The 56,531-nt window shown below is 35.1% G+C and overlaps 2 protein-coding genes and 6 pseudogenes across 3 annotated transcripts; 2 read left to right on the top strand and 6 right to left on the bottom strand.

The window, feature by feature from the left end:
- Window positions 1-447: 447 nt before the first annotated feature.
- Window positions 448-6,266, bottom strand: LOC149387561 (protein RADIALIS-like 4 pseudogene; annotated as a pseudogene).
- A 923-nt stretch (window positions 6,267-7,189) lies between these two features.
- On the bottom strand, window positions 7,190-7,423 carry LOC149387560 (transcription factor RADIALIS pseudogene; annotated as a pseudogene).
- A 2,339-nt stretch (window positions 7,424-9,762) lies between these two features.
- Window positions 9,763-12,036, top strand: LOC149387559 (pentatricopeptide repeat-containing protein At5g50390, chloroplastic pseudogene; annotated as a pseudogene).
- A 34-nt stretch (window positions 12,037-12,070) lies between these two features.
- On the bottom strand, window positions 12,071-12,975 carry LOC149387558 (uncharacterized). The gene is made up of 3 exons (XM_089623469.1): window positions 12,824-12,975; window positions 12,524-12,725; window positions 12,071-12,445 (listed from the first exon to the last, which is right to left on the bottom strand). The coding sequence occupies exons 1-3, from the start codon at window positions 12,871-12,873 to the stop codon at window positions 12,347-12,349; spliced, it is 351 nt and encodes a 116-aa protein (XP_089479595.1). The 5' UTR covers window positions 12,874-12,975; the 3' UTR covers window positions 12,071-12,346.
- Window positions 12,976-22,302: 9,327 nt separating this feature from the next.
- On the bottom strand, window positions 22,303-22,536 carry LOC149387557 (transcription factor RADIALIS pseudogene; annotated as a pseudogene).
- Window positions 22,537-31,159: 8,623 nt separating this feature from the next.
- Window positions 31,160-32,362, bottom strand: LOC149387556 (pentatricopeptide repeat-containing protein At5g50390, chloroplastic pseudogene; annotated as a pseudogene).
- Window positions 32,363-42,653: 10,291 nt separating this feature from the next.
- On the top strand, window positions 42,654-43,203 carry LOC149387555 (cellulose synthase A catalytic subunit 4 [UDP-forming]-like). Of its 2 annotated transcripts, XM_089624585.1 has the most exons (3): window positions 42,654-42,786; window positions 42,880-43,081; window positions 43,160-43,203. In XM_089624585.1, the coding sequence occupies exons 1-3, from the start codon at window positions 42,739-42,741 to the stop codon at window positions 43,177-43,179; spliced, it is 270 nt and encodes an 89-aa protein (XP_089480711.1). In that variant the 5' UTR covers window positions 42,654-42,738; the 3' UTR covers window positions 43,180-43,203. The 2 variants fall into 2 exon arrangements, with proteins under 2 accessions (XP_089480711.1, XP_089480710.1); XM_089624584.1 differs by lacking the exon at window positions 43,160-43,203 and having other exon boundaries at window positions 42,880-43,152.
- A 466-nt stretch (window positions 43,204-43,669) lies between these two features.
- LOC149387554 (pentatricopeptide repeat-containing protein At5g50390, chloroplastic pseudogene) lies at window positions 43,670-45,997 on the bottom strand (annotated as a pseudogene).
- Between the last annotated feature and the right edge of the window lie 10,534 nt (window positions 45,998-56,531).

Raw genomic sequence — 56,531 nt, 5'->3', positions numbered from 1 at the left:
AGTTTTCGACTTTTAGTGACATTTTTTTAATGTCGTAGAAAGTGTTGTAAATTTAGTTTTAGTGACATTTTTTAAATGTCATCTTATATATCTTATTTATTTATATTGAATCTGTTACCACATTTTTTAAAATGTCATCTTTGATGTATATTGTCAAATTAATAAAATTGTTGTTTTTATATGAATAATTTATTTGTTGATATTAATTCACCTTTATGAAAGGATATATTAATCTATATAATATTGTTGTGTATTATTCAAAATGTACAAACGACAACATTACAATATATATTCTCTAATGAAAGGTACATTACATTATTTTGTAACAACAAAATAAATTTTACAACATTAATCAATAATTAAAGTTCTTTTCTTCATTGACCACCCAAGTCATTGCCAAAGTCTCCGACTATATAAGGTAGCAGCACATTGCTCATAGGAATTTGGTTAACGTGATATGATTGTATCCTTGTAAGTTGTATTGTTGATCCCAATTGTTCCTGCAAACAAAAAAAAAACGTCAAGAAAAAAGTTATCTGAAAACAATTAAGGACAAACCAACCTTTCAGTCTTATAGAACATCAGTGAAGAAGATATACAGACGTTGTGAATTGTGATGAGTAAGAATGTGAGAGGCATTATAAACGTTCCAGAATAGTTAGGCTCTTAAGTCATAAAATGCTAGTATTTTAGAGTAATAGTGAACAAGTTAAATCGTTGGCCGTGTTCTCACTCAAGACATTATAATTGTACTACGCTCAACGGAGGCCAGTCGGGTCGAAGAAAAAGTCTAAGCTTCTGATAATCATCACTGTCATGAAGCTCGACAATGCGTATGACATCATGTAGTTTAAGGCCACCTTCTTCACTAGCAGGCATCTACGCCATTGACACCATCTCCAATGTTACCCGCAGCCAGCCTGACTCTCCAAAACCGCTTCGTACCTTTAGTTAAATCAACAACTCAAAACAAACCTTAAGCGAATCTGTAATGAATATTCCAGAATCCCTAATAGCTTGAAATGACTCTCTCCTATGTGATTCTCTTCCTTTTAATTTTCCCGCTCTTCCTACTTTATAATTTTCCCATATCTTTTAGTGAAATTTTTCCCACCGTTTTTACTAAACCACCAAGCAGTTTCTTCTTAATCCCTCTTTTCACGGCATTATATCTTCATATATCTAAAAGTGTGTGTGCGCGCTTTTTTCGTCTAACTACCTTAGGTTTTGAACAGAACGTGGGGAAAGAATGAAAATAAACATGTCATGTGATTTTGAAAATAAATATATGTGATTATTTTTAAGGATTCCAAGGGGAAATATATATCATGTATGTGGGATTTTATTCTTATATGTAAAATATAATAGGCCAATTGGGAAAAAATAAATATATATTTTATTCTTATTAATATATAAAATATAATATATTATGTCAATTTGAAAGAAATAAATATTGATTTTATTCATATATGTATTTTACAAAATAAATATCATAACTTTGAAATAGAAAATGTTGCAAAAAAAAATACCACGACATAATTTAATAGTCATTGTAATGATCATTTTACGACATTTATTTGTTGTTATTGAAAAAATAATTCACAACATATTATGAAAAAATGTCGTCAAATAATTTTTTTTACCATGACACTGATATAAAAATGTCACAAACAAGATATCACTACATATTTTAAAAGTCATTGTACCAAGATTCAACAACATTAGATTATTGTCATTGAAATTGTTTTCAACTACACTTTATTTTTAAATGTCCCTAAATCATACATTGTACCACGATTTCTTGACATTTTAAACAAAAATGTCATTGTACACGTGAAATGCCGACATTACATCGTAAATGTCGTTAATTTTGTGTGGGAAAAAGTCATTTTTGGTGTAGTGTATGCTTTAGGTATTTTTTTAATTTAATATACTCTTTAGATTACATATTATATCGGTGATGTTTTATTATTATCATAGTACTGCTTAAAACAATGTCGATAATAATTAGTGGTCAGAATCTAAGGATCGATTTCATCCTCTTATAGATGAAAGTTTTCGATGCTATCTTGAGAATAATAATAAGACAAGAGAACGCAATATCCCAAGCTCTTTCTAGAGGGACTTGCTATGTCCGAGTAATAGTTCTTACAGTTCTTCTCGCCGTTCTTTGTTAATTTTCGGGACGAAAATTCTAATAAGTAGGGGAGATTGTGAAATCCCAAATTTTAAGCTTTAATAAAGTGCTAAAATTTTTGTGTTCGAGTGACGTTAGTATTTTTTTTAATAAAGTAGTAGTGAATGATTTTATTTATTTGGTAGTTTTTTTTAAGTTTTTCTTTTATGTATGCTTTAAGTATTTTTTTTAATTTAATATACTCTTTAGATTACATATTATAGATATATATATATATATATTGTATATAAGTTATATATTATATATATATATATATATATATAAGATTAATGTGTTAAGTTATTATACGTACATATATAATTATGTTATATATTATATTATATAATATAATATAAATAATATAATATAATATTATAATATGTATATATTAGTCAGGTTAGTAGTGCATGTATAAATATAGTGCACGCATATATATATATATATTTATATATATAATAATAATTATTAATATATTAAGAATAAAAGTAGGATTAGGTTTGAGCTTTTAGGGTTTGAGCTTTTAGGGTTTAATTAAATCATATTTAAGCATCCCATCATTTTCTTTTAACGCTTCTTCTCTGCTCTCCCTCCCCCATCCCTCTTTTGGTTTGAAAATTCGTAGCTCTAATTAGGTATGCTTTCTTTTCTATCTGGTTCGGATTTCTTGAAAACGGTTTTTTAAAACGCTTGTCCTGGTTTTAAAAAAAATGGTTTTGCGTTGATTCTTTTTGGAAAAGTTAGGTTTATGTTTCTTATATCTAAATCTTTAATCGAAAAATATTTTTATCAAATACAGAATATTTTCATACCTGAGACCTATTTCCGATTTTCAGCCTTTAAACGCTTACTGTGGATTCAACAAGTTTGGTTTTGCGTTGATTCTTTTTGGAAAAGTTAGGTTTAAATGTCTTCTATCTAAATCTTTAATCAAAATATATTTTCATGAAATACATAATATTTTCTGATTATTTTAAAAAAGGTGCGCAGACAGTTTTTGACAAAAATGTTAAAGTTAGATTTTAGCACTTTTTTATTTTTAATAAATAGTTAAAAGATTATTTTGGCCGTGATGCCTTTACAAAAGGTTATCCAAATTATGTTTTATACGTACTGGAATTTTTATAAAACTTTTCTCAGAGTTTTAATTTTTCACCGAAACCCTAAAAGCCAATGGTATTTTGGTAATTTCACGTTGAATGTCGTTTCTGAAAATTTGCAGAACCTACAGTATGTCTTGAATCCTTTCCTTAGCTGATCCCCTGTAGCTTTTTATCCCAATTAGGTTCCGAGTCGTTTTGAGCGCCCTTTTCCTTCGACGATCTACGATCGTAACCTTCGATATCCAGGTGAGAATAATCTCACTACAACACAGATTAGTTCAAAATTAAATATGATATTTTGTGATTCATGTTATGGTTTGTTTAAAGCTTTATATGTTGGAGTAGGTTTTTCTTTATTTGATTGTGTGATTTATTGTAGTAGTTGGATTTATGTTTGGTCAACCATGAAGCGTTAAATTAAAGTAGATTTTTGAGAATGTACATGGTTAATATTTTTTTTAGTCATGTATTGTATGAGCATATGTTTGAAAGTTTTTATGTACGTGTCATATCAGTATGTAATGTTATCTTAAAAGTGAAAAGATAGAGATAAGTAAGGGTGTCGTATCGCCTCGAGAGGTATTAATGAGAAGTTTCCCGGGCCGAGGCTCTAATGGGGAAATTTCTCGGGCCGAGGCCCTAATAATTTTAAAAGATAGAGCGAAGTGTGGGACTTTATAACCCTCATCACTTCGTATCTAAAGTGTACACTGAAATTGATACGACTACCCTAGGGGCACCCCGAACTAAATGTTGATAAAATCAAGAAAAGAAAGATCAAGTCATCAATTAGTTTTAAAATACTAATAACCGGTTCATGCATTGCATTACTCTTTTTTTGTGAGCTTTATATTATTCTCGTTGAGCGTAAGCTCATCTCTTCGAAAAAAAATATACGTCTGTGTTGTAGGTAAACAACTTGCAAGGAACTGAGCAGGGTGGACTAGCGGCATCGATAACGAGAGGGTTGGGTCATGGATTCCATTCACGAATTAAGTCTTCCCTACAAGTTATTAAGAAATAAAGTTTAAAGTTTTGTTTTTCGTTCTTAAGAAATAAGTCTTCCGCTACGAGTTTTAAGAAATAATTTTTAAAGGTTTTTATTTTCGTTTACGTCGAAGTTTCAAAGCGTTTTATATTTTGGTTGAGATTTAGATTATGGATTATGTTTGAAGAGTGACCTGATTAATATTAATGTCGATATTTGGGGAGTGCGTATAAAATCTAATCTAAAATTGGATATAATAAAAAAAACAAAAAATTGGCTATGTAAGCCACCTAAACTATAGGAATTGTAAATTAGCCATAATTTGGTAAATACTTTGTAAATAGCCAACTTGCATACGTGGCAGCCTATTAACTACCTTTTTTTTTACATGTTTGGCTGGATTAAATAAGTATTTTATTAATCTGTTAATAAGTTAACTTGGCTATTTACAAGAAATTAACGAAAGGTGTGCTATATCTCAATTCACTATAACCGTGTGGCTATATAACTTAATAACCCTAAAAAAAATTACACATTCTGTAATAAATATTTTTGACTTATTGAAGATTTTTATATAAATGGTGGAATTTTGAGGGGGAACGAATCCTAATAATTTGAGTAATATTTATGTGGATAACTTTTTAAAATTGGCTTATACATAGTAAATTGTTTTTCTAAGGTGAATGCATATCGCAAAATATGAGGTTGAGGGACATCGAATGTAAAATTTATCGGACCTTTCTATTAAAAGAACATTATTACTTTATGTTTAGGGGAATAAAATCCTATTTATCCTCTAAGTTGTGCATCTATTTGTGTGTCTTTTGAGCATACTGTTTATTACTTTAAGTCTCCCTAAAAATAGTTATTTAGTAACTCAAATACATCCTTTCGGTTAGGTCAAAGATCTCTCGGTTTCGCTTCATATATCTTTTTTCTTCTTCTGCTTTTTGAGCTGCGGTTTCTGTTTGGTTGTTTCGTATGATATATTTTTCGAAGATTTTACATTGCTGATTCAGTATTTGGATCAGAAATGTGACACGCTGGTATGAGAGAGAGAGAGAGAGAAGGCGAGAGACTACTGATTATAACAGAATGATCTCATAATGAAATTTTACATTGGAAAATACGAGATTGCATTAAAAAGGTAGAGAGACAGAGATAATTAAGAAAGAAATAGAAACAGCAATTACGAAACGAAATAGAAATTACGAAATAAAATGAAAAATTAGATTATTCTTCGATCATATTTAATCCGATACGTGGTTGAGCTTGAGATTTCTAATCCTGCAATGGAAAACAATAAAATAATAAGTACGTGAAGCCACGAAATTAGTGGTTTGTAAATAGATTCCAGTAATTAATTAAATATATGAAAAGAAAAAAAATATAAAATATAAAATAAAAACGCTCGCTTCCTTTAGTTATTGTATATATCAAATAAGGATGTGTTTTCCAGGAACTAATAAGAGTAAACACGAATGTGTTTTTGAATAGATTTTTAAATTTATTTTTAGGAAGGCTCTTTCTTTTTGTTAACGGATTCTTATCGGTATAAAAGTGAGAAGCCAGTGCTGATTGAGCCATTAGTAAGCTTTAGATTTGGGAAGCACTATCGTGGGACAAAAATCTGGGCTTGTTATGTAGATGGGAAAAAGTAGTTGTAAATGGTAGGACTAGAAAAAAAAAAAGAAAAAAAAAAGAGAACTCTTATATTTGACTACCATGCATGGTATACCTCTTTTTACCACCCACCAGTGGTCTTGTACTTTGGGAGCGGAATTTGGTTGGACTCGATAAGCTTAATATCTTCGACGACGAGCTCATAGTGCATCTTAACCTCATCGGCAGTTTTCCCGCCAACGGCTCTTGCAACCTTGACCCAACGGTCAGGGGTTTCCTTGTCGAACAAGGCAAGAGCACGCTCGAAGGCCTTGTTTTGCTTGTCGGTCCATGACGGCATTGTGGAGGAAGCCATATGTGTTTTGAGCGTGTGAGAGATGGGAAGAAGACAATAAGAACGGGAATAGTGAAAATGAAAAAAGAGTTTCAAAGAGGATATTAGAACTTTGTCTAAGTGTGAGTGATGGTTTGAATCAATAATAAAAGAATGCAAGGCTTGCTTTTTATAAGGGGAAAAGAGTGAGGGGTGAGGTGGGATGTGGCTAGTTGTCACGGATGTGCCTTGTTAAATTTTTATGACATTTGAAAAAAAAAATGACGGCAAAAATGCTCAAAGTTTGCTATAATCGATATTTATACTCAATTTTTTTTCTTGGGTAAAAATACCCGAGGTTAATTTAGTTACGTATAAATACTTTTGCCATTAAAATTTATGTTTGAACTTAACGGTGCAAGTAGTTACGGCGCTACTACATAGTAACATGTGGTATTTTTGTAAAAAAAAAAAATTAGTATATAAGTAGTGTTTGGTCTAAACATTTAATATTGTTGCCGCTATTATTAGTTATTTGTCTCCTTATTAGGAACCACAAATTTTGACGAAGCTATTTCCTATAAAAATAAATATAAATAAAGATTAATAAGCGAAATTTCTTTAATAATTGAACAAGTAAATAAATGCATCGGTAATTATTATTTTTAAATAGAATATTCAAAGGATGAGCATTTTTGGATAAATTCTATACGATGCTTGTAACATAATTAAATAACATCGGAAAATCCGAACGGTTAATAAATATCATTAAATGAATGGGCATATTATGATAAATAAGTTATGGCATCAACCAACTATAGGAGTTAGTGCTGATTGAGCCATTAGTAAGCTTTGGATTTGGGAAGCACTATCGTGGGACAAAAATCTGGGCTTGTTATTTAGATGGGAAAAAGTAGTTGTAAATAGTTTGAATAGAAAAAAAAAAAGAGAACTCTTATATTTGATAACCATGCATGGTATACCTCCTTTTACCACCCACCGGTGGTCTTGTACTTTGGGAGCGGAATTTGGTTGGACTCGATAAACTTAATATCTTCGACGAGGAGCTCACAGTGCACCTTAACCTCATCGGCAGTTTTCCCGCCAACGGCTCTTGCAACCTTGACCCAACGGTCAGGGGTTTCCTTGTCGAACAAGGCAAGAGCACGCTCGAAGGCCTTGTTTTGCTTGTCGGTCCATGACAGCATTGTGGAGGAAGCCATTTGTGTTTTGAGCTTGATAGAGAGATGGGAAGATATATATATAAGAATGGGAATAGTGTAATTGAAAAAAGAGCTTCAAAAGAGGATATTAGAACTTTGTCTAAGTGTGAGTGATGGTTTGAATGAAAAATAAAAGAATGCAATGCTTGCTTTTTATAAGGGGAAAAGAGTGAGAGGTGAGGTGGGATGTGGCTAGTTGTCACAGATGTGCCTTGTTAAATTTTTATGACATTTGAAAAATAAAATGGCGGCAAAATTGCTCAAATTTACTCTAATCGATATTTATACACATTTTTTTCTTGGGCAAAAATATCTCATGTTACAAATTTAGTTACGTATTAATACTTTCGCCATTAAAATTTATGTTTCAACTTAACAGTGCAAGTAGTTACGGCGTTACTAAACAGTAACATGTGGTATTTTTGCAAAAAAAAAAAAATGAGTATATAAGTAGTGTTTCGTCTAAACATTTAATATTTTTGCCACTATTATTAGTTATTTGTCTCCTTAGAAACCACATTTCACTTGGGTGTTTATGAGTTGAAAGGGAGAAGTGGGATATTTTATCTCTTTATTTTATTCTTTATTATTAGCATGGAAGCACGTACGTATAGTTGAGGACTAAGAAACGTTGTCTTGATCATTTTTCCATACTTGCAAAATAAAATCGGAAATAGTAAGCATGTTCACGTTTTAGCATGCTTCCATTTTTTTTTTCTTTCTATTTTTTTACTGTTATTTGGACTCTTCTTTCATTGTGAACTATACCAGTTTATTTCTATCTAAAGAAGCAAAACTACGTTTTGGCATATTAATTGTATATGATTATGTGTTGATGCAAACAAAAAAAATTAAAATTTAAAATGATAAATAATCAGGTAGTAAAAACATGAATGTAAAAATGGAATAAAAATAATACTTCATTGATATTGATCAAGAAAGGAATGATATATGAGAGGTTGAGCACATCCCAACTAGGTTGGCACCCACTCAACTCTCAACATTTAACATTCAGTTTGTATTTACAATTACAACCATATATCCAATGGAATGGAAACAAACAACACCAAAAAGTCTTTTGAACCATATATCAAAATATTACTTCCTTCTTCAAAGTAACAATACATGATATGATATATAATAATATTTTGAACCGAATACATAATAAGACAATACGATAAAATTAACCGTCCTATTAATGGAATATAAATTATACCTTTAATGGAGTTGATATATGAGAAGTTTTTTTTTAATATATATTTATTTTTAATTAAAAAAAATCGGTTAAATAACCGATATCCAGATTTTCCCAAAATCAAATCCGATATCCGGTCCAGTTTTGTAAACCGGATCGGTTATCTGAATCTGAATTTCGGTTAGCTGACGTGTCTCCAAATTTCGGTTTCGGTTCGGTAACGAAAATGACATTTTTTTTCCTTGCCTAGAACTACTAATTTTTCAATGAACTATTATTAATTTTAACAAAGGTCGGATCTCGCTATCTACAAATGTGGTTTCTTGGGTCACTCAGCCAACTACTTTTTTTTTTGTATTTTATGTCAGTGATTTAAAAAGTATTTTATGTTCAGTCTTCAGACAAACAGTCAAAATAACATAGGCGGAGTTAACAATGCAAGAAACCGTTTCTTTCAGGCTTCAGACCAACTCCACCCGAACGTCATTCCCACTGAATGGCGTCAGGGTGGAGTCCAACCATACCCTATATCCCACGCCAAAATGGCGTGGGTGTTTAATTGATTTTAGTGTTGCGCCAAATATGGCGCAACACTATTCACTACACTAATTTTTTTTAGCCCTTGTAAAGTTTATAATTTATACATTTGCACTTATTTATAAAATTATATCATATTTATCCTTAAATTATTTTATATTTTATATTTTATAATTATTTTCAAATACAACATTGACATTTAGAGTTTGAGAAAAACTAAAATGACATTAATAAATATTAAGTTTAGTTTTTGTTAATTTGTATTTTGAATTATTTTATAGAGTAATATTTTATTATTAAATAATGAATAAGTGGTATAATTGGAAGATATGAAATAAATATAAAGGTATGGAAATAAAAAGAGAAAGTTGAATATAAAATTAATATTTCAATTTGGTGTAAAAAATAGAGTTCGGTGGTTGGTTGGAGATGTGGAGATGAGGTAGAGATGTGGAGATGAGGTAGTGTTTTATGTGACATGTAGAGTAAGAGTTGAAATTGGTGATAAGAGTTGAAAATGGTGTAATCGGGTGGATGGAGTTGGTCTCAGACTTCGTACTCTCCGAAGCAAATCTCTTTCTTCTCTCTGCGTGTGTTTCTAAAGCTACGATCTCATCTCTATAGCCATGGAAATCTCGCTCGGATCTCGAACCGCCACAATTTCTTGCGTCTTCGGTTTTTCTTCCTCCGATACTCGGTCCTTCGAGCGCCGGAGATCTCTGATATCGCCGCCGAAGGCTGTGGCTCCCCGCGCAAAGTGCTCTCTCCAGCCACGCCCGGAGGCGAAACGTTTCGCGGTGGACGTTGGCGAGAGGGAAAAAACGGCATCGATCGAGGAGCCGAAGGTGGCTACGAGGTCGATGAGTGGGATTTGTAATGAGATAGAGATGCTTGTTTCGGGGAAGAGATACGAAGAAGCACTCGAGCTTTTCGGGGTTTTGGAGATCGCTGGCTGTAATGGAATCCGGACCAGTACTCTCGATTCACTGGTAAGGGCTTGCATCGGATTGAACTCCGTTAGAGGAGTGAAAAATCTCTCTGAATTCGTTTCCAGGACTGGCCTTGAATTGGATTTGCACATGAGGAAGAGGTTTCTTTATATGCACGTGAGGTGCGGGATGATGATCGACGCACGCAAACTGTTCGATGAATTGCCCGAGAGGGACTTGGTCTCATCCAACATGATGATCCTGGGCCTCGTGGATTCGAGGAACTTCGCCGAGGCGATCAGTCTGTTCGTCGAGATCCACGAGAAATTCTCCGAGATCGGAGCCCACACATTTGCCACCGTGATCCGAGCCTGCTCGGGCCTCGGAATCGTGACGATCGGACGGCAGATTCACTCCTGCGCGGTCAAGTCCAACGTGGTGGCCAACGCCTTCGTGGCCTGCGCTCTGATCAACATGTACAGCAAGTGCAAGTCCATTAAAGAAGCTTGGCTCGTGTTCTCCAGGATGGCGGAGAAGACAACGGTGGCTTGGAACTTGATCATCGCAGCGAACGCGCACCACGGACACACCGAGGAAGCCCTGAGTTTGTACTACGAGATGAGAGACTCGGGCGTTAAAATCAACCATTTCACGTTCCCCATAGTCATTATGATCTGCTCGAGGCTCGCCTCGCTGGCGCACGGCAAGCAAGCCCACGCCGACCTCGTGAGCCATGGCTACGGATTCAACCTCGTCGCCAACACCGCGCTCATCGACTTCTACGGAAAGTGGGGCAGCGCCGAGGACGCCCGCAACGTGTTCGACAAAATGCCGCTCAAGAACGTGATCACGTGGAACGCGATGATCGCCGCGTATGGCAACCACGGGCTCGGGAGTGAGGCCATCGAGCTCTTCGAGAGGATGACGAGGGAGAACAACCGGAAGATCATCCCCAACCACGTCACGTTCCTCGCGGTCCTCTCGGCTTGTTCCTACTCGGGCCTCTCCGATCAAGGCTGGGCGATCTTCGAGTCGATGAGCAGAGACCACAAGGTCAAGCCTCGGGCGATGCACTACGCGTGCATGATCGAGCTGCTCGGGAGAGAAGGCTGCTTGGAAGAAGCCCACGAGATGATACTGAAAGCCCCGTTCGAGCCCAAGATCAACATGTGGGCTGCGCTTCTCACCGCTTGCCGGGTCCACGGGGATTTGGAGCTCGGGAGAATCGCCGCCGAGAAGATCTACGGAATGGAGCCGGAAAAGCTCAACGGCTATCTAGTCCTCTTGAGAATATACAAGGCCACAGGAAAGGCAAAGGAAGCTTCTTCCGTGCTTCGGACCCTGAAAAGGAAGGGTCTGAGGATTTTCCCGGCGTGCACTTGGATAGAGGTGAAGAAACAGGCCCACGTGTTTCGGTCTGGAGACAAGACCCATGCGGAAACCGAAAAAATCTACCGGAAACTCGAGAAACTGACGGCCGAGATCACAGAGCTCGGGTACGTCCCCGAGCGAGGCTCTGTGCTCGACGAACGCGAAGAACGGTCGTCGCATCAGAGCGAGAAACTCGCGATCTCGTTCGGGATCATCAGTACTTCCGACGGGACGCCGCTGCAGATCGTGCAGGGCCATCGGGTCAGCGGCGATTGCCACTCCGCGATCAAGTTGATCGCTTTGGTCGCCAGGAGAGAAATCGTTCTCAGGGACGCTAGTAGGTTTCACCATTTCAAAGATGGAGGTTGTTCTTGTGGAGATTATTGGTAATTTCTTTCAACAATTATACTGCACCTTGTTTCATTTTACTTCTATTCTTCAGTTAGTATCATAAAGATGGGAATTGCTCTTGTGGAGATTATTGGTGACTTTCTTGTCTTTCTTTTTCAAGCACACAACTTTAATGTTAAGATTGTCCATTTAATCATAGCTCAATAATAAATAAAAATTGGCCTACTCTTGTTATTCAGTTGTGAGTAATTTTTATTTATTCTTTTATTGAGAGGTGATTTGAGAATTGCATGTAATCATCCTCATCGGCTTCGACGTTGTTTACATCGTCTTTGCTGAGCACATTTCCTCTCTTTTCTTGCCTAGCTTCCCACTTTTACACTGTCTTTCCATTCCTCATTGGACTCATTGCCATAACCTTCTCTCTCTCCATCAAATTCCTTACCAGCAACTACACATTCCAATCACAGCAACTTAATTAATTGAATGTCTATATATATATATATATATATATATATATATATATATTTCTGATATCGATTAGGAAATCCAATTGCCACTTCCTCCAACAGAGAAAGCGTGAACATTGGGCTGCCATTGCTGATTATTGTTATTATTGTTATGGTTGTCTCCACCGTCCTGTAAAATAAATAATTATTTATAATTGCCCTGAAAATGTCTTCAAATAGATACGGAAATGTACGTAGTATCGCACACCTCTGTGGCGCTTATAACGAGTGTTGCACTGAGGACAGCACTGGTTTCCGTCGCTGCGCTCGTAGTCGTAGCACGGCCGGCACACCGGAAACTTGCACACGTGGCACGCCGAGAACACCTCTCCGTTCTCGTTGCACCCGATCTCGTCCCCACACACACGGCAAGTGCTCTTCGACAAGGCTTGTCGTGTCGGAGGCCGATTCTGCAAAAAAAAAAAAAAAAAAAAAAAAAAAAAATTATGTCGTGTTGTCGAATCGAGTATTGTGTGTCTGTGTGTGTGTGGGGTTAGGAAAGTTATACCTCGGTTTCAGGGAACGAGGTAGAGCCGGCCACATGGGATTCGAGGCCATGGCGTGGTGATATGATCAGAGGAGATCGGGGATGAAGAGAGAGTTGGTTTTTGTTGTGGAGGAATGATGAGAGTGTGGTTATATTGTGGGGATTGAGAGTGAAAAAGGAGAAGAGAGAATGGACGAGAGTTAGAATCTACCTACTGTGAGTTTGGAAGTCGTGAGTTTGATTCTAAGAGACGTTAATGATTTGGTACGAGATCAAAAATGGGTTTGTTTTCTATTTTAATATATATTTTTTGGTGTTGCTTAGGTTCAAAGGAAGCATGCTAGATTATATTTTCTGATTAACCTAAGCTTGAAGTTTGGTTGTCACTTCATTTTATTGCCTCTGGCCGTGTATGATTTAAGCTTCGCGTTTGGTCATCAATCGCGTTGTGTTTTTTTTTTGTAAGATGGGAAATTTTAGATTTTTAAAGATTACCCAGTCTCAATCACACACAATCCTGCCAAATTTTCTTCGACAATCACAACACAACACGCAATACAATCCGTAAAGGAATTAGCCGGTAAGATATTACAAGTAAACATCCAAGGGATAATAGAGAGAACACAACAGTATCAATCTCAAGGTTATGTAGTCGACGGCACTGTATTATTATAATTTAGACCCGAGAACAGTCGATTCCTTGCAGATAACACGGCAATGGAGCCAGATAATTCCCAGAGCCCTAAATACGAGTATTAAGAATAGAGTGTGGCAAAACTTGTTTAATGATAGTTCCAACTGCAATAATTGACAAGTTTAAAAAGCTCTTCTTCCAAGCTACGGCTACTCGATATTACTATTGATGTATTGTCAGTTTCAATTCTAATGCTAAGTTGACTTGCGAGTCGGCTTATTCGGTTGTTCTCGGACGCTTTGTTGGTTGAGAACCGGCTTCGCACGAGTCTAGCTCGTGTTTCTCAGCTTCCTCTTGATGCCCGTTGATCTTATCAGAACCTTCTCGCGGTGTAGTTTTGGCATCGTTTTCACTTTTCCCGTGGTCGGTTTTGGAGGTCTCTGGGTCACCCTTTTCAGGGGAATCTCGAATTAGGTCGGAAGGCGCGGCAGAAGGGTTCTCAAAAGCTGAGGATGAAGCCTTTATCTTGTCCATACCTGATTTGCATTGCTTCTCGAACATCATTTGCAGGTATCTCCCTTGTTCTTGTATTCTCAATTGCAGGTTTCTTTGTATCTGCACAAGACATATATGTATATCAACATTTACAGCGTTACAACGTGCCCACAAAGGAGAGTGGTAGAATCAAGTTCAATTTTTTTGTATTGTGATCAATTGTGAGGAACATATAGGTGTTAGACTCATCAGGTTATCATTGGTTGGCATCTAATAATCCTATTTGACAAAGAAGTCTGAAGTATTATGAGCTTTCATCTCAAAAACCCTTGACCTTTATAAAATCTGTAAGTTATCATTCAGTTTCAATAAATGATGCTAACAAGAAGTAACACATGACACTACTGCGAACTATGGTTTGGACGACACACTTTGGATGATAGTTCTTAAAAAATGTCGTCCAAGCCTCCTCGCCACGGCGCAAATTACGCTCATTGCGGCTAGGAGCATGTTGTACAACAATTTATTTAAAATGTCAAAGCTTTTGTAATTTCACCGCGGCGGGAATCACTCTCACCGCGGAGACGAATATATTGCATGGCCGTTTTTTTTTACCTGTCTCACATAGTTGTCTCTGTACGATAGTTTAATGTAGCTGCCGTACATTCCCGTTGGGGCTAGAACTAGATAGACCGCGGCGACGAGAACTTTGATTGACAGTAGTGTTCAAAAACTGTTGTACGAATTCGTACTTTGTACAACAGTATAACCTCGAGGTAATTGAAACTCGTGCGATTCTCCACGACATTCACACATGTCACAAGGTTAGTTAGACACCATTTTCGGAGTCTGATTCTCAAGGTATATGATCTACAAACTTCAACGATGGGTATAATATGACTCCGATAGAGTTGATTTTTAATGATATTTTGTTGCTTGTAATAACTTATGCAGAGTCTAAATTTCTCATGGCTCTATTACTATTCAAGAAGCTATCCACAATCTTATTAAAGTTGGTTAGCTCGTTGATTCCAACAAGGTTTGGTGACACGAGATTTCTAATTCTATCTGGTTGAGGCGAAAACTATTAATTAGTGAGAAGCATTGACACTGGTTCTTCTGCGGAGATAACTCGTATCAAGAATCGAATTCATGTCAAAGCATGGGAAGATTCAAGCAGCTATAATTGTCATACGAGGAAGATTCATGCAGCAAGAACTCCAATACTCGTTTTTCAATGATATCTGTAATGTTTGATAGGGATACCGGAGTGAGATACCGGACATAAAATAAATGACGCAGTGAGATAACGAAGTGAGAAAAGCGAAGATACTCGTAGGAAAGTACGAGGTATCGAAATGACGCAGTGAGATAACGAAGTGAGATAAGCGAAGATACTCGTAGGAAAGTACGAGGTATCGAAATGACGCAGTGAGATAACGAAATGAGATATGCGAAGATAATGTACGATATATGATGGGTTTACCTTTTCTTTCAATACTTCATTCTCTGTCAAAGAATCTGTATCCGCTACGATCTCATTATCCGTCAAAGAATCTATGATGAAGCTATTTCCTATAAAAATAAATATAAATAAAGATTAATAAGCGAAATTTCTTTCATAATTGAACAAGTAAATAAATGCATCGGTAATTTTTATTTCTAAATTAGAATATTCAAAGGATGAGCATTTTTGGATTAATTCTATACGATGCTTATAATATAATTAAATAACATTGGAAAATCCAAACGGTTAATAGATATCATTGAATGAATGGGCATATTATGATAAATAAGTTATGGCATCAACCAACTAAAGGAGTTTAATAAAGCATTATTCTACTACGTTGCCATATTGACATGTCACAAAATTTATCAACTAGCATGTATGGAAAAATATAATTTTTTTCTCAAATACTAATTGACTTGAAGAATTAGTACTTAGTTCTCGTAACAAAACAAAAAAAGGGAATTGCATTTACAGATATGCCTTGTATCGTTTCATTGTACATGCTTTGAACAAGTTGGTAGTTCAATTTTATTTTTTATTTTTTTCGTTTTGTGCTATTTATGAGAACTTTTTGACCATGTTAAACAAAATAGATTGATCATTGACCTTATAAAAAAAACAGTGTGCTATGTAAAACAAAAAATAAAACTAATAAATTATCACTAATGGTACACCTCTTTTTGGATATTTGAAGAGTGACCTAATTAATGTCGATATTTGGGGAGTGCGTATAAAATCTAATCTAAAATTGGATATATATAAAAAAAATTGCACATTCTGTAATAAATATTTTTGACTTATTGAAGATTTATATAAATGGTGGAATTTTGAGGGGGAACGTATCCTAATAATTTGAGTAATATTTATATGGATAACTTTTTAAAATTGGCTTATACATAGTAAATTGTTTTTCTAAGGTGAATGCAGATTGCAAAATATGAGGTTGAGGGACATCGAATGTAAAATTTATCGGACCTTTCTATTAAAAGAACATTATTACTTTATGTTTAGGGGAAAAAAATCCTATATATCCTCTAAGTTGTGCATCTATTTGTGTGTCTTTTGAGCATACTGTTTGTTAATGCGATTTCTCGGATAACATTTACTGGACACATGTCGGGGTGCGAGCTTGCGACGTGTCTCGATCTTTTGTTGTCAGGGTCACGTTTCCTCGACTCTCAAGAGGATTTGTGTTTTTTGAGGAGCGAGTAGGGTGAATGGGGGGTGTGACCGTGCTCTTCGTGAGCTGCCTACGTACCCGCTTTGCGGGATCAGGTCATGACGTAGTTCAGGGCGAGTGTGTTTGCTATGTGAGTGGATTCTTGGATTTTTGTTTTTCTTCCTCCCGTCGAGAGGTGGCTCTCGGTCTTTGTTTATGATCCGGGATAATTTTGAAGTTGGGAGAGTATTTGGCTGAGAGAATTCTGAGGTTGGGAGAATATTTTGAGTCGAGAGAATGACTTGAGAGTCGAGAGAGGATTTTGAGTCGAGAGAATGACTTGAGAGTGAATTGAGTTTTGAGTTGAGAATGAATGAACTATTTATAGGAAAAAAATCGGTGCTTGGCGCTTGTCGCTTGTCGCTTGGCGCTTGGCGCTTGTCGCTTGGCGCTTGGCGCTTGGCGCTTGGCGCTTGCTCTTGGTGCTTGTCGCTTGCGCTTGGTGCTTGTCGCTTGGCACTTGGCGCTTGCTCTTGGCGCTTGGCGCTTGCTCTTGGTGCTTGGCGCTTGTCACTTGGCGCTTGGCGCTTGCGCTTGTCGTTTGCGCTTGGCGCTTGTCACTTGCGCTTGGCGCTTGGTTTTAGTCATGCGTATTTTTAGCATTTGACTAAATTGTCCTTTTATATTGTAACGTCGTTTTTGCAATTGAGGCGTCGTTTTTACCATAAGGAAAAGACGGCCTAACATTAACCCCCCAGTTTCGCGTGCGACTTGTCGTGCGGGAAACTTTGTAGTCTTGTAGTCTTTTTTTATTTTATTTTTTTTGGTCTCGACTCCGCGAGCTCTCCATATTTTTTGTGAGAGGTCTCGACTCCGCGAGCTCCCTTTTTTTTGAGAGGTTTCGACTCCGTGAGCTCTCTTCTTTTGTTTTTGTTTTTTTTTTTTTTTTTTTTTTTTGTGAGAGGTCTCGACTCCGCGAGCTCTCCATATTTTTGTGAGAGGTCTCGATTCCGAGAGCTTTCTTTTTTCTTTTTTTTTTTGTGAGAGGTCTCGACTCCGCGAGCTCTCTTTTTTGTGTTTTTTTTTTGTGAGAGGTCTCGACTCCGCGAGCTCTCCATATTTTTGTGAGAGGTCTCGACTCCGCGAGCTCTCTTTTTTGTGTTTTTTTTTTGTGAGAGGTCTCGACTCCGCGAGCTCTCCATATTTTTGTGAGAGGTCTCGACTCCGCGAGCTCTCTTTTTTTGTTTTTTTTTTGTGAGAGGTCTCGACTCCGCGAGCTCTCTTTTTTTGTTTTTTTTTTTGTGAGAGGTCTCGACTCCGCGAGCTCTCCATATTTTTTGTGAGAGGTCTCGGCTCCGCGAGCTCCCTTTTTTTTTGTGAGAGGTCTCGATTCCGCGAGCTCTTTTTTTTTGTTTTTTTTTGTGAGAGGTCTCGACTCCGCGAGCTCTCTTTTTTTTTTGTGAGAGGTCTCGACTCCGCGAGCTCCCTTTTTTTGTGAGAGGTCTCGACTCCGCGAGCTCTTTTTTTTGTTTTTTTTTGTGAGAGGTCTCGACTCCGCGAGCTCTCCATATTTTTTTTGTGAGAGGTCTCGACTCCGCGAGCTCTCTATTTTTTTTAGAGGTCTCGACTCCGCGAGCTCTCTATATTTTTTGTGAGAGGTCTCGACTCCGAGAGCTCTCTTACTTTTTTTATGTGAGAGGTCTCGACGCCGCGAGCTCTCTATTTTTTTTTGTGAGAGGTCTCGACGCCGCGAGCTCTCTATTTTTTTGTGAGAGGTCTCGACGCCGCGAGCTCTCTATTTTTTTTTGTGAGAGGTCTCGACTCCGCGAGCTCTCTATTTTTTTTTTGTGAGAGTTCTCGACGCTCTCTCTATTTTTTTCTTCTTTTTAGAGAGGTCTCGACTCCGCGAGCTCCCCATATTTTTTGTGAGAGGTCTCGACTTTGCGAGCTCTCCTATTTTTTTTGTGAGAGGTCTCGACGCCGCGAGCTCTCTTCGTTTTGCGGAAGGGTCCGTTGGGACGTTAATTATTTTGTTGTGCCGGCCTCGTCTTCTAGCCGAGGGGTCGTCAAGGACTTCATCTCGTCGGCCGGACTCTCCGTTTTGCTGAGGGGCTCCGTCGGGGGTAGTTTCACGTCGTGGGAGATTTATCATCTCGTCGTGGGACTTCGTCATGTCACGCGTGTCCCATCGAGTGGTCTGTTAAGCGGGTCTGTCTAGGACGCCGTCTTGTCAAGCATGACTCATTGCTTTGCCGAGCGGTGCATCGCATCACTTTGATAGAAGGTGAGTGGTCCTGGTCGTCGGCGGGATGTCGTGCGGAACGACTTGATGCGGTGCTCAACGGATCTTATTTCTTTTAATATATTTATTCCATGTTTATATTTATATATATGTATTATGTTTATATATATATATATATATATATATATCTTTCTCTCTCTATATATATATATACCTTTTTTATATATGTTTCTATACATTTTCACACATAATCTGTGTAGGTATATATGTGTTTATTTTCTTTTGTTGGGCTCTCGTTGCGTGTGAGTCGGCGCACGAGTAGTCGGCCATGGACCAGAATCTCGGTGCGAGAATCCTAGGCGACGAGGTCGGCGGTAGATGAATCTCCGGCACAAGGTCGCGTCTTCGGCATGAATTTGGGCTCGCGGCCTCAATCAGGTTTTCGTAAGGGATAGCGGCGCGGAGACCTTCGGCGGTGTCTTCTGCGCGGGAATCTTTGGCAGCTCCGTGGTCTACGGCGTCTCTGCTCCAAGTGGGTTCGTCGGAGAGGAAGAAGGTGAAGACCTTTTTCTACACCGTCACGAACTGAGTCTCTGTAGATGGCGTTACAGACCAGCACCGAAGGAGCTTTACGGTTGAGCTCCGGCGAGGAATGTTTCGCGAAGGTGTGACAAGAACAAACCAGTGGGCAGCGTTATTCTCCGCGGAGTGGAGAATAAAGATGAAATCTTCTTCTCTTTTCTTCTTAATTTTTCTTGAGCGGTCTGTTGTTGGCGACACAGATCAGCCGGTGAGTCCTCGGCGGGTTCCAGCTTGTCGAAGGTTGGGTTGTAGCGTCTCGGTGTCCTTCTCTGTGTCCAGAGGTGGGAGACTCGCCAGTCACCGCGCGATCTGAGGTCAGGAGATGGCTTCGGCAACATCTTCGGCCTCTGTTATCGTCTGGGATCTCGGAAAGCCGTGCTCTCCTTCTCCGGCGATGGAAGATTGAGATGACGATCTCGAGCACCGTCGGAAAAAAAACCACCTCCTCTGCTGTGCCAGCGGAAGTGAACGGAGAGGGACAGTTGAGCGACATTTCCTTCCCTTTTTTGTGATGCTCACGGCAAGTCTCATTACAGTAAGGACTTGAGAGATTTTTTTTTTTAGCCCTCTCCTCATCCTCCTGAGTGGAAGAATAGGAGAGATATCTCTTTTCTCTATTCCTTTTTGCTCTTTTTTTTTTGTGGATGTGGGAGACAGACCCAAGTCCCTCGTTTCCTCTTTTTCTTATACATTTGCCGTGACATTGTTGGTGTGTCAGAATCAATGAAGAATTTTCTCCCTTTTCTCCATTTTTTGCCGTGTAAATGGAAGAGAGAAAAAATGGGCTTCTGGAGAAAGTCCCTTTTCCTTTTATTTTCTTTCAATGTATATATATATATATTTTTTAGAGTGTGAGAGAATCCATTGATTGCGATATTATCGAGATCGCCTCGCGGGATTGTTGGGATCTTCTAACAAAATTGTCGATATCACTCCGTCTTGTGTGATTGCCAAGAATGTCGAGGGATCTGTTTTGTTACGTCGTTCCACCTCACAGGCGTTATGGCGAGGGCGGGCTCTTCTTCCAAAGTTTGTTGGTCGTGTCGCAACGAACGAACGCCTTGTGATGGTCATTGTTGGTCTTGAGCTTTTCTCGCGGAGAGAAAATATTTGCTGGCGGGAATGTCGTGGTTGTTCTCGAGATCCCCTCCTTCTAGCGCCAAAATGTTAATGCGATTTCTCGGATAACATTTACGGGACACGTGTCGGGGTGCGAGCTTGCGACGTGTCTCGATCTTTTGTTGTCAGGGTCACGTTTCCTCGACTCTCAAGAGGATTTGTGTTTTTTGAGGAGCGAGTAGGGTGAATGGGGGGTGTGACCGTGCTCTTCGTGAGCTGCCTACGTACCCGCTTTGCGGGATCAGGTCATGACGTAGTTCAGTCGAGTGTGTTTGCTATGTGAGTGGATTCTTGGATTTTTGTTTTTCTTCCTCCCGTCGAGAGGTGGCTCTCGGTCTTTGTTTATGATCCGGGATAATTTTGAAGTTGGGAGAGTATTTGGCTGAGAGAATTCTGAGGTTGGGAGAATATTTTGAGTCGAGAGAATGACTTGAGAGTCGAGAGAGGATTTTGAGTCGAGAGAATGACTTGAGAGTGAATTGAGTTTTGAGTTGAGAATGAATGAACTATTTATAGGAAAAAAATCGGTGCTTGGCGCTTGTCGCTTGTCGCTTGGCGCTTGGCGCTTGGCGCTTGCTCTTGGTGCTTGTCGCTTGGCACTTGGCGCTTGCTCTTGGCGCTTGGCGCTTGCTCTTGGTGCTTGGCGCTTGTCACTTGGCGCTTGCGCTTGTCGCTTGCGCTTGGCGCTTGTCACTTGCGCTTGGCGCTTGGTTTTAGTCATGCGTATTTTTAGCATTTGACTAAATTGTCCTTTTATATTGTAACGTCGTTTTTGCAATTGAGGCGTCGTTTTTACCATAAGGAAAAGACGGCCTAACACTGTTTATTACTTAAGTCTCCCTAAAAATAGTTATTTAGTAACTCAAATACATCCTTTCGATTAGGTCAGAGATCTCTCGGTTTCGCTTCATATATCTTTTTTCTTCTTCTGCTTTTTGAGCTGCGGTTTCTGTTTGGCAGTTTCGTATGATATATTTTTCGAAGATTTTACATTGCTGATCAGTATTTGGATCTGAAATGTGACGCGATGATATGCGAGAGAGAGAGAGAGAGAGAGAGAGAGAGAGAGAGAGAGAAGGCGAGAGACTATTGATTATAACAGAATGATCTCATAATGAAATCTTACGTTGGAAAATACGAGATTGCAGAACAAAAAGCTATGGAGACAGAGATAATCAAGAAAGAAATAGAAACAGCAATTACGAAACGAACTAAACATGCATAGCTAGAAATTACGAAATAAAACGAAAAATTAGATTATTCTTCGATCATATTTAATCTGATACGTGATTGAGCTTGAGGTTTCTAATCCTGCAATGGAAAACAATAAAATAATAAGTATGTGAAGCCACAAAATTAGTGGTTTGTATATAGATTCCAGTAATTAATTAAATACATGAAACAAAAAAAAATATAAAATAAAAAAATAAAAACGCTCGCTTCAGTTAGTTATTGTATATATCAAATAAGGATGTGTTTTCCATGAACTAATAAGAGTAAACATGAATGTGTTTTTGAATAGATTTTTAAAATTATTTTTAGGAAGGCTCTTTCTTTTTGTTAACAGATTCTTATCGGTATATAAGTGAGAAGCCAGTGATGATTGAGCCATTAGTAAGCTTTAGATTTGGGAAGCACTATCGTGGGACAAAAATCTGGGCTTGTTATGTAGATGGGAAAAAGTAGTTGTAAATGGTTTGACTAGAAAAAAAAAACAGAGAACTCTTATATTTGACTACCATGCATGGTATACCTCTTTTTACCACCCACCGGTGGTCTTGTACTTTGAGAGCGGAATTTGGTTGGACTCGATAAGCTTAATATCTTCGACGACGAGCTCATAGTGCACCTTAATCTCATCGGCAGTTTTCCCGCCAACGGCTCTTGCAACCTTGACCCAACGGTCAGGGCTTTCCTTGTCGAACAAGGCAAGAGCACGCTCGAAGGCCTTGTTTTGCTTGTCGGTCCATGACGGCATTGTGGAGGAAGCCATTTGTGTTTTGAGCTTGAGAGAGATGGGAATATATATATATATATATATATATATATATATATATATATATAAGAACGGGAATAGTATAATTGAAAAAAGAGCTTCAAAGAGGATATTAGAACTTTGTCTAAGTGTGAGTGATGGTTTGAATGAAAAATAAAAGAATGCAAGGCTTGCTTTTTACAAGGGGAAAAGAGTGAGGGGTGAGGTGGGATGTGGCTAGTTGTCACGGATGTGTCTTGTTAAATTTTTATGACATTTGAAAAATAAAATGGCGGAATAACTGCTCAAATTTACTCTAATTGATATTTATACTCATTTTTTCCTTGGGCAAAAATATCTCATGTTACAAATTTTGTTACGTATTAATACTTTCGCCGTTAAAATTTATGTTTGAACTTAACGGTGCAAGTAGTTACGGCATTACTAAACAGTAACATGTGGTATTTTTGCAAAAAAAATTGAGCATATAAGTAGTGTTTTGTCTAAACATTTAATATTTTTGCCACTATTATTAGTTATTTGTCTCCTTAGGAACCACATTTCACTTGGGTGTTTATGAGTTGAAAGGGGGAAGAGGGATATTTTATCTCTTTATTTTATTTTTTATTATTAGCATGGAAGCACGTACGTATAGTTGAGGACTAAGAAACGCTGTCTTGATCATTTTTCCATACTTGCAAAATAAAATCGGAAATAGTGTATGCATGTTCACGTTTTAGCATGCTTCCATTTTTTTTTTCTTTCTTTTTTTTTTTACTGTTATTTGGACTCTTCTTTCATTGTGAACTATACCAGTTTATTTCTATCTAAAGAAACAAAACTACGTTTTGGCATATTAATTGTATATGATTATCTGTTGATGCAAATAAAAATATTAAAATTTAAAATGATAAATAATCAGGTAGTAAAAACATAAATGTAAAAATGGAATAAAAATAATACTTCATTGATATTGATCAAGAAAGGAATGATATATGAGAGGTTGAGCACATCCCAACTAGGTTGGCACCCACTCAACTCTCTCTCAACATTAAACATGATATGATATATAATAATATTTTGAACCGAATACATAATAAGACAATACGATAAAATTAACTGTCCTATTAATGGAATATAAATTATACCTTTATAAATCACATAATCAAATCAAGTTGTAGTAGCAGTAGAAGTTGATATATGAGAAGTTTTTTTTAATATATATTTATTTTTAATTAAAAAAAATCGGTTCAATAACCGATATCCAGATTTTCCCAAAATCAAATCCGATATCCGATCCAGTTTTGTAAACCGGATCGGTTATCCGAATCTGAATTTCGGTTAACTGACGTGGTTCCAAATTTCGGTTTCGGTTCGGTTTGGATATCGGTTTTATCCGATTTTCGGTTCGGTTTTGTACAGCCCTACAAAAAATCATTCATTTTGATTTTTTGTTATTGGTATATTATTAGCTAGTTAGGTTTATCTAAAAATTAGAGATAGTCCAAATAAAAAAAAATAAAAAAAAAGGCAAATATTAGATGTGAATAGATTTACATATTGATGTATGCAATTTATATGTAGTATAACTGTATAAAAAAATTGCTAAATCGATAAGAATTTTGATTATTTTGATGTAAACTTAAAAGAATTGTTATTTTGTTAAATAATTAGTTTTATATGATTATTTTTTTAAAATAAATTGTTTTGTTTTGAAAAATAAAATTCATTTTTAATCATGTAACTCAAAGTTAATCATAGACTTCATCGAGATATATTCAAAACAAATGAGTTTACTTTTATAAAAAAAAAGTAAATTATAAAATTATGAGCCGCTATATTGACTTTATTCTAGATTTCAACTCCTAAAAATATACACAACGAACTCGATACATCCAACAAAATAAAACTAAACTCATTTTTTATGGTGTAAATGAATAGATATTTCTTTCCTTAAATCGTATTTCTTTTTAAAAAAATATTAGACAAAATAATCGTTATAAATTTATTGCATATTTATATTTAAATTATTCATGAAAAATTTAATTTGTATCGACACTTTTGAATTTTTATTAAATTTATGTACCTAGAACCAAGGATTTAAAAGCAGACGAATTTCCAAGAATTTCGTCCTAAAATTCGTTTCCGGCGAGTCAACGGCCGTCGAAAGGGTAATATGTCGTTTCGTCGTCGTTTTTCGGTTTTGTCGTTTTTCGCTGATTTTAGTCGTTTGTCGTTTTTACTGTCGTTTTTGCTGCTGTCGTTTTTTTTTTAATATTATATACAATGTATCAAGTATTACAACAAAATATTATAAAAAAATTTAGTCTTCAAATATTTTGTGAAGATTCTATTTCATTTGAAAATATTACATACAAAACATTATATAAAAAATATTACATACAAAATAGCTCAAATTTATAAAATATTATACATTAATAGCACAAATTTATAAAATATTATATATATATACAATTTTTTATTAAAAAAGATTATATAAATAATGTATTTTATTTATATATGTTTAAAAATTGAAAAATATATGTATGTATTACATGTATATATTTTAAATATATTTTGCCACATTTTTTTCGTTCGGTTTTTCATCGGGTTGTCGTTTTTCCATGGAAAACGGTATTTGAAAACTTCAAATCGAATACTCTTTTCCACATTTTTTTCCGTTCGGTTTTCCATCGACTTGTCGATTTTCCGTAAATCAGGAAGCTCGAAATGGTAACGAAAATGACATTTTTTTCCTTGCCTAGAACTACTAATTTTTCAATGAACTATTATTAATTTTAACAAAGGTCGGATCTCGCTATCTACAAATGTGGTTTCTTGAGTCACTCAGCCAACTACTTTTTTTTTGTATTTTATGTCAGTGATTTAAAAAGTATTTTATGTTCAGTCTTCAGACAAACAGTCAAAACAACATAGGCGGAGTTAACAATGCAAGAAACCGTTTCTTTCAGGCTTCAGACCAACTCCACCCGAACGTCATTCCCACTGAATGGCGTCAGGGTGGAGTCCAACCATACCCTATATCCCACGCCAAAATGGCGTGGATGTTTAATTGATTTTAGTGTTGCGCCAAATATGGCGCAACACTTGTGACGACCCGACTTTTCGGACCGTCTTACTTATCTTACTTTTTAAAACTTTAGAAAATTTGAGGAAATTTTTTTTTTTAAACATAACTTGAAATATAAAGTTTGAAAACTAATGACTTAAAAATAATTTTTCATTTAAAAACTTGATGAACGAAAACAACAAAGGAAAAACAATCAAAGTTGCATATTCGAATTTAAAACCCAAAACATAACGGCAAATATTACTAAAACATAATCCATAATCTAAATCTCAACCAAAATATAAAACTCTTTGAAACTTCGAAGTAAATGAAAATAAAAACCTTTAAAAATTATTTCTTAAAAACTCGTAGCGGAAGACTTATTTCTTAATAACGAAAACAAAACTTTAAACTTTATTTCTTAATAATTTGTAGCGGAAGACTTAATTCGTGAATGGAAACCATGACCCAACCCTCTCGCTTTCGACGCCGCTAGTCCGCCCTGCTCAGTTCCTAGCAAGTTGTTTACCTACAACACAGACGTATATTTTTTTCGAAGAGATGAGCTTACGCTCAGCGAGAATAATATAAAGCTCACAAAAAAAAAAGTAATGCAATGCATGAACCGATTATTAGTATTTTAAACTAATTGATGAATTGATCTTTCTTTTCTTGCTTCTATCAACTTTTAGTTCGGGGTGCCCCTAGGGTAGTCATACCTATTTCAGTGATCACTTTAGAGACGGAGATGTGGGGTTGCAAAGCCCACACTTCGCTTAATCTAGCTAATAAACTTATTAGGGCCTCGGCCCGAGAAATTTCCCCATTTGAGCCTCGGCCCGAGAAATTCTCCATAATACCTCCGTAGCTCGAGGCGGTATGACTCCCTTGCTTAACTTTATCTTTTCACTTTGAATCTTACGTTACATACTGATATGACATGAGCATAATATTTTATATATATAACCTCATACAAAAACGTGACTAGAATAAAACATGTATCTCAAATCTACTTTAACATAACACCACATGGCATACAACACATAAATCGCATACTACTTCAACTAGTCACGCAATCAAATAACAAATCGCATACTCAAACGTATAAATCTATAAACAATTCATATCATGAATAAACAGTCATCAAATTTATTTTGAACTAATCTGTGTTATAGTGAGATTATTCTCACCTGGATATCGAGAGTTACGATCGTAGATCGTCGAAGGAATTGTACGCTCTAAGAGAATCGGAACCTAATCGGAAAAAGACGTACTGTAGGTTCTGGAAATTTTCAGAAACGACATTCAACGTGAAATTACGAAAATACCCTTGGCTATTAGGGTTTCGGTGAAAAATTAAAACTCTGAGAAAACTTTTGTAAAAATCCAGTACATATAAAACATAATTTGGATCACTTTTTGTAAAGTCATCACGGACAAAAATAATATTTTAACTAGTTATTAAAAATAAAAGAAGTGCTAAGATCTAACTTTAAAGTTTTTGTCAAAAACTGTCTGCGTACCGTTTTGAAAATAATCAGAAAATATTCAGTATTTGATAAAAATATTTTTCAATTAAAGGTTTAGATAGAAGACATTTAAACCTAAAGTTTTCAAAAAGAATCAACGCAAAACCAAATTTGTTGAATCCAAAGTAAGCGTTTAAAGTCTGAAAGTCGGGAATAGGTCTCAGGTCTGTGCGCTGATTTGAAAATAATCGGAAAATATTATGTATTTCATAAAAATATTTTGCGATTAAAGATTTAGATAGAAGACACTTAAAACTAACTTTTCCAAAAATAATCAACGCAAAAACAATTTTTTTGAAACCAGCACAAGCGTTTTAAGAAACCGTTTTCAGGGAATCCGAACCAGAGAGTAAAGAAAGCATACCTAAAAAGAGCTGCGAATTTCTAAACCAAGAGAGGGATAAGGGAGATAGAGCAGAGAAGAAGCGTTAAAAGAAAAGGTTGGGATGATTATATATGGTTTAATTAAGGAAAAATGGCATGAACTAGCCAATTCAAACTATGGCTTTTGCAAAATAGCCATAGTTTCATTAGGTTAATCAAAATAGCCATTACTCTCATCCCTGGACTAAATTAATCCTGCCTGGATTAAATTTAATCCCGATATTTTGTGTGGATTAAATTTAATCCTGCCTGGATTAATAATCGCAGCTTGGCTATTTTGCTTATACTTGATAAACTTTGGCTATTTTGCAAATCCTTAAGTTCTATTTGGCCATTTAGCCGCTTGACCTTAGTTACATTAATGTAATTTTACTTCAAATAATTATTTTGTTTAATATTATATCTATAATACGATAATGATATTACTTAAAATACAAGTATAACCCTTTTTTATTATCGTTTTTACTAATTTTTGTGATTTATGAAAAACATTAACTACATCATGATTTATCAACAAAAATTATGAACATTATTATTGAAATGCATCAATTCTCTGCGGCAACGCGCAAGTATTATGCTTGTATATATATATATATATATAGGACGTGTTTGTCACAGTTTTTTTAAGCCTGTTTTTGCTGTTAGCAAAAACCAAAATGCAATCTTACTGTTTGGTAAAACAGTTTTTAGAAAAAATTTCAAAAACGATTTTAAAAATTGTACATGAGTCACAAAAGCTACGAATCTTAGCTTTTAGAAAAAGCGTTTTTGTATTTGATATAAAATTACTTTAATATCCTCACGTGATTATCCATAACACTGTTAAATATTTATTTTATGTCTATTTTAGTCTTTTTACTATAATATATTTATTTTACCAAACGCAAAATCAGTTTTTGTTACCAACAACAACTGTTTTATAAACAGCTTACCAAACACCTGTCAGTTAAAAAAAAAAACAGTTTTTTCCAAAAACTGAATCTAAAAGCGTTTTTTTTTAAACAAAGCTATGCCAAACGATGCCAGAGAGAGAGAGAGAGAGAGAGAAACTTGGGATTGGAAAGAAAGAAAGAAAAAAAAAGAGAGAGAAGAGAAGATGACGCAAGAAAGAGAACAAAAAAAAAAAACCAAAATCTGCCACGTGTGTCCATATGGCGAAACCACGTGGCGACCTATGGTTAAAGTTGGAATTGGCATTCCCTCTTATTATCTATGTTATGGATAAGAGAGAGTGAGCATACTAATCAATCAACCCACCAATATTAGGAGAATAGTCCAAGTTTAAATAAATTAAGTGAATAGCCCAACTAATATTTCACTATTTAAATAACCCTCACATATAAGAGCAAAACTCAATTTTCCCAAAACCTAAACCTAAACTCGTTCTCATCTTCGTCCATTTCACACTACCGATCCACTTCACGCCGCCGATCCATTTCACGCAGCCACATCGTCGACAATCGTCGTCCATCCTCGTTGCTGATCCTTAACGTCGCCGATGAGATCCGCCATAGACGCTGTCAAGATCCGCCATAAACGCTGTCAAGATCTGCCATAGACGCCGTCAAGATCCGCCATAGACGGCGTCGATTGCGTCGAGCTCCGGCGGCGGCGATGCTCGGAGAATCGACGGCTCAGATTGACTCGAAAATCGGTAGGGGGAGAGGAACCGGCGGCGGAGAGGAAATCGGCGGCGATGGAGGAGATTGAGGAGAGACACTTTGTAAATTCGCGAATCGATTAATTTAATTAACCTACTGGAGTGAGTTAGGTTAATTAATTAACTGATTCGTGAATGATTTGAAATTCACAAAAAATTTTAAAAAATCATAACTTAAGACAATTGATATTCAAAGCATTCAATTAATTAACCTAAGTCCGAATTCAATAATTTAGTAAATTAACTTTACTCACAAAAAAATCAGAACCTAAACTAATATTCAACCAAGAAGTTAATTAATTAACCTAACTCACTCCAGTAGGTTAATTAAATTAACTTATTCGCAAATTTACCAAGGGCGTTATGGTCTGAGCCGAAAATATAGGCTATTTGCTTAACAAAATGAAACTTGGGCTATTCCCCTAATAAGAATGACAAATTTGACTAGTTACAACAAATTTCACTTAAGAAATTAAGTCTATGTATGTAAAACTAGACCCGTTAATAAATCAATTATAGAATAATCTAAATAAGTTAATAAATATAAAGGCGTCCTAAAATGAAAGGTCCTAAAAAAATTATAGCCGGTCCTGCTTGAGAGAATAGCTAGCTAGCTCTCCAATAATGTCAAGGCAGGGCAAGATTATCATGAAAATCCCAGATATCAAATCCACAAATTTGTCATAATGGAGTCCTCTAAAATTTGACATAAATATCTTTATTATGAGGATTGTGTCCTCTTGCATCGCTACTATCATGAGATTACAGCAGATTGTATAAAAAAGGAAACTAACATGTAACAATGAGGCAACATACGCCCGCTCTTTTTTTTTTTTTTTTTTTTTTTTAATTGTTTCTATGTCACCACTCAAACTTGAACCAAAATAAAATTCTAAGACTGTCTAAAATTTGTGAAGTTTGCTGAAATCAAAATTCGATATTCATGTCTATATCGATTAAATTTGGGCATCAAAGATAATCAACATGAATATAGCCGTTGAGACCAAACTGTACGGACGTACATTCAATTTCAATTCTCTTACTCAAGCTTACTAACGCTTCCAAAAATACCATATATAAATAATAATTAGAATTGAACTTTTTGTGTCCTAGGAAACATGATTATGTAAAGGAAAAATGATATGAAATAGCCAATTCAAACTATGACTTTTGCAAAATAGCCATAGTTTCATTAGGTATAGCAAAATAGTCAATTGAGAGTACTATGACTTTTAATCCTGCCTCGATTAATTTTAATCCAGCCTTCATAAAACTTACATTTTGTCTTTATAGTTCGTTGAGATTAAATTTAATACAGCCTAGATTAATCTTACTTTGGCTAGTTTGCTTATAGTTGGCAAACTATGGCTATTTTGTAAAAGTTTAAATTCTATTTGGTTATATAGTCGCTTGACCCTAATTTATTTGACAGGACGGTGGAGACAACCATAACAATAATAACAGTAATCAGCAATTGCAGCCCAATGTTCACGCTTTCTCTGTTGGAGGAAGTGGTAATTGGATTTCCTAATCGATATCAGAAATATATATAACATTAATTAAGTTGCTGTGATTGGAATGTGTAGTTGCTGGTAAGGAATTTGATGGAGAGAGAGAAGGTTATGGCAATGAGTCCAATGAGGAATGGAAAGACAGTGTAAAAGTGGGAAGCTAGGCAAGAAAAGAGAGGAAATGTGCTCAGCAAAGACGATGTAAACAACGTCGAAGCCGATGAGGATGATTACATGCAATTCTCAAATCACCTCTCAATAAAAGAATAAATAAAAATTACTCACAACTGAATAACAAGAGTAGGCCAATTTTTATTTATTATTGAGCTATGATTAAATGGACAATCTTAACATTAAAGTTGTGTGCTTGAAAAAGAAAGACAAGAATGTCACCAATAATCTCCACAAGAGCAATTCCCATCTTTATGATACTAACTGAAGAATAGAAGTAAAATGAAACAAGGTGTAGTATAATTGTTGAAAGAAATTACCAATAATCTCCACAAGAACAACCTCCATCTTTGAAATGGTGAAACCTACTAGCGTCCCTGAGAACGATTTCTCTCCTGGCGACCAAAGCGATCAACTTGATCGCGGAGTGGCAATCGCCGCTGACCCGATGGCCCTGCACGATCTGCAGCAGCGTCCCGTCGGAAGTACTGATGATCCCGAACGAGATCGCGAGTTTCTCGCTCTGATGCGACGACCGTTCTTCGCGTTCGTCGAGCACAGAGCCTCGCTCGGGGACGTACCCGAGCTCTGTGATCTCGGCCGTCAGTTCCTCAAGTTTCCGGTAGATTTTTTCGGTTTCCGCATGGGTCTTGTCTCCAGACCGAAACACGTGGGCCTGTTTCTTCACCTCTATCCAAGTGCACGCCGGCAAAATCCTCAGACCCTTCCTTTTCAGGGTCCGAAGCACGGAAGAAGCTTCCTTTGCCTTTCCTGTGACCTTGTATATTCTCAAGAGGACTAGATAGCCGTTGAGCTTTTCCGCCTCCATTCCGTAGATCTTCTCGGTGGCGATTCTCCCGAGCTCCAAATCCCCGTGGACCCGGCAAGCGGTGAGAAGCGCAGCCCACATGTTGATATTGGGCTCGAACGGGGCTTTCAGTATCATCTCGTGGGCTTCTTCCAACCAACCTTCTCTCCCGAGCAGCTCGATCATGCACGCGTAGTGCATCGCCCGAGGCTTGACCTTGTGGTCTCTGCTCATCGACTCGAAGATCGCCCAGCCTTGATCGGAGAGGCCCGAGTAGGAACAAGCCGAGACGACCGCGAGGAACGTGACGTGGTTGGGGATAGTCATCCGGTTGTTCTCCCTCGTCATCCTCTCGAAGAGCTCGATGGCCTCGCTCCCGAGCCCGTGGTTGCCGTACGCGGCGATCATCGCGCTCCACGTGATCACGTTCTTGAGCGGCATTTTGTCGAACACGTTGCGGGCGTCCTCGGCGCTGCCCCACTTTCCGTAGAAGTCGATGAGCGCGGTGTTGGCGACGAGGTCGAATCCGTAGCCGTGGCTCACGAGGTCGGCGTGGGCTTGCTTGCCGTGCGCCAGCGAGGCGAGCCTTGAGCAGATCCTGAAGACTATGGAGAACGTGAACGTGAAATGGTCTGAAGCCTGAAAGAAACGGTTTCTTGCATTGTTAACTCCGCCTATGTTGTTTTGACTGTTTGTCTGAAGACTGAACATAAAATACTTTTTAAATCACTGACATAAAATACAAAAAAAAAAAAAGTAGTTGGCTTAGTGACCCAAGAAACCACATTTGTAGATAGCGAGATCCGACCTTTGTTAAAATTAATAATAGTTCATTGAAAAATTAGTAGTTCTAGGCAAGGAAAAAAATGTCATTTTCGTTACCGTTTCGAGCTTTCTGATTTACGGAAAATCGACAAGTCGATGGAAAACCGAACGGAAAAAATGTGGAAAAGGGTATTCGATTTGAAGTTTTCAAATACCGTTTTCCATGGAAAAACGACAACCCGATGAAAAACCGAACGAAAAAAATGTGGCAAAATATATTTAAAATATATACATGTAATACATAAATATATTTTTCAATTTTTAAACATATATAAATAAAATACATTATGTATATAATCTTTTTTTAATAGAAAGTTGTATATATATAATATTTTATAAATTTGTGCTATTAATGTATAATATTTTATAAATTTGAGCTATTTTGTATGTAATATTTTTTATATAATATTTTGTATGTAATATTTTCAAATGAAATAGAATCTTCACAAAATATTTGAAGACTAAATTTTTTATAATATTTTGTTGTAATACTTGATACATTGTATATAATATTTAAAAAAAAACGACAGCAGCAAAAACGATAGTAAAAACGACAAACGACGAAAATCAGCGAAAAACGACAAAATCAAAAAACGACGACGAAACGACATATTACCCTTTTGACGGCCGTTGACTCGCCGGAAACGAATTTTCGGACGAAATTCTTGGAAATTCGTCTGCTTTTAAATCCTTGGTTCTAGATACATAAATTTAATAAAAATTCAAAAGTGTCGATACAAATTAAATTTTTCATGAATAATTTAAATATAAATATGCAATCAATTTATAACGATTATTTTGTCTAATATTTTTTTTAAAAGAAATACGATTTAAGGAAAGAAATATCTATTCCTTTACACCATAAAAAAATGAGTTTAGTTTTATTTTGTTGGATGTATCGAGTTCGTTGTGTATATTTTTAAGAGTTGAAATCTAGAATAAAGCGAATATAGAGGCTCATAATTTTATAATTTACTTTTTTTTTTTAATAAAAATAAACTCATTTGTTTTGAATATATCTTGATGAAGTCTATGATTAACTTTGAGTTACATGATTAAAAATGAATTTTATTTTTCAAAATAAAACAATTTATTTTAAAAAAATAATCATATAAAACTAATTATTTAACAAAATAACAATTGTTTTAAGTTTACATCAAAATAATCAAAATTCTTATCGATTTAGCAATTTTTTTATACAGTTATACTACATATAAATTGCATACATCAATATGTAAATCTATTCACATCTGCCTTTTTTATTTTATTTTTTTTATTTGGACTATCTCTAATTTTTAGATAAACCTAACTAGCTAATAATATACCAATAATTTAAAAATCAAAATGAATGATTTTTTGTAGGGCTGTACAAAACCGAACCGAAAATCGGATAAAACCGATATCCTAACCGAACCGAAACCGAAATTTGGAGCCACGTCAGCTAACCGAAATTCAGATTCGGATAACCGATCCGGTTTACAAAACTGGACCGGATATCGGATTTGATTTTGGGAAAATCTGGATATCGGTTATTTAACCGATTTTTTTTAATTAAAAATAAATATATATTAAAAAAAACTTCTCATATATCAACTCCTACTGCTACTACAACTTGATTTGATTATGTGATTTATAAAGGTATAATTTATATTCCATTAATAGGACGGTTAATTTTATCGTATTGTCTTATTATGTATTCGGTTCAAAATATTATTATATATCATATCATGAATTGTTACTTTGAAGAAGGAAGTAATATTTTGATATATGGTTCAAAAGACTTTTTGGTGTTGTTTGTTTCCTTTCCATTGGATATATGGTTGTAATTGTAAATACAAACTGAATGTTAAATGTTGAGAGTTGAGTGGGTGTCAACCTAGTTGGGATGTGCTCAACCTCTCATATATCATTCCTTTCTTGATCAATATCAATGAAGTATTATTTTTATTCCATTTTTACATTCATGTTTTTACTACCTGATTATTTATCATTTTAAATTTTAATTTTTTTGTTTGCATCAACAGATAATCATATACAATTAATATGCCAAAACGTAGTTTTGTTTCTTTAGATAGAAATAAACTGGTATAGTTCACAATGAAAGAAGAGTCCAAATAACAGTAAAAAAAAATAGAAAGAAAAAAAAATGGAAGCATGCTAAAACGTGAACATGCATACACTATTTCCGATTTTATTTTGCAAGTATGGAAAAATGATCAAGACAGCGTTTCTTAGTCCTCAACTATACGTACGTGCTTCCATGCTAATAATAAAAAATAAAATAAAGAGATAAAATATCCCTCTTCCCCCTTTCAACTCATAAACACCCAAGTGAAATGTGGTTCCTAAGGAGACAAATAACTAATAATAGTGGCAAAAATATTAAATGTTTAGACAAAACACTACTTATATGCTCATTTTTTTTTTTTTTTGCAAAAATACCACATGTTACTGTTTAGTAATGCCGTAACTACTTGCACCGTTAAGTTCAAACATAAATTTTAACGGCGAAAGTATTAATACGTAACATGAGATATTTTTGCCCAAGGAAAAAATGAGTATAAATATCGATTAGAGTAAATTTGAGCAGTTTTGCTGCCATTTTATTTTTCAAATGTCATAAAAACTTAACAAGGCACATCCGTGACAACTAGCCACATCCCACCTCACCCCTCACTCTTTTCCCCTTGTAAAAAGCAAGCCTTGCATTCTTTTATTTTTCATTCAAACCATCACTCACACTTAGACAAAGTTCTAATATCCTCTTTGAAGCTCTTTTTTCAATTATACTATTCCCGTTCTTATATATATATATATATATATATATATATATATATATATATATATATATACATATATCTTCCCATCTCTCTCAAGCTCAAAACACAAATGGCTTCCTCCACAATGCCGTCATGGACCGACAAGCAAAACAAGGCCTTCGACCGTGCTCTTGCCTTGTTCGACAAGGAAAGCCCTGACCGTTGGGTCAAGGTTGCAAGAGCCGTTGGCAGGAAAACTGCCGATGAGGTTAAGGTGCACTATGAGCTCGTCGTCGAAGATATTAAGCTTATCGAGTCCAACCAAATTCCGCTCTCAAAGTACAAGACCACCGGTGGGTAATAAAAAGAGGTATACCATGCATGGTAGTCAAATATAAGAGTTCTCTTTTTTTTTTTTCTAGTCAAACCATTTACAACTACTTTTTCCCATCTACATAACAAGCCCAGATTTTTGTCCCACGATAGTGCTTCCCAAATCTAAAGCTTACTAATGGCTCAATCAGCACTGGCTTCTCACTTATATACCGATAAGAATCTATTAACAAAAAGAAAGAGCCTTCCTAAAAATAAATTTAAAAATCTATTCAAAAACACATTCATGTTTACTCTTATTAGTTCCTGGAAAACACATCCTTATTTGATATATACAATAACTAACTGAAGCGAGCGTTTTTATTTTATTTTTTATATTTTTTTTTTCGTTTCATGTATTTAATTAATTACTGGAATCTATTTACAAACCACTAATTTCGTGGCTTCACATACTTATTATTTTATTGTTTTCCATTGCAAGATTAGAAACCTCAAGCTCAACCATGTATCAGATTAAATATGATCGAAGAATAATCTAATTTTTCGTTTTATTTCGTAATTTCTAGCTATGCATGTTTAGTTCGTTTCGTAATTGCTGTTTCTATTTCTTTCTTGATTATCTCTGTCTCCATAGCTTTTTGTTCTGCAATCTCGTATTTTCCAACGTAAGATTTCATTATGAGATCATTCTGTTATAATCAGTAGTCTCTCGCCTTCTCTCTCTCTCTCTCTCGCATATCATCGTGTCACATTTCAGATCCAAATACTGAATCAGCAATGTAAAATCTTCGAAAAATATATCATACGAAACAGCCAAACAGAAACCGCAGCTCAAAAAGAAGAAGAAGAAAAAAGATATATGAAGCGAAACCGAGAGATCTCTGACCTAATCGAAAGGATGTATTTGAGTTACTAAATAACTATTTTTAGGGAGACTTAAGTAATAAACAGTATGCTCAAAAGACACACAAATAGATGCACAACTTAGAGGATAAATAGGATTTTTTTCCCCTAAACATAAAGTAATAATGTTCTTTTAATAGAAAGGTCCGATAAATTTTACATTCGATGTCCCTCAACCTCATATTTTGCAATCTGCATTCACCTTAGAAAAACAATTTACTATGTATAAGCCAATTTTAAAAAGTTATCCATATAAATATTACTCAAATTATTAGGATACGTTCCCCCTCAAAATTCCACCATTTATATAAATCTTCAATAAGTCAAAAATATTTATTACAGAATGTGCAATTTTTTTTATATATATCCAATTTTAGATTAGATTTTATATGCACTCCCCAAATATCGACATTAATATTAATTAGGTCACTCTTCAAATATCCAAAAAGAGGTGTACCATTAGTGATAATTTATTAGTTTTATTTTTTGTTTTACATAGCACACTGTTTTTTTTATAAGGTCAATGATCAATCTATTTTGTTTAACATGGTCAAAAAGTTCTCATAAATAGCACAAAACGAAAAAATTAAAAATAAAAAAAATTAAAAATAAAATTGAACTACCAACTTGTTCAAAGCATCTCTTGGCACAATGAAATGATACAAGGCATATCTGTAAATGCAATTCCCTTTTTTTGTTTTGTTATGAGAACTAAGTACTAATTCTTCAAGTCAATTAGTATTTGAGAAAAAAATTATATTTTTCCATACATGCTAGTTGATAAATTTTGTGACATGTCAATATGGCAACGTAGTAGAATAATGCTTTATTAAACTCCTTTAGTTGGTTGATGCCATAACTTATTTATCATAATATGCCCATTCATTTAATGATATTTATTAACTGTTTGGATTTTCCAATGTTATTTAATTATATTATAAGCATCGTATAGAATTAATCCAAAAATGCTCATCCTTTGAATATTCTAATTTAGAAATAAAAATTACCGATGCATTTATTTACTTGTTCAATTTGTTCAATTATGAAAGAAATTTCGCTTATTAATCTTTATTTATATTTATTTTTATAGGAAATAGCTTCATCATAGATTCTTTGACGGATAATGAGATCGTAGCGGATACATATTCTTTGACAGAGAATGAAGTATTGAAAGAAAAGGTAAACCCATCATATATCGTACATTATCTTCGCATATCTCATTTCGTTATCTCACTGCGTCATTTCGATACCTCGTACTTTCCTACGAGTATCTTCGCTTATCTCACTTCGTTATCTCTGTGACGACCCGACTTTTCGGGCCATCTTACTTATCTTACTTTTTTAAAAACTTTAGAAAATTTGAGGTAAATTTTTATTTTCAAACGTAACTTAAAATATAAAGTTTGAAAACTCATAACCTAAAAATAAATTTTCATTTAAAACTTGATGAACGAAAACAACCAAAAAGTCGAAGTTGCATAATGGAAATTTAAAACCAACAAAATACCATCGTAAAATAAATACCATAAATAAAGTCGTAACCTTTCCCGAAATTGAAAAACATAACTTAAACCATGAACAATAAAACCTTGGGTTTGGATTATTAAAAACTGAAAGCAAAGCGGAAGTCTTTTATTTTCGAAAACGGCAACCATAACCCAACGCTCTCGCTATCGCCGCCGCTGATCCACCCTCCTCACTTGTTCATATGTTGTTTACCTACAACACGGACGTATATACATAGTGTGAGCTAACGCTCAGCGAGAATAACTATAACTCACAAAACATAAGCAATAAAAATAAAAATGCATGAACCGGTTATTCGTATTTTAAATCTAACTGTGACATGAGATACCCTATTAAAAGTCTATCGTATTTTTAGTTCGGGGGTCCCCTAGAGTAGCCGTACCGATTTCAGTGTACACTTTGGAAACGAACCATGGGGCTGCGACCTCCCATAGGACGTCCTGTCACATACATAAACATATGAGGAACTCTCTATGTGAGCCCGTAGTTCGGCTCGAGAAATTCCTCTAATTACCTCCGTAGTTCGAGGCGGTACGACTCTCTTGCTTACTTAACTTATTGATCGTGTTTATTACGTTAAAAGCATGAGCGACATAAGATAAAAACATACATGATAACATAGCTAGAAACATAAGACGTGTTATAGATATTCTAACACACAGCATAAGATAATAACATAAACTCACATATCGTCATATCATATCATAACAAGCACATTCCGAACAAACACACACACAAAAATTCACACAATACATAAATACTTCATATCACATAATACTTAGTATATCTTTTAACTAATCCGTGTTGCAGTGAGATTATTCTCACCTGGATATCGGAAATTTCGACCGTTGGTCGAGGACGGCTCGGGAAAACTAGACGGGTCAAAAAAGCTACGCGACTCGGAACCTAATCGATGGAAAAAAAATAATTATTAAGCTACTGTTGAAGAAGTTCTAAAGACAACTCAGGTTCTGGAAATTTTCAAAAACGACTTTCAAAGTGAAATTACCAAAATACCCTTGGCTATTAGGGTTTCGGTGAAAAATTAAAACACTGAGAAAACTTCTTTAAAAATTCCAGTAGGTACAAAACATAATTTGGATCACTTTTTGTTAAGGCATCACGGCCAAAATAATATTTTAACTATTTATTAAAAATAAAAGAAGTGCTAAGATCTAACTTTAAAGTTTTTGTCAAAAACTGTCTGCGCACGGTTTTGAAAATAATCAGAAAATATTCTGTATTTGATAAAAATATTTTTCGATTAAAGGTTTAGATAGAAGACATTTAAACCTAAAGTTTCCAAAAAGAATCAAGGCAAAACCAAATTTGTGGAATCCAAAGTAAGCGTTTAAAGTCTGAAAATCGGGAATAGGTCTCAGGTCTGTGCGCTGATTTGAAAATAATCGGAAAATATTCTGTATTTCATAAAAATATTTTTCGATTGCAGATTTAGATAGAGGACACTTAAACCTAACTTTTCCAAAAAGAATCAACGCAAAACCAATTTTTTTGAAACCAGCACAAGCGTTTTAAGAAACCGTTTTCAGGGAATCCGAACCAGAGATAAAAGAAAGCATGCCTAATTGGAGCTACGAATTTTTCAAACCAAGAGAGGATGGGGAGAGAGAGCAGAGAAGAAGCGTTAAAAGAAGAGGAGTGGATGTTTAAATATGGTTTAAATAAACCCTAAAAGCCCAAACCATAAAAGCCCAAACCCTAATCCTACTCCTAATATTAATATTATTATTATACTTATTAGAAAACACACGCTGATATATAAATAGTTTAACTTTAATACATAGTACATACACGCTATATATATATATATATATATAAACGTACGCACAGAACCTACGTGACTTCCGAATATAATATAACATTATCACCTTATATAATATAATACATTATATTATATAATCATATATATATATAAAATGATATATATATATATATATATATATATATATATACATACGTACAAGAAAAAAAAATTAATTAATATATGTAATCATATACTATATATATAACATATATATACATAACTCAGTTATAATATATAATTTATATACAATATATATATATATATATATATATATATATATCCATAATTTGTATTTTAAAGAGTATATTAAGAATTCAAAAATACTCTAAAACACACATAAAACAAAATAAAAAATAAAAAAAATTCAAAAACTACCTCATAAATAAATCATTCACTACTACTTTATTAAAAAGGAACTAACGTAACTCGAACATAATAAAATTTAGCTTTTTAATTAAGCTAAAAACAATTTGGGATTTCACAATCTCACTGCGTCATTTCGATACCTCGTATTTTCCTACGAGTATCTTCGCTTTTCTCACTTCGTTATCTCACTGCGTCATTTATTTTATGTCCGGTATCTCACTCCGGTATCCCTATCAAACATTACAGATATCATTGAAAAACGAGTATTGGAGTTCTTGCTGCATGAATCTTCCTCGTATGACAATTATAGCTGCTTGAATCTTCCCATGCTTTGACATGAATTCGATTCTTGATACGAGTTATCTCCGCAGAAGAACCAGTGTCAATGCTTCTCACTAATTAATAGTTTCCGCCTCAACCAGATAAAATTAGAAATCTCGTGTCACCAAACCTTGTTGGAATCAACGAGCTAACCAACTTTAATAAGATTGTGGATAGCTTCTTGAATAGTACTAGAGCCATGAGAAATTTAGACTCTGCATAAGTTATTACAAGCAACAAAATATCATTAAAAATCAACTCTATCGGAGCCGTATTATACCCATCGTTGAAGGTTGTAGATCATATACCTTGAGAATCAGACTCCGAAAATGGTGTCTAACTAACCTTGTGACATGTGTGAATGTCGTGGAGAATCGCACGAGTTTCAATTACCTCGAGGTTATACTGTTGTACAAAGTACGAATTCGTACAACAATTTTTGAACACTACTGTCAATCAAAGTTCTCGTCGCCGCGACCTATCTAGTTCTAGCCGCAACGGGAATGTACGGCAGCTACATTAAACTATCGTACAGAGACAACTATGTGAGACAGATAAAAAAAAACGGCCATGCAATATATTCGTCTCCGCGGTGAGAGTGATTCCCGCCGCGGTCAAATTACAAAAGCTTTGACATTTTAAATAAATTGTTGTACAACATGCTCCTAGCCGCAATGAGCGTAATTTGCGCCGTGGCGAGGAGGCTTGGACGACATTTTTTAAGAACTGTCATCCAAAGTGTGTCGTCCAAACCATAGTTCGCAGTAGTGTCATGTGTTACTTCTTGTTAGCATCATTTATTGAAACTGAATGATAACTTACAGATTTTATAAAGGTTAAGGGTTTTTGAGATGAAAGCTCATAATACTTCAGACTTCTTTGTCAAATAGGATTATTAGATGCCAACCAATGATAACCTGATGAGTCTAACACCTATATGTTGCTCACAATTGATCACAATACAAAAAAATTGAACTTGATTCTGCCACTCTCCTTTGTGGGCACGTTGTAACGCTGTAAATGTTGATATACATATATGTCTTGTGCAGATACAAAGAAACCTGCAATTGAGAATACAAGAATAAGGGAGATACCTGCAAATGATGTTCGAGAAGCAATGCAAATCAGGTATGGACAAGATAAAGGCTTCATCCTCAGCTTTTGAGAACCCTTCTGCCGCGCCTTCCGACCTAATTCGAGATTGCCCTGAAAAGGGTGACCCAGAGACCTCCAAAACCGACCACGGGAAAAGTGAAAACGATGCCAAAACTACACCGCGAGAAGGTTCTGATAAGATCAACGGGCATCAAGAGGAAGCTGAGAAACACGAGCTAGACTCGTGCGAAGCCGGTTCTCAACCAACAAAGCGTCCGAGAACAACCGAATAAGCCGACTCGCAAGTCAACTTAGCATTAGAATTGAAACTGACAATACATCAATAGTAATATCGAGTAGCCGTAGCTTGGAAGAAGAGCTTTTTAAACTTGTCAATTATTGCAGTTGGAACTATCATTAAACAAGTTTTGCCACACTCTATTCTTAATACTCGTATTTAGGGCTCTGGGAATTATCTGGCTCCATTGCCGTGTTATCTGCAAGGAATCGACTGTTCTCGGGTCTAAATTATAATAATACAGTGCCGTCGACTACATAACCTTGAGATTGATACTGTTGTGTTCTCTCTATTATCCCTTGGATGTTTACTTGTAATATCTTACCGGCTAATTCCTTTACGGATTGTATTGCGTGTTGTGTTGTGATTGTCGAAGAAAATTCAGCAGGATTGTGTGTGATTGAGACTGAGTAATCTTTAAAAATCTAAAATTTCCCATCTTACAAAAAAAAACACAACGCGATTGATGACCAAACGCGAAACTTAAATCATACACGGCCAGAGGCAATAAAATGAAGTGACAACCAAACTTCAAGCTTAGGTTAATCAGAAAATATAATCTAGCATGCTTCCTTTGAACCTAAGCAACACCAAAAAATATATATTAAAATAGAAAACAAACCCATTTTTGATCTCGTACCAAATCATTAACGTCTCTTAGAATCAAACTCACGACTTCCAAACTCACAGTAGGTAGATTCTAACTCTCTTGTCCATTCTCTCTTCTCCTTTTTCACTCTCAATCCCCACAATATAACCACACTCTCATCATTCCTACACAACAAAAACCAACTCTCTCTTCATCCCCGATCTCCTCTGATCATATCACCACGCCATGGCCTCGAATCCCATGGCCGGCTCTACCTCGTTCCCTGAAACCGAGGTATAACTTTCCTAACCCCACACACACACAGACACACAATACTCGATTCGACAACACGACATAATTTTTTTTTTTTTAATTTTTTTTTTGCAGAATCGGCCTCCGACACGACAAGCCTTGTCGAAGAGCACTTGCCGTGTGTGTGGGGACGAGATCGGGTGCAACGAGAACGGAGAGGTGTTCTCGGCGTGCCACGTGTGCAAGTTTCCGGTGTGCCGGCTGTGCTACGACTACGAGCGCAGCGACGGAAACCAGTGCTGTCCTCAGTGCAACACTCGTTATAAGCGCCACAGAGGTGTGCGATACTACGTACATTTCCGTATCTATTTGAAGACATTTTCAGGGCAATTATAAATAATTATTTATTTTACAGGACGGTGGAGACAACCATAACAATAATAACAGTAATCAGCAATGTTCACGCTTTCTCTGTTGGAGGAAGTGGCAATTGGATTTCCTAATCGATATCAGAAATATATATATATTTTTTTATTAATTGTTCGCAAAAATCGAAGATGACTTTTGACCGTTTATCTGGGGAATGTCTGGGCCCCACACTCCCCCCAAGTGCGGACTTTTTTCCAGAAATATATATATATATATATATATATATATATATATAGACATTCAATTAATTAAGTTGCTGTGATTGGAATGTGTAGTTGCTGGTAAGGAATTTGATGGAGAGAGAGAAGGTTATGGCAATGAGTCCAATGAGGAATGGAAAGACAGTGTAAAAGTGGGAAGCTAGGCAAGAAAAGAGAGGAAATGTGCTCAGCAAAGACGATGTAAACAACGTCGAAGCCGATGAGGATGATTACATGCAATTCTCAAATCACCTCTCAATAAAAGAATAAATAAAAATTACTCACAACTGAATAACAAGAGTAGGCCAATTTTTATTTATTATTGAGCTATGATTAAATGGACAATCTTAACATTAAAGTTGTGTGCTTGAAAAAGAAAGACAAGAAAGTCACCAATAATCTCCACAAGAGCAATTCCCATCTTTATGATACTAACTGAAGAATAGAAGTAAAATGAAACAAGGTGCAGTATAATTGTTGAAAGAAATTACCAATAATCTCCACAAGAACAACCTCCATCTTTGAAATGGTGAAACCTACTAGCGTCCCTGAGAACGATTTCTCTCCTGGCGACCAAAGCGATCAACTTGATCGCGGAGTGGCAATCGCCGCTGACCCGATGGCCCTGCACGATCTGCAGCGGCGTCCCGTCGGAAGTACTGATGATCCCGAACGAGATCGCGAGTTTCTCGCTCTGATGCGACGACCGTTCTTCGCGTTCGTCGAGCACAGAGCCTCGCTCGGGGACGTACCCGAGCTCTGTGATCTCGGCCGTCAGTTTCTCGAGTTTCCGGTAGATTTTTTCGGTTTCCGCATGGGTCTTGTCTCCAGACCGAAACACGTGGGCCTGTTTCTTCACCTCTATCCAAGTGCACGCCGGGAAAATCCTCAGACCCTTCCTTTTCAGGGTCCGAAGCACGGAAGAAGCTTCCTTTGCCTTTCCTGTGGCCTTGTATATGTTCAAGAGGAGTAGATAGACGTTGAGCTTTTCCGGCTCCATTCCGTAGATCTTCTCGGCGGCGATTCTCCCGAGCTCCAAATCCCCGTGGACCCGGCAAGCGGTGAGAAGCGCGGCCCACATCTTGACCGTGGGCTCGAACGGGGCATTCAGTATCATCTCGTGGGCTTCTTCCAACCAGCCTTCTCTCCCGAGCAGCTCGATCATGCACGCGTAGTGCATCGCCCGAGGCTTGACCTTGTGGTCTCTGCTCATCGACTCGAAGATCGCCCAGCCTTGATTGGAGAGGCCCGAGTAGGAACAAGCCGAGAGGACCGCAAGGAACGTGATGAGGTCGGGGGTGATCTTCCGTTTGTTCTCCCTCGTCATCCTCTCGAAGAGCTTGATGGCCTCGCTCCCGAGCCCGTGGTTGCCGTACGCGGCGATCATCGCGTTCCACGTGATCACGTTCTTGAGCGGCATTTTGTCGAACACGTTGCGGGCGTCCTCGGCTCTGCCCCACTTTCCGTAGAGGTCGACGAGCGCGGTGTTGGCGACGAGGTCGAATCCGTAGCCGTGGCTCACGAGGTCGGCGTGGGCTTGCTTGCCGTGCGCCAGCGAGGCGAGCCTCGAGCAGATCTTGATGAGTATGGAGAACGTGAAATGGTCGATTTTAACGTCCGAGTCTCTCATCTCGTAATACAAACTCAGGGCTTCCTCGGTGTGTTCGTGGAGCGCGTTCGCTGCGATGATCGAGTTCCAAGCCACCGTTGTCTTCTTCGCCAGCCTGGAGAACACGAGCCGAGCTTCTTTAATGGAGTTGCACTTGCTGTACATGTCGATCAGAGCGCAGGCCACGAAGGCGTTGGCCACCACGTTGGACTTGACTGCGCAGGAGTGAATCTGCCGTCCGATCGTCACGATTCCGAGGCCCGAGCAGGCTCGGATCACGGTGGCGAATGTGTGGGCTCCGATCTCGGAGAATTTCTCGTGGATCTCGAGGAGCAGACTGATCGCCTCGGCGAAGTGCCTCGACTCCACGAGGCCCGCGATCATCATGGTGGATGAGTCCAAGTCCCTCTCGGGCAATTCCTCGAACAGTTTGCGTGCTTTGATCATCATCCCGCACCTCACGTGCATATAAAGAAACCTCTTCCTCATGTGCAAATCCAATTCAAGGCCAGTCCTGGAAACGAATTTAGAGAGATTTTTCACTTCTCTAACGGAGTTCAATCCGATGCAAGCCCATACCAGTGAATCGAGAGTACTGGTCCGGATTCCATTACAGCCAGCGATCTTCAAAACCCCGAAAAGCTCGAGTGCATCTTCGTATCTCTTCCCCGAAACAAGCTTCTCTATCTCATCGCAAATCCCACTCATCGACCTCGTAGCCACCTTCGGCTCCTCGATCGATGCCGTTTTTTTCCTCTCGCCAACGTCCACCGCGAAACGTTTCGCCTCCGGGCGTGGCTGGAGAGAGCACTTTGCGCGGCGAGCCACAGCCTTCGGCGGCGATATCAGAGATCTCCGGCGCTCGAAGGACCGAGTATCGGAGGAAGAAAAACCGAAGACGCAAGAAATTGTGGCGGTTCGAGATCCGAGCGAGATTTCCATGGATATAGAGATGAGATCGTAGCTTTGGAAACACACGCAGAGAAGAAAGATCAGAGCGAGTTTCGTTCGGAGATTTGCTTCGCAGAGTACGAAGTCTGAGACCAACTCTTATCTTCACCAAATTGAAATATTAATTTTATATTCAACTTTCTCTTTTTATTTCCATACCATTATATTTATTTCATATCTTCCAATTATACCACTTATTCATTATTTAATAATAAAATATTACTCCATAAAATAATTTAAAATACAAATTAACATAAACTAAACTTAATATTTATTAATGTCATTTTAGTTTTTCTCAAACTCTAAATGTCAATGTTGTATTTGAAAATAAATTTAAAATATAAAATATAAAATATGAATAATTTTAAGGATAAATATGATATAATTTTATAAATAAGTGCAAATGTATAAATTATAAACTTTACAAGGGCTAAAAAAATTAGTGTACTGAATAGTGTTGTGAAATCCCAAATTTTTTTTAGCTTAATTAAAAAGCTAAAAATTTTCGTGTTCGAATGACGTTTTTTTTTTAATAAAGTAGTATTGAATGATTTGTTTATGTGGTATGTATGTTTAAGGTATTTTTTATTATTATTTGATATACTCTTTAGATTATAAAATATGGATATAATATATATATATATATATATATATATAAGTTATATATTATAAATAAATTATGTGGGTATAAATATACATACTTTACATATATTATTATTATTATATATATATATATATATATATATTATAGCTATATTTATAAAGTTAACGTATATGAAGGTATATGAAGTTATTATACGTTATATATATTAACGTTAATATATAGATTAAAGTTAATATTATAAGTTATTAATGTTTACATAATATATGTAAGTTAACGTGTATATAATAATATATATATATATATATATATATATATATATATATTATAAAGTTATATAATAAGTTAACGTATATTTATAAAGTTAACATATATATATATATATATATATATATATATATTATAACTATATTATTAGTATATAAAGTTAACGCATATTAGGTTATTTTAAATATGATAATATATATATAAAAGTTGTGTGTATCTTTTTTTTTATAATAATAATAATAATAAATAAATATATTATGAATATAAGTAGGATTAGGGTTTGGGTTTTTAGGGTTTGGGCTTTTAGGGTTTAATTAAACCATATATAAAAGCATCCCAACCTTTTCTTTTAACGCTTCTTCTCTGCTCTATCTCCCTTATCCCTCTTTTGGTTTAGAAATTCGCAGCTTTTTTTAGGTATGTTATCTTTTCTCTCTGGTTCGGATTCCCTGAAAACGCTTGTGCTGGTTTCAAAAAAATTGTTTTTGCGTTGATTCTTTTTGGAAAAGTTAGTTTTAAGTGTCTTCTATCTAAATCTTTAATCGCAAAATATTTTTATGAAATACAGAATATTTTCCGATTATTTTCAAATCAGCGCACAGACCTGAGACCTATTCCCGACTTTCAGACTTTAAACGCTTATTTTGGATTCAACAAATTTGGTTTTGCGTTGATTCTTTTTGGAAACTTTAGGTTTAAATGTCTTCTATCTAAACCTTTAATTGAAAAATATTTTTATCAAATACTGAATATTTTCTGATTATTTTCAAAACGGTGCGCAGACAGTTTTTGACAAAAACTTTAAAGTTAGATCTTAGCACTTCTTTTATTTTTAATAAATAGTTAAAATATTATTTTTGTCCGTGATGACTTTACAAAAAGTGATCCAAATTATGTTTTATACGTACTGGATTTTTACAAAAGTTTTCTCAGAGTTTTAATTTTTCACCGAAACCCTAATAGCCAAGGGTATTTTCGTAATTTCACGTTGAATGTCGTTTCTGAAAATTTCCAGAACCTACAGTATGTCTTGAATACTTTTCTCAGCTGATCCCAATAGTCTTTTTCCGATTAGGTTCCGATTCTCTTAGAGCGTACAATTCCTTCGACGATCTACGATCGTAACTCTCGATATCCAGGTGAGAATAATCTCACTACAACACAGATTAGTTCAAAATAAATTTGATGAGTGTTTATTCATGATATGAATTTTTTATAGATTTATACGTTTGAGTATGCGATTTGTTATTTGATTGCGTGACTAGTTGAAGTAGTATGCGATTTATGTGTTGTATGCCATGTGGTGTTATGTTAAAGTAGATTTGAGATACATGTTTTATTCTAGTCACGTTTTTGTATGAGGTTATATATATAAAAAATTATGCTCATGTCATATCAGTATGTAACGTAAGATTCAAAGTGAAAAGATAAAGTTAAGCAAGGGAGTCATACCGCCTCGAGCTACGGAGGTATTATGGAGAATTTCTCGGGCCGAGGCTCAAATGGGGAAATTTCTCGGGCCGAGGCCCTAATAAGTTTATTAGCTAGATTAAGCGAAGTGTGGGCTTTGCAACCCCACATCTTCGTCTCTAAAGTGATCATTGAAATAGGTATGACTACCCTAGGGGCACCCCGAACTAAAAGTTGATAGAAGCAAGAAAAGAAAGATCAAGTCATCAATTAGTTTAAAATACTAATAATCGATTCATGTATTGCATTACTTTTTTTTTGTGAGCTTTATATTATTCTCGCTGAGCGTAAGCTCATCTCTTCGAAAAAAATATACGTCTGTGTTGTAGGTAAACAACTTGCTAGGAACTGAGCAGGGCGGACTAGCGGCGTCGAAAGCGAGAGGGTTGGATCATGGTTTCCATTCACGAATTAAGTCTTCCGCTACAAATTATTAAGAAATAAAGTTTAAAGTTGTTTTCGTTATTAAGAAATAAGTCTTCCGCTACGAGTTTTTAAGAAATAATTTTTAAAGGTTTTTATTTTCATTTACTTCGAAGTTTCAAAGAGTTTTATATTTTGGTTGAGATTTAGATTATGGATTATGTTTTAGTAATATTTGCCGTTATGTTTTGGGTTTTAAATTCGAATATGCAACTTTGATTGTTTTTCCTTTGTTGTTTTCGTTCATCAAGTTTTTAAATGAAAAATTATTTTTAAGTCATTAGTTTTCAAACTTTATATTTTAAGTTATGTTTAAAAAAAAAAAATTTCCTCAAATTTTCTAAAGTTTTAAAAAGCAAGTAGAAGTAAGACGGTCCGAAAAGTCGGGTCGTCACAGACTCACAGTTGGTATCAGAGCAACGAACCTATGACCCCCTTCGCTATTCGATCGCACGGCTGCCCCCTACTCAAGTAAGTTAGTACTTTTATTTTTTTTGTTTATATGTTAGGTATTTTTTTTACGTAGATGGAAAACGTTCAAGCTGCTCGTGGACAAGGTAGAGGTAGGCCATGAGGCCGAGGTAGAGGAAGATGCAGAGTTGCCGTTGATGTCCCAGTGCAAGATGCTTATCATGTCGCTACGTTTCCCGCATAACATGGAGCAGTAGAGAATCCCAACGGTCCAGCCCCGGGACCTCAGCCAGCGGCCCAACCAGATCTTGCGTTGCTCGTTACTGCATTGCTGCAACGTATCGAAGCTCAAGAAGCAGAGATACAAGAGTTGAGGAACCACCTCCCCCAAGTGAATGGAAATGTGGGAGAGGGTTAACAAGCACCACCAACACCTCCTCAAGGCGTACCTTAGATGGGCCAAGTTGTCGTGGCTGATGATCTTTTCGAAAGGTTCAGGAGGATGAGAGCTCCAGATTTTGAAGGATCGGCTGATCCGTTAGTGGCCGATGAGTGGATGTCAGAGATGAAGAAGATCTTCAACTTCATGAATATCTCGGAAATTGAGAAGGTCATATGCGCGTCTTTTGTTCTGAAGAAGGATGCACGATACTGGTGGGAGGCAGTAGCAGCTAGAAGAGACACACGCGCTATGTCTTGGGACGACTTCATCGAGGAGTTCAACAGTAAGTATTTCAACATGCGCGCGATGAACACTCAACAAAAGGAGTTTACAGAGTTAAAGCAAGGCACGATGACTGTGACTGAAGCTGTGAGAAAGTTCAACCAGCTGGCAAGACTATGCCCTCACTTGGTTCCGATCGAGTCAGAAAGAGTTCGAAGGATGATGGGAATGTTCCGACCGGAACTGGCTCTAGCTATTGATAGTGGAAGTCATCCACCATCCACTGTTGCAGACTGTGTTGAACGTGCAATGCGTGCTGAATACCATTTGATTCAAGTGGAGGAGGAGCGAGACCAGTACATCAAGGCAATGAAGGAAGAGATAACTCAAAATAGAGGACTAGATAACAATAAGAAGGCCGGTCAGCTTCTCATCAACGACCAAGTTGGCAAAGCGCAATACCTCGAGAATGAACACGGGAGGAAGATGAGCTATCCTGAAAATGGTAATAATGCAAATTACAAAGTCAAGACGGAGAACGTATCCTTTCCGAAGTGCAACACATGTGGGAGGATGCACCCAGAAGAATGTAAGATGGGCAATATGTCGTGTTTTAAGTGTGGTCAGCTAGGACACTTCCTCAAAGATTGTCCTAAGCAAAACATTGTCCAGAACAAGCAAAATGATCGTGATGGGCGACTCAACTTCATGCAAGCTACACTCGAAGGGCCACCGATTTTCCAAGGTCGACTAGAAGCACCACCAAACACTCAGACACCACCACCACCTCAAGATCGCATTTATGCCTACACCAATGCTGATGCCCTTGCCAGCACCTCTAATGTAGTAGCAGGTCAGCTTCTCTTAGTCCGTTATGACGTCTTTGTTTTGTTTGACTCCGATGCTACACACTCCTTTATTTTCTTAGAGTTAGCTAGGGAATCATGTGATAGAATAGAGAAAACTATAAAGTTTTCAAGACGGTCTTGCCGTCTGGTAATGTTTTATTTATTATCTTTGTGCTATTTAAAATAGTACCTATAATAATTAGTGATAAAGAGTTAAAGATTGATTTCATCGTCTTAGACATGAAATTTTTCGATGTTATCTTGAAAATGAGTAGTAGACTTTGAAACTCGATAAGTCCTTCTAAGAAAAACTCGATATCTCGAGTTTTTCTTAGAAGGACTTAGTATCTTCAAGTAAGAGTTTTTATGGTCTACCCGACTTCTAGTAATTTTCGGGACGAAAATTCTAATAAGTAGGGGAGATTGTGAAATCCCAATTTTTTTTTAGCTTAATTAAAAAGCTAAAAATTTTGGTGTTCGAATGACGTTATTTTTTTTAGTAAAATAGTATTGAATGATTTGTTTATGTGGTATGTATGTTTAAGGTATTTTTTATTATTATTTGATATACTCTTTAGATTATAAAATATGGATATAATATATATATATATAAGTTATATATTATAAATAAATTATGTGGGTATAAATATACATACTTTACATATATATATATATATATATATTATAGCTATATTTATAAAGTTAACGTATATGAAGGTATATGAAGTTATTATACGTTATACGTTAATATATAGATTAAAGTTAATATTATAAGTTATTAATGTTTACATAATATATGTAAGTTAACGTATATATAATAATATATATATATATATATTATAAAGTTATATAATAAGTTAACGTATATTTATAAAGTTAACATATATATATATATATATATATATATTATAGCTATATTATTAGTATATAAAGTTAACGCATATTAGGTTATTTTAAATATGATAATATATATATAAAAGTTGCGTGTATCTTTTTTTTTATAATAATAATAATAATAAATAAATATATTAAGAATATAAGTAGGATTAGGGTTTGGGCTTTTAGGGTTTAATTAAAGGAAAAATGGCATGAACTAGCCAATTCAAACTATGGCTTTTGCAAAATAGCCATAGTTTCATTAGGTTAACCAAAATAGCCATTACTCTCATCCCTGGACTAAATTAATCCTGCCTGGATTAAATTTAATCCCGATATTTTGTGTGGATTAAATTTAATCCTGCTTGGATTAATAATCGCAGCTTGGCTATTTTGCTTATACTTGATAAACTTTGGCTATTTTGCAAATCCTTAAGTTCTATTTGGCCATTTAGCCGCTTGACCCTTAATGTAACTAATTATGTATATATAATAGAAATTTATATTTATTCGTTTTACAAATATAACTGTTTTTATTAGTTATATAGTACAAAAGGTTCTTGAAGTTTTATTGTGATAACAATTCGATTAAAAAAATTATTTATAAAAAATAATGTAAAAAAATATGAAATGTTATCTAATTTATTAGAAATAAAATAACAATCGACTATTTTATTATGAGTCTTTTAAAAAAAAATTCACTCAAGAATTATTTAATATTACTTATATCTAAACAATTTTTGTCTTTTTTTTTTTTGTTAAGAAAACAATTTTTGTCTTCTACTTGTTTTGTTGAATGACACCTATAGAACCTTTTCCTGAGTATCATCCACGTTGATTTCTAATTTTTGTGTATTTCTAATTAAATAATCAAATTACATGTTATATCCTTGATAGAAGTTAGAATGACTAAAAGAAAGACAACCAATACACCATTATAATCAAGCAACATCAAAATAAAGAGAGTTCGAGAAAAAAAAATCAGGAGAGAGAGAGAGATGAGGAAAAAGAAAGAGAAAATCACAGATATTCCACCGACCCGACATCATTCCAAGTTGAATGTTATATTTTTTTTTTCTTTTCTTGCTCGAAAATAATGAGGAGGGGAATTTAGGGTTTGCTGGTGCGAAGTTGAGGCATGATTTAAATTGTAGGTTTGTCGATCGTTGTGGTTGTTACTTGTTTTGATTGAGTGCTTTTTTCTTCTATAAATCATATTTTTTGGTCCAAAATTCCAGCAAAGGATTTTGGATTTTGGAATGTTGGAAACAAATTGGGGGTTATGACTTGGATTCAAAATAAAAACTTGTCTTGAGTGTTGAGCTATTGATTTCGCTGTTATTGATCTTCATTATAAAAAAAATATATATGCGTGAATTATAAATGACCATGTTTTCCAGCTTTTGAGAGTTTAAAAGAAATTTGTACACTGACATTTTGGCTATTTCTCATTTTTTTTCCTTCTGTTTTTGCATTCTCTGTGCGTAGAGAAGGAAAAGAACGATATGAGAGAGATAGAGGAGAAAATATCGAAGAGGAGGGAATTTTGGATTGAATGATTGGTTGTGATTTTTTGCAGGGATTTATGGAGGGGACAGGGGAGTGTGGTGAATTTATATAACAAAACAAAATCTTCCAGATATTTCTGGGCTTTAAAACGTTTCATAAGACTGTTCTAGAGAAATCTTTTTTTTTATTATTGTTAATAAAAAAGAATGCTCTGGAGAGGTCTATTTCAATCCGTGCTGTTTGCATAGGATTTATTTCTGAGTGGTAGACTTGAAATTTGATGTAATTCGGAGGACAAAATTGTAATTTGACTCTAGCTAAAAACAGTAAAATGTATGTGTATGAACAGTAAATCGTGGTTTCTCTTTAAATATATAATAATATATATATGTATTATTTATTTATTTTTTTTGTTCTTATATATATATATATATATATATATATATATATATATGTATTATAGTACTCGGGTCTCTTTCCTGACATGAATCGATTACTATAAAATATTTACTGGAATCACATACTAACATATATTATGTCAATCAACATTAGTATACCTTATTATTATTACTAGTTCTAACAACGCTCGTTGCGCGAGTTAGAAAAATTATGATTGTTTTTAAACAAAATGTGAAAACAAAAAATAAGGAAAATAAAGTAACGTGAAGATTTTTAATCGTATTAAATTAAATTTAGCAAAATTGTTGTCAATGGTTTTTTTTTTAAATAATAAAAGGTAGGGAAAAAAACTCTTTCATGATTCAAAGTTTTTCAAAATATTACATGTTTTTTTACCTGTCAGATTTCTCAAAAGTATTATGAGAAAAAAAAATTTAGTTAAATAACAGGTGAAGTTAAATTTTGATAAAATAAATAAAAAAAGATATAGAGAAATAGCAATTTAAAAAGTTTCTTATATGTATATTAATATAAAATCTACGTATAATATTAATACAATATAGTTTTTCAAATAATATATATATATAAACATATACATAATGTATGTTATTAATATAGTATAATATAGTATCAGTAATTATGATTATAATATACAAAAAAAAATTATACAAAATATATAGGATAAGTGTCAAAAGGAAAAAAAAATCAAAAGCCAAGGGTTGGAAAAATTAAAATAAAATAAATAAAAGACAAAAAAAAAAAAAACCAAAAAAAGATATAGAGAAATAGCAATTTAAAAAGTTTCTTATATGTATATTAATATAAAATCTACGTATAATATTAATACGACATAGTTTTTCAAATAATATATATATATATAAACATATACATAATGTATGTTATTAATATAGTATAATATAGTATTAGTAATTATGATTATAATATACAAAAAAAATTATACAAAATATATAGGATAAGTATCAAAAGGGAAAAAAAATCAAAAGCCAAGGGTTGAAAAAATTAAAATAAAATAAATAAAGGACAAAAAAAAAATCCAAAAAAAGATATAGAGAAATAGCAATTTAAAAAGTTTATTATATGTATATTAATATAAAATCTACGTATAATATTAATACGACATAGTTTTTCAAATAATATATATATATATAAACATATACATAATGTATGTTATTAATATAGTATAATATAGTATTAGTAATTATGATTATAATATACAAAAAAAAATTATACAAAATATATAGGATAAGTGTCAAAAGGAAAAAAAAATCAAAACCCAAGGGTTGGAAAAATTAAAATAAAATAAATAAAGGAAAAAAAAATATAATATTAATACGACACAGTTTTTCAAATAATATATATATATATATATATATAAACATATACATAATGTATGTTATTAATATAGTATAATATATTATTAGTAATTATGATTATAATATACAAAAAAAAATTATACAAAATATATAGGATAAGTGTCAAAAGGAAAAAAAAATCAAAACCCAAGGATTGGAAAAATTAAAATAAAATAAATAAAGGAAAAAAAAAAAAAAAATTCAAAGGCCAAGGGGCGAAAAAAAAAAAAAAAAAAAACACCGCCACGTGTCGCCACCAGAGGCGCCACGTGGCGGCTCCAGGATGCAAAGTTGCTCCTTATTAACTTTGTTATGGATTACTATGTATATATCATAATAATAATTACTATTGATATTTATATTACTATATCACGTATATGTACACGATAAAAAAAAATAATAATTATTACTATAAAATATATTTTACTATGGTATATATTAGAATAACATATATTATTTTAATCAATATTAGTATAAGTTATTATCTATTTGGAAAAGGTATGTCGTATTATGCATAAATATATATATATATATATATATATATATATGTTACTATTTAATATCTAATACATTTTTTGTAATTTGATTATGTAACTATCATACAATCTGAATATAAATATAAGCTACTTTTTTATTTAATATTTTATTTTGTCTTTAACTTAAAAAAAATATCAAAATTTAATTTCAATTTGTTTTAGTTGATAAAAAATTTGGTCCATAACACTTTTAAAATTTGTGATGTGATGAGAAATTATGCAATAGATTTTAAAATCACTGAATCATCAAGACAATAGAGTTTTCTTTTAACATTTTGTAATTTTATTATTTGTTAAAAATTATTGACAACAATTTTACTAATCTTAATTTTATAAAATTGAAAACTCTTCATATCCATAATATATATATATATATATATATATATATGTAATAAATGTAATAATAATCCATAACATATATCCATAATCCTCCATAACATATATAATAAGAAGCTAGGATCCTTCAAACTTTCATCTACGCATTGACACACGATTGTTTGTATGGGTGATACGTGACACTATTTTAGGCAATTTTTTTTTTGTGACCTTCACTCTTCTTCTTCCGATGTTATGGGTTATTCTAAAAAAAAAACTTTAACAATATGCTTTAACTCAACGGGAAATTCATGGGGTTCAACAAAAGATGATTTGGAGACCTTCCCACTTCTTCTTGTTATTTTCAGCAACTTTAACAAGAAGCTTTAACTCAGCGGGAGATTCAAGGGTACAACGAAAGAAGATTTGGAGACCCCTTCTTCTTCCTTGTTATTTTCAGCAAAAAAAAAAAAAAAGGTCCTTACTCTTTAACAAGAAGCTTCAACAAAGATTCAGCGGGAAGTTTCAGCGGGTTCAACGAAAGCAAATTTGGTGACCTTCTCACTCTCTCTTTATACATTTTCCACTTATTATGAAGAAAAAAAATTCCTTACCAGAAGCTGTAGCAACTTTTCAGCGAGAAGATTCGGAAATAACCCTGAACAAGAAGCTTCAACAACGATTCAGCAGGTTCAACAAAAAAAAATTTGGTGACCTTTCAACTCTCTCTTTATACATTCCCGCTTCACCACAGTCAGACTTCGTTCTTTGATTGTTAATAAAGTTGGTTCGATTCCTGTGTTGCATTGATTCAGCGGGAAGATTTTCCCGAGCGGATTCGCCGCCGAGTCGTACGAGAGAGTGGTTGAATCAACGATCGAACAATGATTCAAGAAGCTAATATTT

The sequence above is a fragment of the Urtica dioica genome, chromosome 8, assembly GCF_054948205.1.
Source record: "Urtica dioica subsp. dioica isolate 48M chromosome 8, U.dioica_male_clone48M_v1_H2, whole genome shotgun sequence".
NCBI lineage: Eukaryota > Viridiplantae > Streptophyta > Magnoliopsida > Rosales > Urticaceae > Urtica > Urtica dioica.
This window is presented reverse-complemented; position numbering and strand designations above follow the sequence as displayed.

Coding starts and splice junctions, on each gene's coding strand:
- LOC149387555 (XM_089624584.1), top strand. CDS start 42,739: ATGGCCTCGAATCCCATGGCCGGCTCTACCTCGTTCCCTGAAACCGAG. Junction 42,787..42,879: donor CCTCGTTCCCTGAAACCGAG/GTATAACTTTCC, acceptor TTTTTTTTGCAG/AATCGGCCTCCGACACGACA.
- LOC149387558 (XM_089623469.1), bottom strand. CDS start 12,873: ATGGCCTCGAATCCCATGTGGCCGGCTCTACCTCGTTCCCTGAAACCG. Junction 12,726..12,823: donor CCTCGTTCCCTGAAACCGAG/GTATAACTTTCC, acceptor TTTTTTTTGCAG/AATCGGCCTCCGACACGACA. Junction 12,446..12,523: donor TCGTTATAAGCGCCACAGAG/GTGTGCGATACT, acceptor TTTATTTTACAG/GACGGTGGAGACAACCATAA.